This window comes from Lupinus angustifolius, chromosome LG05 (assembly GCF_001865875.1).
Source record: "Lupinus angustifolius cultivar Tanjil chromosome LG05, LupAngTanjil_v1.0, whole genome shotgun sequence".
In the NCBI taxonomy this organism is placed as follows: domain Eukaryota; kingdom Viridiplantae; phylum Streptophyta; class Magnoliopsida; order Fabales; family Fabaceae; genus Lupinus; species Lupinus angustifolius.
The window spans coordinates 10,605,723-10,657,636 of record NC_032013.1 but is presented as its reverse complement, the minus strand read 5'-3'; the positions used below and the strand labels follow the sequence as shown (position 1 = coordinate 10,657,636).

The 51,914-nt window shown below is 35.7% G+C and overlaps 4 protein-coding genes across 7 annotated transcripts; 3 read left to right on the top strand and 1 right to left on the bottom strand.

Moving 5' to 3' along the window:
* LOC109346985 (uncharacterized protein K02A2.6-like) lies at positions 1,636 to 4,492 on the top strand. Its single transcript, XM_019586725.1, has 3 exons — positions 1,636 to 2,212; positions 2,404 to 2,468; positions 4,256 to 4,492. Exons 1-3 carry the CDS (start codon positions 1,636 to 1,638, stop codon positions 4,490 to 4,492), a joined length of 879 nt encoding a protein of 292 aa, XP_019442270.1.
* Positions 11,074 to 33,433, top strand: LOC109347757 (pentatricopeptide repeat-containing protein At4g33990-like). 3 transcript variants are annotated; one of them, XM_019587802.1, is made up of 4 exons: positions 11,074 to 13,941; positions 13,991 to 14,352; positions 18,582 to 18,711; positions 33,351 to 33,433. In XM_019587802.1, the coding sequence occupies exon 1, from the start codon at positions 11,077 to 11,079 to the stop codon at positions 13,480 to 13,482; it is 2,406 nt and encodes an 801-aa protein (XP_019443347.1). In that variant the 5' UTR covers positions 11,074 to 11,076; the 3' UTR covers positions 13,483 to 13,941; positions 13,991 to 14,352; positions 18,582 to 18,711; positions 33,351 to 33,433. The 3 variants fall into 3 exon arrangements, with proteins under 3 accessions (XP_019443347.1, XP_019443346.1, XP_019443344.1); XM_019587801.1 differs by lacking the exon at positions 33,351 to 33,433 and having other exon boundaries at positions 18,582 to 19,020; XM_019587799.1 differs by lacking the exons at positions 18,582 to 18,711; positions 33,351 to 33,433 and having other exon boundaries at positions 13,991 to 14,462.
* LOC109347758 (acanthoscurrin-2-like) lies at positions 33,482 to 34,313 on the top strand. Its single transcript, XM_019587803.1, has 2 exons — positions 33,482 to 33,584; positions 33,630 to 34,313. Exon 2 carries the CDS (start codon positions 33,655 to 33,657, stop codon positions 34,288 to 34,290), a length of 636 nt encoding a protein of 211 aa, XP_019443348.1. The 5' UTR covers positions 33,482 to 33,584; positions 33,630 to 33,654; the 3' UTR covers positions 34,291 to 34,313.
* Positions 37,384 to 46,473, bottom strand: LOC109347756 (plasma membrane ATPase-like). 2 transcript variants are annotated; one of them, XM_019587797.1, is made up of 15 exons: positions 46,366 to 46,473; positions 45,521 to 45,640; positions 45,166 to 45,264; positions 44,719 to 44,856; positions 44,300 to 44,614; positions 43,608 to 43,934; positions 43,375 to 43,494; positions 42,792 to 42,914; positions 39,966 to 40,070; positions 39,409 to 39,718; positions 38,618 to 39,132; positions 38,312 to 38,485; positions 38,023 to 38,205; positions 37,685 to 37,866; positions 37,384 to 37,482 (listed from the first exon to the last, which is right to left on the bottom strand). In XM_019587797.1, the coding sequence occupies exons 1-15, from the start codon at positions 46,405 to 46,407 to the stop codon at positions 37,386 to 37,388; spliced, it is 2,850 nt and encodes a 949-aa protein (XP_019443342.1). In that variant the 5' UTR covers positions 46,408 to 46,473; the 3' UTR covers positions 37,384 to 37,385. The 2 variants fall into 2 exon arrangements, with proteins under 2 accessions (XP_019443342.1, XP_019443343.1); XM_019587798.1 differs by lacking the exons at positions 42,792 to 42,914; positions 43,375 to 43,494; positions 43,608 to 43,934; ... (3 more) ...; positions 45,521 to 45,640; positions 46,366 to 46,473 and adding exons at positions 40,342 to 40,464; positions 40,925 to 41,044; positions 41,158 to 41,484; positions 41,850 to 42,164; positions 42,269 to 42,401.

Below are 51,914 nucleotides of genomic sequence, written 5' to 3'. Positions count from 1 at the left end.
TTTGGAGCGTCTTCAGGGAATATGTTGGGATTTGTCGTCAGTAGGGAAGGCATAAGGGTGGACCCCAAAAAGGTGGAAGCAATACAAGAGATGCCGACTCCAAAGACTGAGAAAGAAGTGAGAGGTTTTCTGGGCAGGTTGAATTACATTGCAAGGTTTATTGCCAACCTGACTAGCACTTGTGAGCCCATGTTTAAGTTGTTAAAGAAGCATCAGCCAAGCGAGTGGGACACGGATTGCCAGGAGGCTTTCGATAAAATAAAGGCTTACTTGGTAAATTCGCCTGTCTTGGCACCACCAACACCAGGACGACCTTTAATCTTATACGTGATGGTGTTGCAAACTTCGATGGGCACAATGTTGGGACAGTATGGACAAACGGGTAAGAAGGAGCAAGCAATCTACTACTTGAGTAAGAAGTTTAATGAATGTGAATCTCGGTACTCGATGATAGAAAGGACTTGTTGTGCTTTAGTATGGGCATCCAAAAGGCTCCGACAATACATGTTGTATTACACTACTTGTATCGTATCCCGGATGGATCCTTTGAGATACATTTTCGAGAGTCCTCATGTTTCTTTAAGAATGGCGAAATGGCAGATGATGTTATCTGAGTTCGATGTTAAATATGTTACTCAGAAATATGTCAAAGGTGGAGTAATCGCAGATCAATTGCCAGAAATCCCCATAGATGGAGGGGACGAGGTACTCAATGAGTTCCCTGACGGTGGAATATATGGGATAGATGAACCAGAGGAGGATGTTTGGGAGATGTACTTTGATGGACCAGTTAATATGCATAGGAGCGGAATTGGGGCAGTAATCACCTCGCCAATCGGTAAGCAGTACCCGGTAGCAGTCAAGCTAGACTTCGAATGCACAAACAACATAGCCGAATATGAAGCGTGCATCAATTGACTTTTCTTTGCATACGAGCTGGACGTAAAAAAGTTGAGGGTATTCGGGGACTCCGCGCTTATCATCTACCAGGTCAATGGTGAATGGCAAACCAAGGATACGAAGCTTATTCCGTATCAGAAATACTTATCTTCATTAGCCGAGAAGTTTGAAGAAATTTGCTTCTCCCATGTGACTCGAGACAAGAACCAATTTGCGGATGCTCTAGCAACTTTAGCTGTGATGACTAAACTAGAAGTACAGGCTAGCGTCCGCCCGATTCAAGTAACCGCTCGAGATGAACCCTCTTATTGTTGCGCTAACCTAGAGGCTGATGGTGAACCTTGGTATCACCATATAAAAATGTATATCCAACACAGAGAGTATCCAGAGGGTGCAAGTGATGTGAACAAAAAGACAATTCGTCGTTTGGCGATGACGTTTTTCTTGAATGGTGAAGTGTTGTACAAAAGGAGTCATGATGGTACACTCCTCAGATGCGTCGATACAAGGGAAATTCAGTTGATCATGACTGAAATACATGAAGGGATCTGCAGAACTCATGGAAATGGTCACATGATGGTAAGGAAAATTATGAGGTGTGGCTACTACTGGACTACTATGGAAGCGGATTGTATGGGTTATGTTAGAAAGTGCCAGAAGTGTCAAGTGTACGCAGATAGAATCAATGCACCACCGTTCCCTTTGCAGAGCATGGTCGCTCCATAGCCCTTCTCCATGTGGGGAATTGATGTGATTGGACCTATAAATCCAAAGGCTTCCAACAGTCATCGTTTCATTCTAGTGGCAATTGACTACTTCATCAAATGGGTAGAAGCTGTATCATTTAGTAGTATCACTCGCAAGGTATTCGTCAGGTTCCTCCGAAAAGAGATCATTTGCAGATACGGGATCCCTGAAAGGATAATCACAGATAATGGTACCAATCTCAACGGTGGTGAAGTGAAAGGATTGTGCGAGAAATTCAAGATCAAACATCATAATTCGACTCCGTACAGACCAAAAATGAACGGCGCAGTTGAAGCGGCCAATAAGAATGTCAAAAAGATAGTTGCAAAAATGGTAGAAAACTACAAAGATTGGCATGAAAAGTTACCCTATGCTTTGCACGCATATCGCACCAACGTTCGGTCAAGTACTAGGGCAACCCCGTTCTCACTGGTGTATGGGATGGAAGCTGTCTCACCTATCGAAGTAAAAATTCCTTCACTGAGAGTCTTGATGGAAGCAGAGCTAGAAGAGTCTGAATGGGTCAAAGCAAGGTATGAGCAGTTGAATATGATCGAAGAGAAAGGTTAGCAGCCATCTGCCATGGCCAATTGTACTAGGGAAGGGTGGCAAGAGCTTTCGACAAGAAGGTGAGGCCTTGAGAGTTCGAGGTGGGAGACTTGGTACTTAAGAAGATCCTCCCAAATCAGGAAGATGCTCGCGGAAAGTGGGCTCCAAACTATGAAGGTCCTTATATTGTCAAGAATGCATTCTCAGGAGGGGCTTTGATTTTGCAAGACATGGATGGTAACGTCCTGCCCAGACCTGTGAACACAGATGCGGTAAAGAGATATTATGCCTAAAAAAATATATAAAAAAAGAGGCCCGTTAGGTTGAAAACCCGAAAGGGCGACCTAAGCAAAAATTAGGGTAAGAATAAAAGCCCGTTAGGTTGAAAACCTGAAAGGGCGGCCTAAGAAAAAATTAGGGTAAGAATAAAAGCATGTTAGGTTGAAAACCCGAAAGGGCGGCCTAAGCAAAAATTAAGGCAAGTAAATAAAAAAATAAAAAATAAAAAAAGGCATTTCTCTCACAAGTTTACCACATTAGGGTCAAATCAAAATCCTTCATGTGTTTGTGCACCTAGTAGAGGTTGAAAAGGTTGCAAGCAATATGGAGCGGAAATGGGAGTTCCATGTAGAGTCATGCCAGCTTTGTGTTACGGGCTAGTTACTCGGATGTAGCGGAAGATTGATGGATGGATTAGCAATTAGTTTATAATGGGGCAAATTTTTTTGCAAAAGTTTTGTAACTTGTATTGTCATGTATAACATATATACCCTCAAATCTTCCATGTATAACTCTTTGAACATCAATAGAAGAAAGTTCATTCATCTATCCACAATACCTATGTGCATGCATGTTTACTTAGATAAATCTCAAGTTATATAGATATAATGTTTAAACTTCGTGATCAAACAACTTTTATGACAATATACCTCACTAGTGATTCAGGCCAATGAAATTCATCAAATACTAAACCCGATGTGAATATCGACAAGGAAGCAAATGTTATGTCTTCTACTGATGAAGAAAGGGGATACCTCAAATGTATCTTGTGGTTCAAAAAAAAAGGGTGAAGGAATAAAAATGTGACCGATGAGAGTTGGATTGGTTGTTGTCTGCCAAGAAAGTACAATGGTTTCGTGATCAGCCAACTTCATAATGCTAATTAAGTCACGTAGTTAATTTTTCATGCATCATCACAAACATCTTCAAATTACGCATGCATCATTTGCATTCGCACCATCATATGCATTCAGTCGAAGTCTCATCTCGAGATATCCATCTAAGTTTTCATCCAAGGGCCCTTGTTGTCTGTGTTTTCCCGTGTTTTTCCTTTTGCACCCCGACCCCTCAGCGGTCGCGTGATTGTGCTGACCCCTTAGTGGTCTTTCGTTCCTTTTGCACCCCAACCCCTCAGCAGTCGCGTGATCGTGCTTTGACCCCCCAGTGGTCTCTTTTGGACAATCTTTGGATTCGTGAACTATTTACCCAATAACCTCGAGCTCATGCTGTGTGCTTGAGCTTGAGACTTTTTCCCACCGTATGTTATTCCCCAGTCAAAATTTGGTCTTTTTTTATCTTTACTTTCTTATCACCATGATAACTTTAGTAACATTCGTTACTCTTATTATCAAACGAAAAGCAAGTAAAGATGGGCAACTGTAAATACCTCATTTTGACCAAGGTATTTTTTAAAAAATGCAAAAATCAGATTTTGAGGGGTTGTGGTAAATGGGTTTTTTTTCCCTAGCCCAAACAAGTTAGGGTAACTTAACCTTGATCTTCACTACCCTTATAAGCAAAAAAAATAGTTAAAAAGAGGGGACACACAAAAAAAGAGAACCAGAAAAAAAAAAGAGAAGAGGCAAAAAGACATACACAAAAGAGGCCAAGTAGAAGAAGAAGGAAAAGCAAGGAGAAGTAACTTGAACCATCATCTTCTTCACCCACACATAAAGTTGATAAAAAAGATTTGTGCTCTACTTTTATTTGTTTGTTTTTGCTGCCATTTATATCATTAAAGTGTAAGAGCTTGTTCTTTGTGGTTTGAAAAGGGTGGTAGTGGTGTGCCGCCACCCACGGTGGCTGTTTGGCCATGGGAGCCACCCACACCTCCTCACTTTTGTGCCCATATCCTTATAGTATTGGTGGATGCCCCCTTATGGAGCCTCTATGTGCTCAGCCATGTCCAGAGGGGATAGTGGCTTCGCCACGGCGTTTTGTCGACGCCGCCACCGCCGGTGGCGGCGCAGTTCCAGCCATGAAAGGGGTTGCCATGGTGGTCACCCCTAAACCCTAAACCCCCAAATTGATTTTAATCTAAACCCCCAAATTGATTTAATCTAAACCCCCAAATTGATTTTTAATCTAAACCCCCAAATTGATTTTAACCTAAACCCCAAATTGATTTTAACCTAAACCCTCAAATTGATTTTAACCTAAACCCCCAAATTGATTTTAATCTAAACCCCCAAATTGATTTTAACCTAAACCCTAAATTGATTTTTACCCTAAACCCCTAATTTAATTCTTTTACCTTGTTCCTGTTTAGTGCTTAGTTTGTCTTTTTTTTAACTTTTTTTATTTATTCTCATTTCTTCTTCCGTCACTACTATACGTGATTCTTTATATGTATGTTTTGCTATTTTATTAATTATTTGATTTATAACTATTTGTTAATTCAATAGTAAATGCATATACATATAGATAAAATACAAAGGAAATTTATATAAATCAATAAGAGATAGTGCATTATGGGACTAGTTCCCTATCGCATTATCTTGAATTGACATTTTCTAAATTAAATCAATAAGAGATAGTGCACTATGGGACTAATTCCTTGTCTCATTATCTTGAATTGACATTTTCTAAATTAAATCAATAAGAGATAGTGCACTATGGGACTAATTCCTTGTCTCATTATCTTGAATTGACATTTTCTAAATTAAATCAATAAGAGATAGTGCACTATGGGACTAGTTCCCTGTCGCATTATCTTGAATTGACATTTTCTAAATTAAATCAATAAGAGATAGTGCACTATGGGACTAGTTCCCTGTCGCATTATCTTGAATTGACATTTTCTAAATTAAATCAATAAGAGATAGTGCACTATGGGACTAGTTCCCTGTCGCATTATCTTGAATTGACATTTTCTAAATTAAATCAATAAGGGATAGTGCACTATGGGACTAGTTCTTTGTCGCATTATCTTGAATTGACATTTTTAATAAAACCAAGGAGAGTTAGTGCACCATGGGACTAGTTCTCTGTCGCATTATCTTGAATTGACATTTTTAATAAACTCAAGGAGAGTTAGTGCACCATGGGACTAGTTCCATGTCGTATTATCTTGAATTGATGTTTTCTAAATTAAATCAATAAGGGATAGTGCACTATGGGACTAGTTCTTTGTCGCATTATCTTGAATTGACATTTTTAATAAAACCAAGGAGAGTTAGTGCACCATGGGACTAGTTCTCTGTCGCATTATCTTGAATTGACATTTTTAATAAACTCAAGGAGAGTTAGTGCACCATGGGACTAGTTCTCTGTCGCATTATCTTGAATTGACATTTTTAATAAAATCAATGAGAGTTAGTGCACTATGGGGCTAGTTCCCTGTCGCATTATCTTGAATTGACATTTTCTAAATTAAATCAATAAGAGATAGTGCACTATGGGACTAGTTCCCTGTCGCATTATCTTGAATTGACATTTTCTAGATTAAATCAATAAGGGGTGGTGCACTATGGGACTAGTTCTCTGTCGCATTATCTTGAATTGACATTTTTAATAAACTCAAGGAGAGTTAGTGCACCATGGGACTAGTTCCATGTCGTATTATCTTGAATTGATGTTTTCTAAATTAAATCAATAAGGGATAGTGCACTATGGGACTAGTTCTTTGTCGCATTATCTTGAATTGACATTTTTAATAAACTCAAGGAGAGTTAGTGCACCATGGGACTAGTTCCATGTCGTATTATCTTGAATTGATGTTTTCTAAATTAAATCAATAAGGGATAGTGCACTATGGGACTAGTTCTTTGTCGCATTATCTTGAATTGACATTTTTAATAAAATCAATGAGAGTTAGTGCACTATGGGGCTAGTTCCCTGTCGCATTATCTTGAATTGACATTTTTTTAATAAATTCAAGGAGAGGTAGGGCACTATGGGACTCGTGCCCTGTCGCGTTATCTCGAATTGGCGCTTTAAAAAAAATATAATTTAATCAAATCAAACTTATTTTAGAAAGAACTACATAGCCTTGATTTCTCTATTGCAGCTAGAGATACGTAGGAGCAATTATTTCTCTGTCAGACAAAAAAAAATATATTTCTCTCTCTTTATTTTGTTTAATAAGGTGAGGGTAAAATTAATGTTTTGAATAAATATCCACATGATTGACCTAGGTACCGTTTTTATAACGGGCGGTATGAGGTGCCTAACACCTTCCTCATCCGTAACCGACTCTCGAACTCAATTTCTATCTTTGAGTGAATCCACCATATTTTCGAAAATTGGTTTTTCATGTTTTCCCTCTAAAAACATCGATGGCGACTCCATTGAATTTATTTGCGCATTTTTTGTCGCGCCCGCAAAAGTGGCATAGCGACAACGCTTGTGCCATAATGCACCTGAATTGTTATTTTCATTTTTACGCTTAGTACCATGTGATTCCACATTCAGGGTTTCGCTATAATCAGTTATGATATTCAACATATAAAGGTTGTCATTTAACATAAGTGAACCAGTTCTAATAACATTTGAATTTAAAGACAATTGAACCGAATTGTTTCCAAATGAACAACAATAACCAAATTTGTCCAAATAAGAAACATAAATTAAATTCCGTCTAAAAGACGGTACAAAAAAAGTGTTTTTCAAATCCAAATAGAAACCAGTACACAACAACAACCTAAAATGCCCTATAGCTTCCACTTATACCGATTTCCCATCGCCAACATATATGTATCTTTCAACATGATTAGGCTTTCGGTAGCTCAGGCAATCCTGCATTGAAACACTGATGTTAGAAGTTGAACCGGAGTCTAACCACCAGGTGTTTCCAGGTACTGAAGTTAAATTGACCTCAGAACAAACCAAAGCAAGAAATGTACCTTTCTTAGCACGCCAGGCGTGATACTTTACACATTTCTTCTTTTGATGTCCAGTTGCTTTGCAAAAGAAACAGACATCATCCTGCTTCTGTTTCTTTTGCACTGAACCCTTAGCAGCTTCATTCTTGGGCTCTGAAGTGATTTTCCTTTTGCTTTAAGGGCCTTAAGTTTTGAAGCAATGTTGGACATTCCCCTAATGTATTCCCTTATGTTTCCCTTGCCTTGGTACCTCATGGAAATCAAGTTCTGTAACAGAGTACTTGTTTCCGCCTTATCGCTCTTTGCAAAGCGTTTTTCAATCTCAGCAAGGAAATCTTTGGCACTATTTATCTCATATGAGATAGTACCCCTAAAGACCTCTAGGATGTCGCGCTTAATGATCATTAGACTCATGCGATTAGAGCGATCCCACTTCTCATAATCCTTCCTCTCTTCAGAGCACTAGATTCCAAAGGAGAAAGGGGTTGCTCTACCCTTAATGCATAGTCCAGATCCATGCAGTCAAGAACAATTTCCATGTTCTCTTTCCAGTCCTTAAAATTTTCACCATTAAGGACCGGAATCGAATTCAAATTTGCAAATATTGAAGCAATCGATGTAGCTTGTTCAAACAAAAGACAAAATATTAAAATATGCTCACAACTTAAAATTATCAATGTGCTTAAACAATGGTATGTCCAATTCAAGATACCTAGTGCACCATTAACATCAAGTCTTTGGACAATGATATTAACTACAAGTGGTACTCTTGTTGTAATGATCAAATATTCATAATAAGGCAGGTCAACTGATGAATCCTTCTTTGGATTGATTCATCAGTCACATGTATAAAACTTTAGAATTATGACATGTTTATCATCACAGGTGTGTATGATCTTTGGCCAAACATTAACTTTCCTTTGGGTCAGCTAATGCCCGCATGAATAATCATACACACTTACATCTGATATTCCTCATGAGTTATATTCATGAGAGAGGTCACTTTGGCAACATCTCATTTCAATTGGCTCACTTAAAATAACAGACAACCTTAATGGAAAACCAAATAACAATTAAAACCAATGCACAAAGATACCAAAGCCCCATAAACTTTATCGTACTCTCGCTTGGGTGAGGTACTCTCTCGCTTGGGCGAGATACCCTCGCTTGAGCGAGGCACTCTCGTTTGAACGCAATTGAAACCAATGTTTCTGTTTGGTTCTTGCTTGAGCGAGACCTTCTCGCTTGAGCTAGACCTTCTCACTTGAGCGAGACCTTCTCGCTTGAGCGAGCCTTATGTCGCCCATACACTCGCTTGGGCGAGCTGTCGCTTAGGCGAGGATCTCCTCGCTTGAGCGCAATTGAAGCCAACACTTTTGTTTAGCTCTCACTTGCACTGCGACAGAAGATGAACAGTGCGATTTCTGCATCGCTGTTCTTCAAAATATCATCCCAAAAAATAAATAAAAAACAGCAGAAAACAACATTTATTCATTTCAAATCCTTTTATGTTCATATGAAAATCATGAATGTCTTTCTTAATCGATTCATGGAAAAAATGAACACATTAAAACCCTAAATCAAACCAGATTTGGGGAAGAACATGAAAACCTAATTTCACACATGAATCATATTGGGGTGGCTCTGATACCACTTGTTGGAGAAATTTCTCCATCCGTAATCCTTAGATTGAACGTGGAAGTCCTTATGACCATGGTTTTGTTCCCATAACCTAATGTTTATGCCCATACATAAACCCAAATGGAACAACCATGGTCCAGACCGAAAAAACCCCAAATGAGTTCATGGTGAAGATGAAGAACATACCTTGTTNGACCATGGCTTTGTTCCCACAACCTAATGTGTATGCCCATACATACACCCGAATGGAACATCCATGGTCCAGACCGAAGAAACCCCAAATGAGTTCATGGTGAAGATGAAGAACATACCTTGTTGAGCCATTTCGGAATCTCGAAGGTATGAGGTGCGATGATCTTCTAGATGATAGAGCACCGAATAGTTTTCCTTAGTTTCTCTCTAGAGGGGAATGAGAGAATATATCTTAACTTGAGAGAGTGTGTTGTGTTGTGTGAGGAGACTTATCTTATATGCCAAATAGATGAGTTGATAGTGTTAAATCCATATGGATAACACTATCCCCATCCTACCTTATTCTCCTCAACCTTACACCCTGAAAACCTGTTGCTCTACAAATGGGGACCATAACCCATAAAAGTAACCTCGTAGTGGTTACTACTTTAGTTGCAATAATTCTGATTCAGTCCCTTCATCAAATCAGAAATTGCCTGAAGGTATCTACACTTATATTATTTCATGACACATATGCCCTTAGCCACCAAATTAATTACTTAAGATCATTTTATATTTTGGCTAATTACATAATGGCCATAACACAATAATTATATTTTTGACCCATAAATTGTCAGAAGTTCTAACAGAGTTTAGATATGATCATCTAATGGGCGTTCTCACAATTAGAAGATATTTTTCAACATCTAACTTCTAGCTTGAATGGGATATAAATCACACACTTTAGATTATTGAAATAGATTAGTATATAAGTATATACATTTTGTACAATTAGTATATTCTCAACTTGTAAAAACATGAATATTTGAATGACAATTTCTCAAACTTTGAGCATGACAATGAATTCAATCATTTAAGTGGCTTGATCTTTTTTTTTTACTGATTATTACTTACAAATTACAATAATCATTTCTCTGAAATTTTCAATCTATCTATTATGAGAAAGGCTTCTTGTTGTAAGAGAAACCTGACTTGGTTCGTTTTGATAAATTTTCTAGCTTATTCTCTCATAGTCAATTAGTTTTAAGATAAAACTTTAATATAATATCAGCGTCAAAGATCAACTTTTCTCCGATTGTCATGATCAAAAAATATCATTTCGTATTGGATCAAAGGTACTTATCACCTAATCCAATAAACTTTTGTGGATGGGACGATTCGTGAAATAAGTTAAAATCAACCTTAACACTTACCTAAGTATATCTACAGTAACTGAAGACTTAGATTAAGTACTTCATGGAATCAAAACATCTTTGCATTACAAATTGCCTTGTATCAAAGTGCTTAGTACTATAACTGAAGGAAATCTCACAAATTTGACTTGGCTCTATGAACAAAGTGCTTAGTACTATAAACAAATTAACAAAGCTCCAAATTTAATTTTTATATAACTTTATAAGGCTAAGTTATAAGCATGTTTTTAAAAACAAAATTATGATTGAAATTACAAAACCTCCAAATGGATGTTTTCTCCTTCTTCCATTTTGAAGAGCTTGTATTTTTTGACAAGTATGTTACTTTGAATTCCTTTACTTTGCTTATTCCTTAGTAAGTGTTGTTTTTCAAATTCTTAATAATACTCTCAATTACACTAGTAGCCACGATATTTAAGTCAGTATGAATCAGGCACAGATGATCTCTATCCATATGGATCATGGCATGTCCCAAATTTGATATTTTTTGTACTATTAAAGATATTTTTTATATTTTTAGTAAGAAACTGATCTTTTTTGGGGTTTCGTGGCTGCCCCTCAATAAGTATCATTCTTAAGATCGAACCTTCAACTTAGGATTCAATAAGGCCTTTAGATTAGTAAATTAATGTCTTCTCAAATTTGATATTTGAATAGCTGTTGAAACACACATATATAAATAGAGTGATATTATAGAAGAAGAGAACATAAACAACCAAACAATTTCCACTGTTTTGTTTCTATTCTATTCTATGCTTTCTCTTAATAATTTTGTATCAACCTTCAAACCTTCTAAACTATGTTTTCACCAATCATGTTTTTCATCATTTTCTACTTCCATTTTGGATTCTCTGTTCCATTGTTGCAAAAGCATTCATCTCACTAAATCCCTTCATGCACTTCTCTTTGTTTTAGGCAAATCTCAAAATGTTGTTCTTTCTACTAAGCTTCTTAATCTCTATGCTTCTTTTGGTTATCTCTCTTTATCTCATTCCACTTTTCAACATCTTCATAACAAGAATATTTACTCTTGGAATTCAATCATTGCTGCTTATGTTCACTCTGCTAGATATACCCAAGCTTTGAATTTTGTTACTGATTTGTTCTCACTTTCTTCTCAAAGGCCTGATTTTTACACTTTTCCACCTACTTTGAAAGCTTGCCAATGTCTTATTGATGGAAGGAAGATGCATTGCTGTATTCTGAAGATGGGTTTTGAGAATGATGTCTTTGTGGGTGCTTCATTGATCAATTTGTATTCACGCTTCCGTGGTTTGGATTCTGCTTACAAGGTGTTTGTTGAAATGCCTGTGCGGGATGTGGGTTCTTGGAACGCAATGATTTCGGGGTTTTGTCAGAATGGGAATGCGGCTGAGGCGTTGGATGTGTTGAATAAGATGAAAGGTGAGGGGTTGAAGATGGATAAGGTTACTGTGTCGAGCATACTTCCGGTTTGTGCACAATCAAATGATGTCGTCAGTGGGTTGTTGATTCATTTGTATGTGATAAAGCATGGGCTGGAAGAAGATGTGTTTGTTTCCAATGCTTTGATCAATATGTATTCAAAGTTAGGTAGGCTTCAGGACTCACAAAGGGTTTTTTATTACATGAAAGTGAAGGATCTCGTATCTTGGAATTCCATAATTGCTGCATATGAGCAGAATGATGTTCCAACTACTGCACTTGGGCTGTTTAAAGAGATGCAATTCGTTGGAATTCGACCCGACTTGTTGACAGTTGTGAGCCTGGCCTCGATTTTGGGTCAATTAAGTGATGAAACGGTTAGCAGGTCAGTTCATGGATTTGTTATGAGACATGAATGGCTTGAAAAGGATGTTGTGATTGGAAATGCACTTGTGAATATGTATGCAAAATTGGGTGCTATGGATTGTGCAAGTACAGTTTTTGAACATCTTCCTTTGAGAGATATAATTTCGTGGAACACTTTGATCACCGGTTATGCTCAGAATGGTCTTGCAAGTGAAGCAATTGATGCTTTTAATAAGATGGAACAGTGTGAAAACATAATCCCAAACCAAGGGACTTGGGTGAGTATTCTCCCAGCATATTCCCACCTTGGAGCTTTGCAACAAGGAACGAAAATTCATGGGAGGCTAATCAAGAACAGCCTCTACTTGGATGTCTTTGTGGCTACCTGCCTGATTGACATGTATGGAAAATGTGGGTGGTTAGACGATGCGATGTCCTTATTCTATGAAATTCCCCGCGAAACTTCAGTTCCTTGGAATGCCATAATATCTTCGCTCGGGATTCATGGGCATGGAGAACAAGCTCTGCAACTTTTTAAGGATATGCTAGCTGAAGGTGTAAATGCAGATCATATTACCTTTATATCCTTGTTGTCGGCCTGTAGCCACTCAGGTTTAGTTGATGAGGGACAATGGTGCTTTGATATGATGCAGAAAGAGTTCGGGGTTAAGCCTAGTTTGAAGCATTATGGCTGCATGGTAGATTTGCTTGGTAGAGCTGGTTTTTTGGAAAAGGCGTATAATTTAGTGAGCAGCATGCCTTTACAGCCTGATGCATCCATTTGGGGTGCTCTTCTTGGTGCTTGTAGAATACATGGAAATGTCGAGATGGGTACGTTAGCTTCAAATCGGTTGTTAGAAGTCGATTCAGACAATGTTGGCTATTATGTGTTGTTGTCAAATATGTATGCTAATGTTGGAAAATGGGAAGGAGTTACTAAAGTAAGATCATTAGCCAGAGACCGAGGATTGTCCAAAACTCCGGGATGGAGCTCTGTAGTAGTTGGCAGTATAGTTGAAGTCTTTTATACCGGGAACCAAACCCATCCAAAATGTATAGAGATATACGATGAATTAAGAGTTTTGACTGCGAAAATGAAGAGCATTGGTTATGTTCCAGATTATAGTTTTGTCTTACAAGATGTGGAAGAGGATGAGAAAGAGCAAATTTTGACAAGTCACAGTGAGAGATTGGCAATTGCATTTGGAATTATCAGCACCCCACCCGGAAGTCCCATTAGGATATTTAAAAACCTTCGTGTTTGTGGTGATTGCCACAATGCAACTAAGTACATATCCAGAATTACTGAGAGGGACATCGTTGTGAGAGATTCAAATCGTTTCCATCATTTTAAAGATGGAATTTGCTCATGTGGTGATTACTGGTGACAAAGACTAAATTTTGGTAACTTGAGAAGATTGGCAATTACTTTATTAATTACTCAGATATACAAAACCAGACATTTGTTTGTCAGAGCCCTGCAAAACCTAATCCTGAGGCATGCATCTGTTACATTAACAACATGAAAATTTTATGTTTTAGTTACTCTCAATTCGTTGTTCTTATAAACCTACATTTGGAATATTTTCTTCTTTGCTAAATCTTAGAGCCTTTCCTTCCTTATTCCTCTATTAAATATATCCGATCTCTCTAACTAGGAACTAACCAACCAACTCCTCTAACTGTCAGCAACTATTTCCCCCTTCCAAGATTTGAAATTTGCAGCTAACTCAACCACCTAGTGATTCTATCTCAAGTCTTTTTGGCAGGTTCAATGTTGGGAGATAATGAAGAACAGGACTGTTTTGAGCAGTACACCAAAGGCTTCAATTTCTCATGACCAACCTGTAATGAATGCCTTACTTTTTAACTTAATGTTTTCTGTATTGTTTTTAGGTTTTGTGCTCTGCTTGGAAGGATGATGGAGCAACAATGTTTTCCGGAGGGGAGCACATCTTCTATCCCAAGATGTGTACCACTCCATGTACCCTTGCATTATTATCGGTCAGAAAATATAAAGTTAATATATTTTTAGTTCTTGTTTTACTTTTCTGGTCAATGAGAAACAAGTGGTACAAACTTTGGGACAGAAAGATGTGGCTCATTTCTGGAGGCTGTGACAAGCAAGCCAAGTTGTGGCCAGTTACATCTGGTGGACAACCAATGACTGTTGCTATGCATGATGCTCCCATCAAAGATCTCGCATGGATACCGGTGATGAATCTTTTAGCAACAGGAAGCTGGGATAAGACCCTCAAGTATGCATATACTATTATTTTCTTCATTTACATTATAAAGGAGACTTGGTATGTGTGGGTTACCTTTTATTTTTTATCATGATACTGATGTGAATTCAAATTGTGAAGCACATTTATTATGGTGTCTTTTCTAGCATATTTGAGTTAGGGCCCAATGTGAATGAACATTACTTTAGACAGTAGACAAGAAAAAGTAACCATGACCATGTGAAAGTATATGGTTGTGTTAGGGTCACAGACTACATACACACAAGTGGTCATATTTCTGATTTACCTGCTTAATCACACACACAACAAAAGAATCATAGCTTTTCCTTTTGAAAAGAGTAGAAATAAAAACAAAGGAACTATAACATCATCCTAAACATTTCTATGCTAAATGTAACATATGGGCCCTTGTGTTCAAGCTTTTCTCACAAAAAAGTGACTTTTTTTATTATAAATAATCACCTCTTACATGTATCATTCTTTGGTTGATCTTTCCCTAAAATTATAAGCTGAAAATCACTTTCTTGAAATATTACTTATGCTTAGGTTCGATTCAGGTGAATCAAATATCAAATCCCTAACCACTCTATCCTAACCATCTTGCGAGTTTATTAATGATTTATTTGATTGAGAGAAGAAAGTGAGAAGAGAGAAAGATATGAGAGAGATAGTAAAGAGAAGGAAAGAGATGGGAAATTGAGTAGATTTTTATATTGTTTGGTGAGTGAATTGAAAAAGAAAGAGAAAACAAATATCTACTTTATTCTCTATCTCTCTTTGGTTGAATAAAAAGTAGGATGAGAGAAAAAATGCTATATTTGAAAAGACAAATATATCCTTAAAACAAAAAGAATGGAGAAGTATTAATAAATGATAGTTTCTAAGTTCATACTTGTCATTTTAGGCCATTAATCTCTTTCCATTTACTTTCTCTCCATATTTGGTGAGAAAAGATTTTGTATGGGTCTTACATAATTTTATTCTCTCAACTCTTTCTTCTCCCCCAAAGGAGGGAAAAGTCCAATTTCTATACAATTTCTCTGCCTTCTTCTTTTTCCTCTCTTTCTCTAAACAACTAAATGAAGGTTAAATGAATTCAAAAGATATCTCACACTACCTTTTCTCTATTTCATTTTTATTAATCTTTTAATATTAAGGAACACAACAATCATACTTTACATATTAAGAATAGGTCCAATAAAAAGTTGGTTGTTTTCTCTGTTGATTTTATTGTAGAAAGACAAGACTTGTGACTCTCACTTTCCCTCTTTCTCCAACCCAAACTCTTCTCTGAAAAACAAGATAATGTCAGGAACAAATTTCCAATTACCAAATGAATGCTGGGAATTAGTGTTCACATTCCTCAAACACCAAAACCAAGACCATGACCTTAAACCTCTCTCACTTGTTTCAAAGCAATTCCTTTTCATCACTAACAACCTTAAATCCTCTCTCACTATCTCAGATCAAACACTCCCTCACCTCCCTCTTCTCTTTTCAAGGTTCCCCATGTTAAGATCTCTTACTCTCACACACTTCACAGGTGACTTACACATGCTTCTCCACCAAATCTCACAATTCTCTTTATCAATCAATTCTCTCCATATCCGAAGCAGCACGAGAATCTCTGCTGATGGGTTTCGAGTTTTAGGGAAAAAGATGAAAACTTTGAAGTCTCTTACTTGTAGCAGTGTTGCTTCTCCCACAGTTGCTGATCTTCTTCTCATATCTGAATGTCTCCCTTTTCTTGAAGAATTGGAGATTGGTTCCTTTAGACTTAGATATTCCAACAAAGGGAGATTGATTTAACTGTTACTTCTTATGATGGCAAACATCCATGGAGTAAAGTCTATTCTTTTTGTCTGACAATATAAGAATTATAATATGAAATTATCAAATTAGAGCTTCTTGACTTGAATTCTTGTTTTAGGGGTATGCCTAAAAGTGTTGTTCGATGTTTTAAAGAGTTGTGATGATAAACTTTCATTTTCCCAAATTGGAGGTGTTAAAGATTGTATGGATGATGAATCACTCTCTATAATATCAGAATTGTCGTGGTCTGCTACAATAGTACGCTTTAAATTTGACATGCTAAATTGTTCTGAGATCACGGCGAAGGGTGTGAAACATGTTAAAAGCTTCGAACAACTGAGATTTTCTCAGGTGCTATTTTTAAGGTCATTGTTGAGAGAAGGATATTGCTTCCCTCATTTTTGGTCTTATTAAGATTCAAAGTGAATTCTTGTTCAAGGTTTTAAATTTGGGTCCTCGATTGCTACAGACACCGATATCTCGAAGGTTTTGGAAGTCAGCAAAACCGTATTGTGACCACAATTATGTCCGCATTGACTGCAAGTGCCCCAATTTTCCAAACTGTCAAGGTTTTCAAAAAACGCGATCAAAACTGTTACTTGAAACCTTGCTCATGTTGTGTCATGAATGCCTTGTGAAAGTAAGTCATCTATAAGGTTCCAGAAAGGCTTTCCAGAGTCTTAAATGTTAGATGTTTTCATTTGCTTTTGCTTGCTTAACTGTTGCTTTTTGTACATTATAATTGCATTGGTAATTATGCAGTAAGACTTGTGACCTTTTCATTTATGAATATGGAAACAATATATACACTGTAAGTAGGTGATGTTATATAGTTCGGAATTGAAATGTTTTTCTTCACTGCACCTTGAGTTATGTTACTTTCATTTTACTATGATATTGGAATTTGGAAATGTTTCACTGTATATTTTATGAAGTGGTTTTACCTATCGAGAAGCATTGTAGCTGAGATGATGAATCAAAGAAACATCATAAGTAGTGATGAGAAATAGAGAGTAGAGTTCAGTTATGTGAAGAAGCTAAACTTTTCTATAGTCAAGAGGGAACTGAAACTGCATTCTATAATTGGACATGAATTACTGCTTAGTCACATTACATATATAGATCTCTATGATAGTTGGCAGTAACTGCCTATAACAAGCGTCTAACAAATTTGTAGAGAAAAGCCGGAGTGTCTTATTGTGTGATGCTTACTCTAATACACCCCTCCGAAACTAAGGCTGGCTGAGAAACAGTAAAAAAATCTTGGCTTATCTTTGATTTCTTCAAAACAAAGTTGAGATAAAGGCTTTGTCCTAAGATCAGCTACTTGGTCACTCCCGTGTATGTGGCACACTGTAGGAGACTTGTTTCTGACCCTTTCTCTAACAAAAACATGTCCAATTCTGTGTTTGAATCAAGAGTGAAGAACCCCTCTTTGTCAATGCCACTGTACTGAAGTTATCACAGAAGATAACTGGAGTAGCACTTAGAATGTGCAAGTCGTCAAGGAGTAACTGGATCCATAAATTAGCTTTCTCAGAGGTTTCATATTTTTCTTTTGTTTAAGGGAATAGGCTTTATATGACACTGTACTGTGAGTTCTATTTTGCTATTGGCAAAAGTTGCTCTAAGTTATAAATTGAATGCCATTTCAACTTTTTCTCTTTAAATGGACAAGTATGGTTGAAAGATCCAAAGAAAAGTTGGGTTTAAGTTAGATGTTAGCCATTGATTATGTTTGGAAGAATATCTGGTATTCTTGTTGTGATAGAATTTATAGAACATCATTGGCATTCTGGAATATTTTGCTGGTTAATGTCTATAAGATAAAGACTTGGTTATTTTTTCTACTCAAAGTAATATTATTAAGCTGATGTTATTTATAAAGCTTAATTGTTGAAATAAATATGCTGAATAATCTAAGCTTCTTGATATAATTTCATAGAATATTATCCTGGTTACTATGAGCATGATAAATTGGTCAAAGATGAACAAGGGAGTAGTGATGAAGGTGGTAGAAAATTGCAAACAACTCATAAATAAGTTTGAATGTGTTCTTTTGGGAGCACATCTTCTGGCCTACAAAGTGTGTTACTCAATGTGCCATCGGTTGTGATTGGTTAAAAAATACTTAATTATTTAACTTTTAACTTAAATACATTTTTCTACCAATCCGAGTAAATGACATATGGGACGATACATTTTTGGGACAACAAATGTGCTCTTGTTTTTTTGTGCTGATTTTATTTCCTAGTATGTCTTAATGTAAGATGGTATGTAAATGTCAGAAACATTACATATTTTAGTATACTTTTGTTATATCTCTTAGGAAACTAAAATTAGAGAACATATTCAGGAGGGTATGATTTGTTACATTAACATTATCTTGCTATCATAAGTTCCTTATGTTGTAGTGTTTTTTGATCTAGTGCAAGTTGCATTGAGCTTCCAAGTTCCAACAATTTTGAACCAGAACTTGGTGGAGAAGTAGTCACTCAATACCCAAATCAACCTGATTAGCTTGGAAAACAAATTCATTTTGATGTGTTGATTTCTCAGGTTGAATCCTTTCCAATGGAGCTAAAGTTTATTTACAATATTGTTTTTATCACTAGATTTTATTTTATATTATTAGATGTCTTAGTATAGGTTTTCAAATTATGCAATACATTTTTCTTAACCCAGACCATGAGGTATTGCTAGAAGTTTTTGACCTGCTTGTCACACTAACTCTTTCTTTCACAAGTAAAATTGAGTTCAATCTTTCAAACCAAACTTTCAATTCCGAGTGTCGACTACAACTTGTGTGTTGAACTATTAAGGGAAAATGCACTTGAGATGCTGCATTTTTTCAAATTGTGGATCACATATGCGGTTGCAATATTACGGTGGCAGTGATCGTTGCAATTGTATCACACTGCAATTGCGCTATGAAATTCGTTGCAATTGTATCACACTGCAATTGCGCTATGAAATTCGTTGCAATTGTATCACACTGCAATTGCGCTATGAAATTCGTTGCAATTGTATCACACTGCAATTGCGCTATGAAATTCGTTGCAATTGTATCACACTGCAATTGCGCTATGAAATTCGTTGCAATTGTATCACACTGCAATTGCGCTATGAAATTCGTTGCAATTGTATCACACTGCAATTGCGCTATGAAATTCGTTGCAATTGTATCACACTGCAATTGCGCTATGAAATTCGTTGCAATTGTATCACACTGCAATTGCGCTATGAAATTCGTTGCAATTGTATCACACTGCAATTGCGCTATGAAATTCGTTGCAATTGTATCACACTGCAATTGCGCTATGAAATTCGTTGCAATTGTATCACACTGCAATTGCGCTATGAAATTCGTTGCAATTGTATCACACTGCAATTGCGCTATGAAATTCGTTGCAATTGTATCACACTGCAATTGCGCTATGAAATTCGTTGCAATTGTATCACACTGCAATTGCGCTATGAAATTCGTTGCAATTGTATCACACTGCAATTGCGCTATGAAATTCGTTGCAATTGTATCACACTGCAATTGCGCTATGAAATTCGTTGCAATTGTATCACACTGCAATTGCGCTATGAAATTCGTTGCAATTGTATCACACTGCAATTGCGCTATGAAATTCGTTGCAATTGTATCACACTGCAATTGCGCTATGAAATTCGTTGCAATTGTATCACACTGCAATTGCGCTATGAAATTCGTTGCAATTGTATCACACTGCAATTGCGCTATGAAATTCGTTGCAATTGTATCACACTGCAATTGCGCTATGAAATTCGTTGCAATTGTATCACACTGCAATTGCGCTATGAAATTCGTTGCAATTGTATCACACTGCAATTGCGCTATGAAATTCGTTGCAATTGTATCACACTGCAATTGCGCTATGAAATTCGTTGCAATTGTATCACACTGCAATTGCGCTATGAAATTCGTTGCAATTGTATCACACTGCAATTGCGCTATGAAATTCGTTGCAATTGTATCACACTGCAATTGCGCTATGAAATTCGTTGCAATTGTATCACACTGCAATTGCGCTATGAAATTCGTTGCAATTGTATCACACTGCAATTGCGCTATGAAATTCGTTGCAATTGTATCACACTGCAATTGCGCTATGAAATTCGTTGCAATTGTATCACACTGCAATTGCGCTATGAAATTCGTTGCAATTGTATCACACTGCAATTGCGCTATGAAATTCGTTGCAATTGTATCACACTGCAATTGCGCTATGAAATTCGTTGCAATTGTATCACACTGCAATTGCGCTATGAAATTCGTTGCAATTGTATCACACTGCAATTGCGCTATGAAATTCGTTGCAATTGTATCACACTGCAATTGCGCTATGAAATTCGTTGCAATTGTATCACACTGCAATTGCGCTATGAAATTCGTTGCAATTGTATCACACTGCAATTGCGCTATGAAATTCGTTGCAATTGTATCACACTGCAATTGCGCTATGAAATTCGTTGCAATTGTATCACACTGCAATTGCGCTATGAAATTCGTTGCAATTGTATCACACTGCAATTGCGCTATGAAATTCGTTGCAATTGTATCACACTGCAATTGCGCTATGAAATTCGTTGCAATTGTATCACACTGCAATTGCGCTATGAAATTCGTTGCAATTGTATCACACTGCAATTGCGCTATGAAATTCGTTGCAATTGTATCACACTGCAATTGCGCTATGAAATTCGTTGCAATTGTATCACACTGCAATTGCGCTATGAAATTCGTTGCAATTGTATCACACTGCAATTGCGCTATGAAATTCGTTGCAATTGTATCACACTGCAATTGCGCTATGAAATTCGTTGCAATTGTATCACACTGCAATTGCGCTATGAAATTCGTTGCAATTGTATCACACTGCAATTGCGCTATGAAATTCGTTGCAATTGTATCACACTGCAATTGCGCTATGAAATTCGTTGCAATTGTATCACACTGCAATTGCGCTATGAAATTCGTTGCAATTGTATCACACTGCAATTGCGCTATGAAATTCGTTGCAATTGTATCACACTGCAATTGCGCTATGAAATTCGTTGCAATTGTATCACACTGCAATTGCGCTATGAAATTCGTTGCAATTGTATCACACTGCAATTGCGCTATGAAATTCGTTGCAATTGTATCACACTGCAATTGCGCTATGAAATTCGTTGCAATTGTATCACACTGCAATTGCGCTATGAAATTCGTTGCAATTGTATCACACTGCAATTGCGCTATGAAATTCGTTGCAATTGTATCACACTGCAATTGCGCTATGAAATTCGTTGCAATTGTATCACACTGCAATTGCGCTATGAAATTCGTTGCAATTGTATCACACTGCAATTGCGCTATGAAATTCGTTGCAATTGTATCACACTGCAATTGCGCTATGAAATTCGTTGCAATTGTATCACACTGCAATTGCGCTATGAAATTCGTTGCAATTGTATCACACTGCAATTGCGCTATGAAATTCGTTGCAATTGTATCACACTGCAATTGCGCTATGAAATTCGTTGCAATTGTATCACACTGCAATTGCGCTATGAAATTCGTTGCAATTGTATCACACTGCAATTGCGCTATGAAATTCGTTGCAATTGTATCACACTGCAATTGCGCTATGAAATTCGTTGCAATTGTATCACACTGCAATTGCGCTATGAAATTCGTTGCAATTGTATCACACTGCAATTGCGCTATGAAATTCGTTGCAATTGTATCACACTGCAATTGCGCTATGAAATTCGTTGCAATTGTATCACACTGCAATTGCGCTATGAAATTCGTTGCAATTGTATCACACTGCAATTGCGCTATGAAATTCGTTGCAATTGTATCACACTGCAATTGCGCTATGAAATTCGTTGCAATTGTATCACACTGCAATTGCGCTATGAAATTCGTTGCAATTGTATCACACTGCAATTGCGCTATGAAATTCGTTGCAATTGTATCACACTGCAATTGCGCTATGAAATTCGTTGCAATTGTATCACACTGCAATTGCGCTATGAAATTCGTTGCAATTGTATCACACTGCAATTGCGCTATGAAATTCGTTGCAATTGTATCACACTGCAATTGCGCTATGAAATTCGTTGCAATTGTATCACACTGCAATTGCGCTATGAAATTCGTTGCAATTGTATCACACTGCAATTGCGCTATGAAATTCGTTGCAATTGTATCACACTGCAATTGCGCTATGAAATTCGTTGCAATTGTATCACACTGCAATTGCGCTATGAAATTCGTTGCAATTGTATCACACTGCAATTGCGCTATGAAATTCGTTGCAATTGTATCACACTGCAATTGCGCTATGAAATTCGTTGCAATTGTATCACACTGCAATTGCGCTATGAAATTCGTTGCAATTGTATCACACTGCAATTGCGCTATGAAATTCGTTGCAATTGTATCACACTGCAATTGCGCTATGAAATTCGTTGCAATTGTATCACACTGCAATTGCGCTATGAAATTCGTTGCAATTGTATCACACTGCAATTGCGCTATGAAATTCGTTGCAATTGTATCACACTGCAATTGCGCTATGAAATTCGTTGCAATTGTATCACACTGCAATTGCGCTATGAAATTCGTTGCAATTGTATCACACTGCAATTGCGCTATGAAATTCGTTGCAATTGTATCACACTGCAATTGCGCTATGAAATTCGTTGCAATTGTATCACACTGCAATTGCGCTATGAAATTCGTTGCAATTGTATCACACTGCAATTGCGCTATGAAATTCGTTGCAATTGTATCACACTGCAATTGCGCTATGAAATTCGTTGCAATTGTATCACACTGCAATTGCGCTATGAAATTCGTTGCAATTGTATCACACTGCAATTGCGCTATGAAATTCGTTGCAATTGTATCACACTGCAATTGCGCTATGAAATTCGTTGCAATTGTATCACACTGCAATTGCGCTATGAAATTCGTTGCAATTGTATCACACTGCAATTGCGCTATGAAATTCGTTGCAATTGTATCACACTGCAATTGCGCTATGAAATTCGTTGCAATTGTATCACACTGCAATTGCGCTATGAAATTCGTTGCAATTGTATCACACTGCAATTGCGCTATGAAATTCGTTGCAATTGTATCACACTGCAATTGCGCTATGAAATTCGTTGCAATTGTATCACACTGCAATTGCGCTATGAAATTCGTTGCAATTGTATCACACTGCAATTGCGCTATGAAATTCGTTGCAATTGTATCACACTGCAATTGCGCTATGAAATTCGTTGCAATTGTATCACACTGCAATTGCGCTATGAAATTCGTTGCAATTGTATCACACTGCAATTGCGCTATGAAATTCGTTGCAATTGTATCACACTGCAATTGCGCTATGAAATTCGTTGCAATTGTATCACACTGCAATTGCGCTATGAAATTCGTTGCAATTGTATCACACTGCAATTGCGCTATGAAATTCGTTGCAATTGTATCACACTGCAATTGCGCTATGAAATTCGTTGCAATTGTATCACACTGCAATTGCGCTATGAAATTCGTTGCAATTGTATCACACTGCAATTGCGCTATGAAATTCGTTGCAATTGTATCACACTGCAATTGCGCTATGAAATTCGTTGCAATTGTATCACACTGCAATTGCGCTATGAAATTCGTTGCAATTGTATCACACTGCAATTGCGCTATGAAATTCGTTGCAATTGTATCACACTGCAATTGCGCTATGAAATTCGTTGCAATTGTATCACACTGCAATTGCGCTATGAAATTCGTTGCAATTGTATCACACTGCAATTGCGCTATGAAATTCGTTGCAATTGTATCACACTGCAATTGCGCTATGAAATTCGTTGCAATTGTATCACACTGCAATTGCGCTATGAAATTCGTTGCAATTGTATCACACTGCAATTGCGCTATGAAATTCGTTGCAATTGTATCACACTGCAATTGCGCTATGAAATTCGTTGCAATTGTATCACACTGCAATTGCGCTATGAAATTCGTTGCAATTGTATCACACTGCAATTGCGCTATGAAATTCGTTGCAATTGTATCACACTGCAATTGCGCTATGAAATTCGTTGCAATTGTATCACACTGCAATTGCGCTATGAAATTCGTTGCAATTGTATCACACTGCAATTGCGCTATGAAATTCGTTGCAATTGTATCACACTGCAATTGCGCTATGAAATTCGTTGCAATTGTATCACACTGCAATTGCGCTATGAAATTCGTTGCAATTGTATCACACTGCAATTGCGCTATGAAATTCGTTGCAATTGTATCACACTGCAATTGCGCTATGAAATTCGTTGCAATTGTATCACACTGCAATTGCGCTATGAAATTCGTTGCAATTGTATCACACTGCAATTGCGCTATGAAATTCGTTGCAATTGTATCACACTGCAATTGCGCTATGAAATTCGTTGCAATTGTATCACACTGCAATTGCGCTATGAAATTCGTTGCAATTGTATCACACTGCAATTGCGCTATGAAATTCGTTGCAATTGTATCACACTGCAATTGCGCTATGAAATTCGTTGCAATTGTATCACACTGCAATTGCGCTATGAAATTCGTTGCAATTGTATCACACTGCAATTGCGCTATGAAATTCGTTGCAATTGTATCACACTGCAATTGCGCTATGAAATTCGTTGCAATTGTATCACACTGCAATTGCGCTATGAAATTCGTTGCAATTGTATCACACTGCAATTGCGCTATGAAATTCGTTGCAATTGTATCACACTGCAATTGCGCTATGAAATTCGTTGCAATTGTATCACACTGCAATTGCGCTATGAAATTCGTTGCAATTGTATCACACTGCAATTGCGCTATGAAATTCGTTGCAATTGTATCACACTGCAATTGCGCTATGAAATTCGTTGCAATTGTATCACACTGCAATTGCGCTATGAAATTCGTTGCAATTGTATCACACTGCAATTGCGCTATGAAATTCGTTGCAATTGTATCACACTGCAATTGCGCTATGAAATTCGTTGCAATTGTATCACACTGCAATTGCGCTATGAAATTCGTTGCAATTGTATCACACTGCAATTGCGCTATGAAATTCGTTGCAATTGTATCACACTGCAATTGCGCTATGAAATTCGTTGCAATTGTATCACACTGCAATTGCGCTATGAAATTCGTTGCAATTGTATCACACTGCAATTGCGCTATGAAATTCGTTGCAATTGTATCACACTGCAATTGCGCTATGAAATTCGTTGCAATTGTATCACACTGCAATTGCGCTATGAAATTCGTTGCAATTGTATCACACTGCAATTGCGCTATGAAATTCGTTGCAATTGTATCACACTGCAATTGCGCTATGAAATTCGTTGCAATTGTATCACACTGCAATTGCGCTATGAAATTCGTTGCAATTGTATCACACTGCAATTGCGCTATGAAATTCGTTGCAATTGTATCACACTGCAATTGCGCTATGAAATTCGTTGCAATTGTATCACACTGCAATTGCGCTATGAAATTCGTTGCAATTGTATCACACTGCAATTGCGCTATGAAATTCGTTGCAATTGTATCACACTGCAATTGCGCTATGAAATTCGTTGCAATTGTATCACACTGCAATTGCGCTATGAAATTCGTTGCAATTGTATCACACTGCAATTGCGCTATGAAATTCGTTGCAATTGTATCACACTGCAATTGCGCTATGAAATTCGTTGCAATTGTATCACACTGCAATTGCGCTATGAAATTCGTTGCAATTGTATCACACTGCAATTGCGCTATGAAATTCGTTGCAATTGTATCACACTGCAATTGCGCTATGAAATTCGTTGCAATTGTATCACACTGCAATTGCGCTATGAAATTCGTTGCAATTGTATCACACTGCAATTGCGCTATGAAATTCGTTGCAATTGTATCACACTGCAATTGCGCTATGAAATTCGTTGCAATTGTATCACACTGCAATTGCGCTATGAAATTCGTTGCAATTGTATCACACTGCAATTGCGCTATGAAATTCGTTGCAATTGTATCACACTGCAATTGCGCTATGAAATTCGTTGCAATTGTATCACACTGCAATTGCGCTATGAAATTCGTTGCAATTGTATCACACTGCAATTGCGCTATGAAATTCGTTGCAATTGTATCACACTGCAATTGCGCTATGAAATTCGTTGCAATTGTATCACACTGCAATTGCGCTATGAAATTCGTTGCAATTGTATCACACTGCAATTGCGCTATGAAATTCGTTGCAATTGTATCACACTGCAATTGCGCTATGAAATTCGTTGCAATTGTATCACACTGCAATTGCGCTATGAAATTCGTTGCAATTGTATCACACTGCAATTGCGCTATGAAATTCGTTGCAATTGTATCACACTGCAATTGCGCTATGAAATTCGTTGCAATTGTATCACACTGCAATTGCGCTATGAAATTCGTTGCAATTGTATCACACTGCAATTGCGCTATGAAATTCGTTGCAATTGTATCACACTGCAATTGCGCTATGAAATTCGTTGCAATTGTATCACACTGCAATTGCGCTATGAAATTCGTTGCAATTGTATCACACTGCAATTGCGCTATGAAATTCGTTGCAATTGTATCACACTGCAATTGCGCTATGAAATTCGTTGCAATTGTATCACACTGCAATTGCGCTATGAAATTCGTTGCAATTGTATCACACTGCAATTGCGCTATGAAATTCGTTGCAATTGTATCACACTGCAATTGCGCTATGAAATTCGTTGCAATTGTATCACACTGCAATTGCGCTATGAAATTCGTTGCAATTGTATCACACTGCAATTGCGCTATGAAATTCGTTGCAATTGTATCACACTGCAATTGCGCTATGAAATTCGTTGCAATTGTATCACACTGCAATTGCGCTATGAAATTCGTTGCAATTGTATCACACTGCAATTGCGCTATGAAATTCGTTGCAATTGTATCACACTGCAATTGCGCTATGAAATTCGTTGCAATTGTATCACACTGCAATTGCGCTATGAAATTCGTTGCAATTGTATCACACTGCAATTGCGCTATGAAATTCGTTGCAATTGTATCACACTGCAATTGCGCTATGAAATTCGTTGCAATTGTATCACACTGCAATTGCGCTATGAAATTCGTTGCAATTGTATCACACTGCAATTGCGCTATGAAATTCGTTGCAATTGTATCACACTGCAATTGCGCTATGAAATTCGTTGCAATTGTATCACACTGCAATTGCGCTATGAAATTCGTTGCAATTGTATCACACTGCAATTGCGCTATGAAATTCGTTGCAATTGTATCACACTGCAATTGCGCTATGAAATTCGTTGCAATTGTATCACACTGCAATTGCGCTATGAAATTCGTTGCAATTGTATCACACTGCAATTGCGCTATGAAATTCGTTGCAATTGTATCACACTGCAATTGCGCTATGAAATTCGTTGCAATTGTATCACACTGCAATTGCGCTATGAAATTCGTTGCAATTGTATCACACTGCAATTGCGCTATGAAATTCGTTGCAATTGTATCACACTGCAATTGCGCTATGAAATTCGTTGCAATTGTATCACACTGCAATTGCGCTATGAAATTCGTTGCAATTGTATCACACTGCAATTGCGCTATGAAATTCGTTGCAATTGTATCACACTGCAATTGCGCTATGAAATTCGTTGCAATTGTATCACACTGCAATTGCGCTATGAAATTCGTTGCAATTGTATCACACTGCAATTGCGCTATGAAATTCGTTGCAATTGTATCACACTGCAATTGCGCTATGAAATTCGTTGCAATTGTATCACACTGCAATTGCGCTATGAAATTCGTTGCAATTGTATCACACTGCAATTGCGCTATGAAATTCGTTGCAATTGTATCACACTGCAATTGCGCTATGAAATTCGTTGCAATTGTATCACACTGCAATTGCGCTATGAAATTCGTTGCAATTGTATCACACTGCAATTGCGCTATGAAATTCGTTGCAATTGTATCACACTGCAATTGCGCTATGAAATTCGTTGCAATTGTATCACACTGCAATTGCGCTATGAAATTCGTTGCAATTGTATCACACTGCAATTGCGCTATGAAATTCGTTGCAATTGTATCACACTGCAATTGCGCTATGAAATTCGTTGCAATTGTATCACACTGCAATTGCGCTATGAAATTCGTTGCAATTGTATCACACTGCAATTGCGCTATGAAATTCGTTGCAATTGTATCACACTGCAATTGCGCTATGAAATTCGTTGCAATTGTATCACACTGCAATTGCGCTATGAAATTCGTTGCAATTGTATCACACTGCAATTGCGCTATGAAATTCGTTGCAATTGTATCACACTGCAATTGCGCTATGAAATTCGTTGCAATTGTATCACACTGCAATTGCGCTATGAAATTCGTTGCAATTGTATCACACTGCAATTGCGCTATGAAATTCGTTGCAATTGTATCACACTGCAATTGCGCTATGAAATTCGTTGCAATTGTATCACACTGCAATTGCGCTATGAAATTCGTTGCAATTGTATCACACTGCAATTGCGCTATGAAATTCGTTGCAATTGTATCACACTGCAATTGCGCTATGAAATTCGTTGCAATTGTATCACACTGCAATTGCGCTATGAAATTCGTTGCAATTGTATCACACTGCAATTGCGCTATGAAATTCGTTGCAATTGTATCACACTGCAATTGCGCTATGAAATTCGTTGCAATTGTATCACACTGCAATTGCGCTATGAAATTCGTTGCAATTGTATCACACTGCAATTGCGCTATGAAATTCGTTGCAATTGTATCACACTGCAATTGCGCTATGAAATTCGTTGCAATTGTATCACACTGCAATTGCGCTATGAAATTCGTTGCAATTGTATCACACTGCAATTGCGCTATGAAATTCGTTGCAATTGTATCACACTGCAATTGCGCTATGAAATTCGTTGCAATTGTATCACACTGCAATTGCGCTATGAAATTCGTTGCAATTGTATCACACTGCAATTGCGCTATGAAATTCGTTGCAATTGTATCACACTGCAATTGCGCTATGAAATTCGTTGCAATTGTATCACACTGCAATTGCGCTATGAAATTCGTTGCAATTGTATCACACTGCAATTGCGCTATGAAATTCGTTGCAATTGTATCACACTGCAATTGCGCTATGAAATTCGTTGCAATTGTATCACACTGCAATTGCGCTATGAAATTCGTTGCAATTGTATCACACTGCAATTGCGCTATGAAATTCGTTGCAATTGTATCACACTGCAATTGCGCTATGAAATTCGTTGCAATTGTATCACACTGCAATTGCGCTATGAAATTCGTTGCAATTGTATCACACTGCAATTGCGCTATGAAATTCGTTGCAATTGTATCACACTGCAATTGCGCTATGAAATTCGTTGCAATTGTATCACACTGCAATTGCGCTATGAAATTCGTTGCAATTGTATCACACTGCAATTGCGCTATGAAATTCGTTGCAATTGTATCACACTGCAATTGCGCTATGAAATTCGTTGCAATTGTATCACACTGCAATTGCGCTATGAAATTCGTTGCAATTGTATCACACTGCAATTGCGCTATGAAATTCGTTGCAATTGTATCACACTGCAATTGCGCTATGAAATTCGTTGCAATTGTATCACACTGCAATTGCGCTATGAAATTCGTTGCAATTGTATCACACTGCAATTGCGCTATGAAATTCGTTGCAATTGTATCACACTGCAATTGCGCTATGAAATTCGTTGCAATTGTATCACACTGCAATTGCGCTATGAAATTCGTTGCAATTGTATCACACTGCAATTGCGCTATGAAATTCGTTGCAATTGTATCACACTGCAATTGCGCTATGAAATTCGTTGCAATTGTATCACACTGCAATTGCGCTATGAAATTCGTTGCAATTGTATCACACTGCAATTGCGCTATGAAATTCGTTGCAATTGTATCACACTGCAATTGCGCTATGAAATTCGTTGCAATTGTATCACACTGCAATTGCGCTATGAAATTCGTTGCAATTGTATCACACTGCAATTGCGCTATGAAATTCGTTGCAATTGTATCACACTGCAATTGCGCTATGAAATTCGTTGCAATTGTATCACACTGCAATTGCGCTATGAAATTCGTTGCAATTGTATCACACTGCAATTGCGCTATGAAATTCGTTGCAATTGTATCACACTGCAATTGCGCTATGAAATTCGTTGCAATTGTATCACACTGCAATTGCGCTATGAAATTCGTTGCAATTGTATCACACTGCAATTGCGCTATGAAATTCGTTGCAATTGTATCACACTGCAATTGCGCTATGAAATTCGTTGCAATTGTATCACACTGCAATTGCGCTATGAAATTCGTTGCAATTGTATCACACTGCAATTGCGCTATGAAATTCGTTGCAATTGTATCACACTGCAATTGCGCTATGAAATTCGTTGCAATTGTATCACACTGCAATTGCGCTATGAAATTCGTTGCAATTGTATCACACTGCAATTGCGCTATGAAATTCGTTGCAATTGTATCACACTGCAATTGCGCTATGAAATTCGTTGCAATTGTATCACACTGCAATTGCGCTATGAAATTCGTTGCAATTGTATCACACTGCAATTGCGCTATGAAATTCGTTGCAATTGTATCACACTGCAATTGCGCTATGAAATTCGTTGCAATTGTATCACACTGCAATTGCGCTATGAAATTCGTTGCAATTGTATCACACTGCAATTGCGCTATGAAATTCGTTGCAATTGTATCACACTGCAATTGCGCTATGAAATTCGTTGCAATTGTATCACACTGCAATTGCGCTATGAAATTCGTTGCAATTGTATCACACTGCAATTGCGCTATGAAATTCGTTGCAATTGTATCACACTGCAATTGCGCTATGAAATTCGTTGCAATTGTATCACACTGCAATTGCGCTATGAAATTCGTTGCAATTGTATCACACTGCAATTGCGCTATGAAATTCGTTGCAATTGTATCACACTGCAATTGCGCTATGAAATTCGTTGCAATTGTATCACACTGCAATTGCGCTATGAAATTCGTTGCAATTGTATCACACTGCAATTGCGCTATGAAATTCGTTGCAATTGTATCACACTGCAATTGCGCTATGAAATTCGTTGCAATTGTATCACACTGCAATTGCGCTATGAAATTCGTTGCAATTGTATCACACTGCAATTGCGCTATGAAATTCGTTGCAATTGTATCACACTGCAATTGCGCTATGAAATTCGTTGCAATTGTATCACACTGCAATTGCGCTATGAAATTCGTTGCAATTGTATCACACTGCAATTGCGCTATGAAATTCGTTGCAATTGTATCACACTGCAATTGCGCTATGAAATTCGTTGCAATTGTATCACACTGCAATTGCGCTATGAAATTCGTTGCAATTGTATCACACTGCAATTGCGCTATGAAATTCGTTGCAATTGTATCACACTGCAATTGCGCTATGAAATTCGTTGCAATTGTATCACACTGCAATTGCGCTATGAAATTCGTTGCAATTGTATCACACTGCAATTGCGCTATGAAATTCGTTGCAATTGTATCACACTGCAATTGCGCTATGAAATTCGTTGCAATTGTATCACACTGCAATTGCGCTATGAAATTCGTTGCAATTGTATCACACTGCAATTGCGCTATGAAATTCGTTGCAATTGTATCACACTGCAATTGCGCTATGAAATTCGTTGCAATTGTATCACACTGCAATTGCGCTATGAAATTCGTTGCAATTGTATCACACTGCAATTGCGCTATGAAATTCGTTGCAATTGTATCACACTGCAATTGCGCTATGAAATTCGTTGCAATTGTATCACACTGCAATTGCGCTATGAAATTCGTTGCAATTGTATCACACTGCAATTGCGCTATGAAATTCGTTGCAATTGTATCACACTGCAATTGCGCTATGAAATTCGTTGCAATTGTATCACACTGCAATTGCGCTATGAAATTCGTTGCAATTGTATCACACTGCAATTGCGCTATGAAATTCGTTGCAATTGTATCACACTGCAATTGCGCTATGAAATTCGTTGCAATTGTATCACACTGCAATTGCGCTATGAAATTCGTTGCAATTGTATCACACTGCAATTGCGCTATGAAATTCGTTGCAATTGTATCACACTGCAATTGCGCTATGAAATTCGTTGCAATTGTATCACACTGCAATTGCGCTATGAAATTCGTTGCAATTGTATCACACTGCAATTGCGCTATGAAATTCGTTGCAATTGTATCACACTGCAATTGCGCTATGAAATTCGTTGCAATTGTATCACACTGCAATTGCGCTATGAAATTCGTTGCAATTGTATCACACTGCAATTGCGCTATGAAATTCGTTGCAATTGTATCACACTGCAATTGCGCTATGAAATTCGTTGCAATTGTATCACACTGCAATTGCGCTATGAAATTCGTTGCAATTGTATCACACTGCAATTGCGCTATGAAATTCGTTGCAATTGTATCACACTGCAATTGCGCTATGAAATTCGTTGCAATTGTATCACACTGCAATTGCGCTATGAAATTCGTTGCAATTGTATCACACTGCAATTGCGCTATGAAATTCGTTGCAATTGTATCACACTGCAATTGCGTTATGAAATCGGATTACAATAATGCAGCTACATCTGGCCACAATATAATCACATTGGACCATATCGAATTGAAAAGCATTTTTTAATCACAAAAAGTTCACACACAAAGACTGCAATCTGCATTGCAATGACCACAATCGCATTAACTATAACTATGGTCGTAATTGCGATCATAACCGCAATTTAAAATACTGGTACTAATGTTAGTATAAGTAAGAATGAAAATAGATTAGGTTGTGTATGAGAGACCTACACCTGTTACATGAACTATGATATATTATACTAGAACTTTGAAATAGGTTCCTATCACAATGTGAGTGTGGAGATTACTAAACCTCAAAGTTGTGTTTGTGCCAATTTGAAACCATTTTTTAACTAATGACAGAATGATAAGTATAAATTTTTTCAATATTATTTGATAGCAGGAGTGCGCATACAAACATATATATATATGTGAAAGCATATAAACGAAAGTGAAGAAGGAGTGATCAGTTTCTAAATGGAGGAGAATCATAATCATCAGATAATGGTGGTGGCAACAATACTAGTGGTGATGGTGGGTCTTCCCATGGCTGATCAGGAACAAAGCTCTCTGGTGCTGGTGGTGTGGAGAAAAAGGGAAACTCAGGATCCACTGGTGGAGCCAAGAATACATCAGGTGTGTCTGGCATTGTAAAAGATGGTGGTGTAGATAGAAATGGTGTTGGGTCTTGTGGAAAATCCGGAATTATGGGTGTTTCTGGCATTGTAAAAGATGGTGGTGTAGAAAGAAATGGTGTTGGGTCTTGTGGAATGTCTGGGAGTAATGGTGGTGGAAGGAGAATGTTTGGTTCGGGATCTGGTATAGTTGGTGTTGATAAGAATGGTGGTGTTGAGAATGGGAATGGATCATCTAGTGGTGGTAGTAATGGAAGTTGTGGTGGTGTTGAAAATGTGGGGACAAGTGGTGGTGGAAGAAGGATATCTGGTAATGGAGGAGATAGTGATGAAAATGTTGGTGGTATGTCGAAGGTGGGGACAAGTGGTGGTGGAATTATTAATGGTGGTATGGTTGGTAGTAGTGATGGTGGTGGTGGTGGTGGTGATAGAACTAATGGTGAAGGTGGTGGAGAAGCAGCTGGTGTTGGTAATGGGCAGCATGGTTGGATTGGTGGTAATGGGCAGCACGGTGCAACAGGTGGCGGTGGACAGGATGGTGGGGGCGATGGTGGTGGAGGCGATGGTGGTGGTGGTGAGGGTGGTGGTGGCGGTGGTGGAGGTGGAGGTGGTGGTGGTGGTGGTGGTGGTGATGGGCATGGTAGAGCAGGTGGAGGTGGTGGTGGACATGGTAATGTTGGTGGTGGAGGTGGGTTTCTTGGTGTGTAAGTTATTGGTGGTGGAGGTGGGTTTCTTGGTGTGTAAGTTATTGGTGGTGGAATTTGGCAAGGAGTTGATAGTGATGGTGTTTGATCAAAAGGGTTGTTATTTGGGGAAGGAGCATAAGTAATAGGGAAAGGCCATTGGCCACAAGTTCCAAATAGATATAGGTAAAATTGGTCACACTTTGATCCTCTTGTACCAATTCTACTTCTACTTCTTTTGGTGTTAGGCCCTTTATTTCTAGGTCTTCTAGTACCACTCAATTCTTGTCCATCTATGTGATGGTGAAAATGGGTCTTAATTTCAGCATAAGAGTGTGTGAGCAAAACAAGTGCTAGTAGAAATGCAATCACTATGTTTGATTTCATTTCTGGCCTATGTTTCTTATGTCTATGTCATTATCAGAAAACTTTTGGGGTATGCTTAGTTAGTGTTTGTTGAATGTATATATAGACATGTTCCTTTGTGACACTTTTGAGGTACTTGTTACAAGAGCCAACTGTTTTTTTAATGATATTGCAATGTATAATTGGACAATACTCTAATTTTCTTTGTAAGAAAACATCAATTTTTTCATGTGGATCATCTTAATCCTTCAAAATTTGTTTACAAAATATGGGTCAAATTAGTTATTTTAGCATATGTTGCAACATATGATAGGGACTAATTTGACCATAAAAAAGACTAATTTGACTCATTTAATATTTTGGAGAATATTTTGGGTTTTTCAATTTTGAGAGGTGGAATTGATACACGTGAAAATTTTGAATGACTAAAGTATGTATTTACTATTTCTTTTTTACATAAACAAGCATCAAGTGATGCACTTATAATATTTTGGTTGAGGTGACTTTAACAATCACATCAAGACCCAATTATGATGGACATCGAATCACAAAGATTAGGTTGCACTTGGACGCAAACTCATTATAAACATAAGAGATAACATTTGAGTTGCATCGAATCGCATCAAATCAAATTTAATTCAATTCTTTAATCACAAAAAATTTCGTAATATCACATCCACAATTCACACTACAATGACTAAAATGATCATAATCGCTACCAAGCAGATACCCCAATTTAAAATAATCATAACACTATGAATTTATTTTTTCATAGGTTTTTGTTAGTGATTAATTTAGTTTACTATGTGTATGAATCTGAGAAGAAAGCTCAAATGCAGCATCTACATTCAGACAATAAGTAAATAACAATAAAGAGCATTTTTATTAGATCTGCTATGCCATTACAATGGGTTCTATTTCATTGACACATATATAATAAAATCAACCGTGTGCATTACTTCATTTCATTTTCATTCTGTATAAAGTATAGAAAACTTGTTGGATATTTTTATGGAATGAAATGAATTAATGAAAGGAAGGGTTACCTAGTTGTATGTGCCAAAGTTAACAAAATTCATTATTTTCAATGTCATTGTATTTGTAATTTGTAACTCATGCCTTAAATAATGTAAGTGTAACTTGTAAGAATTCTAGCCCATGATATAAATTTAGTACCCTATGCGTGTCACATTTTTATGCAAAGTATTTGCATGCATATAACCTTATGAGTCAAAACATGAGTGGCTTGATCTCAAACTAAGTTTATTTAAAATTCGAACATGCAACCTCAAAATTGATTCTCATTTTTCAAATTTAATTTATAAGAAAATAAAAAAGTAATACGTTAAGATTGCAATAATTTGAAATTATGGTAGAAAAAATAAATTGTTAAACCTTGCAATTATGAAAAAAATCCCATTGTCATAGTATCGAGATAATAATGATTATGGTAAAAATAATTGAATGTAATTATCAAAACTTAAATGTCAAGGATATGATACTAAATGAATTATCATAGTTTAAATTAAAATGGTACCTTAAAATTGTTATTTTTATTTGAAAAAAATGTGACTTGATGAAGTCATCAATCATTTATTAAATATTACAAAATTTTATTTCAACCCCAACTATTATTACCGACTAATAGTTCGAAAGCGTTAAGAACTTTTAACAAATTAATTTAAATAAAATAAAGCATGCAATAATTTATATTCCATGTTTTTTTATTCATCTTTTTTAAATTTTAAGCTAATAATGAAAAAATATAAAAGATAATTCACGATTATAAAAAAATGAAATTAATGATTGAATTTGGACACAAGACTTCTAAAAATCTTTTTAAAATCTTATAAATATGAAATGCTTTCTTTTTTTGGTTAAAAAAATCAATTATGTCATAATAATAAAATAGATATAAAAATTGGTGTTGACAAGATTAGTTGGAGAATATTACCACTCAGATATAAAAACTATTACATTCTCATGTTTTTAATTTATGTTATCACATTTTTTACACATTTTATAAGGAAAGATGGACATTGTGCATATTTTTTATACTATCAATAAATCATTCATCATTCATATATTAACTACTATTTTTAAATTTTCACTTTAGTCCTCAAAATGGTAATGAGACATTACTCAAATCATAAATGAAAATAAGATTAATTGTTATTTAAAAATCGGTGAGAAACAAAATTGATTTTACATAAATACTATATAATTTCCAAAAAAATTATTGGGGAATAAGTTTCATATGTCATATCACTATCGAATTGTCTGAAAAATGCTTAAAATACTTATTAGTGAATTATTTTCATTGTAAATTAGTTTTAAGATAAAACCTTAATAAAGATGAACTTATTTTCCTAACATAAACGATATCTTATATCTTATCAATTATTATATTGATTAAAAAATAGAAAAGTAAATCCCATTCAAGGTAAAAGTACCTTTCTAAAGAAGAACATATAGACCATGATAAATATCATTATTGATTTTACATATAAATGTTCATTGATTTCACTTTACTTTATTATAAAGTACAATAATATTTCATAAGCATAATAATTTGGTATGTTCAATCAAACTTGGATTGTCTATGCACAATCACAATGTACAAGATCATTTTCAAGCCAAATGCATTTCCTAATATAAATTTAAGTTTAATTTAAGATACTAAAAAATAACACAACCCTCATATTTTCATGTTCTTATTATTACACTACATTGAAATAGAACTTGATTTTTTACTCAAACTGTGTAATGTTGCTGAATTGTGTCAATGTCAAGTCCCTTGAGTTTCACTACAGATTCAACATGACCCTTTAGTGTGTGAAGCTCCCTCAACCTTTGAAACAAATAAGACAATTTCGATTTTAGTTCATGCTGTTTTCCGATAGAGATAAGATATCGTCAATAAAAATATAACATGTATGTAACAGATGTTATGTTTTTATTAGAAAAGAACGTCAGAACCACGTAAAGAACGATAATATATATGTTTTGTCGATAAGAAAAATTGCATATAAGCATTCACTTGGTATTATTACCTTGCAATTTCAGCGTGCTTTTTGGCTTGTTCTGCGATTTCTGACAATTCACTATAGCTAGTGTGTTCATCCAATATTTGTTGCATTGTGGGAGGATTTAGTCCATGTAAAGTTCGTTGCGCTGTAGCCCATTGCGCTTCCCGCTCTTCCTTTCCGTAATCCTTCTTCGATGTAAAAGCAGTCTGAATCATACAACACAAGACAACATATAGTCAGATAAATACACATTGGTCGATCGAAAACGTTTCGTGAACAATCATTCTCACCGAACCAGACAACTATACTTATCTTTTTTGTAACTTATGATACAAGTAACTTACACAACATTGAAATGTTACCTTATTCTCAGTAATACTATTCCATGCTTTGCCACTCAACACATATCTTATGATGAATTTAAGAATATCTAAGGGAAAGTAGAAAATGATGCTATAGAGCCAAATAACACCAGACCAACCCCAACCAATTCCTTTCATCTTTGCAAAGCCCCAATCTGCATAGACAGCTATTAATGTTGCAACCTAAGATAGAACAATTTTTGACAAAAACAAATGCAAGAGTTTAGTATTTTGTTGTATAGAAAAGAGAAACAATATCATTGAATGAAGCATGTTTGTTTCAACTCACTAGTTGTGCTATGATAAAGGCTATAACAAGTAGGAGACCGGGGCGTTCGAGGAAAGACCAGCTTCTTGATCGAGTAACAAAGATGAGAGCCTGGCTTACAATACTCACTTGAAGGTAGATAGCTGCTGTGAGCTCGTATTCGTTTTCTCTAATAGAATGAACGCCAAATTTTTCCTGCCAAAGTTTTGTCATTTTGGTTAATCCTGAAGTAATTTTATGACATTTTTTTCGAGTAATATTGGGTGTTGAAGTAAAAGTTTGCGTTATAAAGGGTCGAAGTTGTCAAAAAAAGAGATTTGTTCTTACTGTGAAGAAATCCGTTGCATGAGCAGCCCAGAAGAAGACAACGGTCATGATAGCAAGGTAGGTGCCTAGCACTATGCCAGTGGCGAAAATCTCGTTCAGTTTCCATGAATCTGGCAATGGAGATGGCTTTACCCTATCCTTGGAAATGGTCATAATTGTTCCATCATTTAGTATGGCAATGATCAAAATCATAAATGGTGAGAAGTCGAATTTCCAGATAAGAGCTAGCAGCAAAAAGCCTAGCACAATACGGATTGTTATGGAGACAGCGTAAATGGTGTAGTTTTTCATTCTTTGGAAAATTGTTCTGCTAGTCAAGACTGCACTTATAATCACACTCAAACCAGGTTCAGTCAGGACTATGTCAGATGCACCACGAGCTGCATCAGTTGCATCGGCGACTGCAATTCCGATATCTGCCCTTTTCAGGGCTGGAGCATCATTGACACCATCACCTGTCATACCGCATATGTGTTTTCTATCTTGGAGCCTCTTCACAATCTCATATTTGTGTTCTGCATCAGAATTTGAAAACCATTAGTTGAAGTTATTCATAACAAAATTATGCATCAATTCATGAAATAAAACCCTTCTCTAAAGTTAAAGGAATATGTTTTAGCTTGCCACTAGAAAGAATTGCAAACAAGTTATTGTGGAGTATTGAGTTGTTAACATGACTAGGGTACATCCGATAAAGGGTAGCGTAACACGATGACCAAGAAAAATATGATAAACGATTATAAAGTATCGAATTGTTAGTATTTGATCGACAAACTATTATACTTATTTACCGGGGAAGACTCCAGCAAATCCATCAGCCTTCTCAATAAGCTCATCAATTGGAAGACCAGAAATAGTCGAATCCTTGTCCTCACCAAGGAGAGAGGAAGACGGGTACATGTTACTTCCCATGCCAAGCCTACGACCGGTCTCTTTACCAATAGCTAGCTGATCACCTGTGATCATCTTAACATTCACTCCGAGCTGAAGAGCTCGGCGAATAGTCTCTGCACTGTCATGCCTTGGTGGATCGAAGAGAGGCAAGAGACCTACAAACTGCCATGTTGATCCTGGACTCTCCTTCGTCTTCTCTGGAACTTCCTATTAGAACGTAATTAATCGCAAAATCAAATTTAGTTTTTCTCTCATCATTGTTGGAATCTTGAAATATGTGAGCATTTGCAGCTACGAAGCACGGTTACATATACAGGACACAAATGTGATACAATTTAAAAGAATGTAGAAAGAATTCATAAAATAGTCGAAAGATATATCGAACGTTGGTATGACAACCATTTTGTAGTATCGATGCTACATATGCTTGCAGCTACAAAGAAACACAACTTACTTGTTTTGCAACAGCAAGGGATCGGAGACCTCTTTCTGCAAATTTGTCGATAATGGAATGAGCTTTCTTCTTCACATCTGGCCTAACATTGCATAGTTCTATAATCTGTGGCAAAGAACTCAATATGAGATACACAAGTAGTGATGAAAATTTACAAGCACTAAGGGGGGTTTGGAAGAGTTTAAAGCTTATTTGGGCTTATGAAAACAACTTACCAAAATAGTTTGACATTTTTATAAGTTCTTTTTAGCTTACTACTTCAGCTTTTCTGAGAAGCTTATGAAAATAAGCTATTCTTGCCGTATTTTAAAAGAGCTTATCGAATAATAAGGCCTTTAAGTTGTTTACCCAAAGTCACACAAAACAATATTTTTACCTGCTCTGGTGCTCCTTTGCTAACTCGGTGCCAATTGCCGCGTTCGTCTATGTATGTTATGGCTGTACGCTTGTCCACTGGATTAAAGGGAAGGAAATGCACCTCTCTAATGCCTTCTCTGGCCTGTAACATTCATGACAAAGTTATCAATGAAGTATTAATCTATCAAACACCAAAGATCATAATAGACTATGAGATTTTATAAAGTTTGATATGCTCATTAATAGAGCCACCCTAGTAGATTTTACACAAGGGAAAAATCAAAGCCATTCATCAAGATAATAAGAGATATTTGTTCATGTAAAATCTAACTTTTTTCTTGTATTATTATGCAGGTGTTGATCAACATGTTCATACACCAAAACTTAGAAGTTAGAGATTTATCCTACTGCATGTTATGATCAATTTTAACTCTCAAGGATAAAGGAGATACCAAAATGAATCTAAGGGTGAAAACTTTGAACTGAACCTACTTAAGAAAATTATATTCCAAAAATTTTACAATTTTTTGCTTCTGATCATGTTGATCTGAAGGTATATATATGCAAGAAAACATATACAACAGCAGAAAGAAATTACAAACCTCCTTTGGGTCACCCAACATTCCAACAATGCAAGCATCAATAGCATCTTGGTTCTCTACCCTAGAAGCCCTAGCTCCAAGCAAAATTACGGTGTCCTTATCAGTATCCTTTGTAAAAACCTGCAGTTTGCACAAATCACTTCCATCGTTAGTACATAAAAATCGATCGATGTCCGAGTTTTGATGACCATGAAACATTATGGTTAAAAATCATTTGCTTGTCATAAACTTACCTCAACCAAACTCTTATCCACAGTGAGCTTGTTAAGTGTTAGCGTACCGGTCTTGTCACTACATAAAACATCCATCCCAGCCATTTCCTCAATGGCTGTCATCCTCTTAGTGATAGCACCTTGCTGTGACAACCTATGAGAACCAATAGCCATTGTTACTGACAACACTGTTGGCATAGCAATTGGAATCCCACCGATGAGAAGGACTAAGAGATTGTCGATTCCACGCCTATACGGTCTGTGCTGAACGGCATACATTACAATGATCTCTACGACTATTCCGACAGCAATTGAGACAATGCAGAAGTTACCAATTGCTGTTAGCACCTGAGCAAGAAACAAACCATAATTTGCACATCAAACAGGATTATTATACTTGCTTGGAGTCTTCGACAGTTAGTGATATTAATTCGGAGATATATAAACAAAAATGTATAGGAAAAGTATTGAAGTATCGGATAAAACACATCACATACCAATATGACAACTATTTTGAAGTACCTGTGCAAATACTTTCACATCATGACAATATACAAGACTAGAACATGGTGCATAAATACTAATACGAGACACGGATATGCGGCATGGAAAGATTTCATAAAATAATCTAGGTATCGAATAAGACACGCATCAGAAATCGATAAGGCAACCATTTTGAAATATTTGGAGATACATAGAACAAGTGATAGTACCTTTTGAAAGTGTCCTACTTGGTTAGTGCTATCAACCAAATGAGCAGCCTTACCGAAGAAGGTATGTACACCGGTAGCAATCACAACAGCCTCAATCTCTCCTTGCTTTACAGTGGAACCAGAGAAGACTTCATCACCCGGATTCTTGGAAACAGGCAATGATTCACCAGTAAGTGCAGACTGATCAATCTTGAGCGGATCTCCTTCTAAAAGACGAGCATCGGCTGGGACGATGTCTCCTAACTTGATGCTGATGATATCTCCTGGTACCAATATAGCAGCATCTTCCTCAGTCCACCTTGCATCTCTTAGAACCTGTCATCATGCATTTAGAGAGAACCAATGTAAAATAAGTCAAGTCTGCTTATATTCCGATTCCGGAAGGAGCAAGGCATTGGATTTTGTAGCAATTATTATACCTTGGTTTTGGGAGCAAGACCTGCCATAAGTGCTGCAGCAGCATTTCCTGCATTGTTCTCTTCTATGAAACTAATGGTGGAGTTAATAACAAGCAATGCTATTATTCCAACAAAGTCTTGCCAATCTGGTGGTTGGCCCTGTAGGTTTCAAAATGGAAGCAAATGAGCATAAAAATTGAATCCAAAAGCTCATAAAATCATGCAAGTAGTGTTATATTGCATGAGGCTTTTTCAGTATAAACCCTCAAAAGATATAAGTGTCACCAAATAGGTCTTTGAATATTTCCTCCATCTCAAAAGTGGATTTAATGACTCTCAAACCTTTACTTTTCCTTTTTTTTCCCCGAATATTTAACTCGCAAAAGTTCTCTTTTCTTCCCATATAAGTTCTTTTTAGCTTACTACTTCAGCTTTTCTGAGAAGCTTATGAAAATAAGCTATTCTTGCCGTATTTTAAAAGAGCTTATCGAATAATAAGGCCTTTAAGTTGTTTACCCAAAGTCACACAAAACAATATTTTTACCTGCTCTGGTGCTCCTTTGCTAACTCGGTGCCAATTGCCGCGTTCGTCTATGTATGTTATGGCTGTACGCTTGTCCACTGGATTAAAGGGAAGGAAATGCACCTCTCTAATGCCTTCTCTGGCCTGTAACATTCATGACAAAGTTATCAATGAAGTATTAATCTATCAAACACCAAAGATCATAATAGACTATGAGATTTTATAAAGTTTGATATGCTCATTAATAGAGCCACCCTAGTAGATTTTACACAAGGGAAAAATCAAAGCCATTCATCAAGATAATAAGAGATATTTGTTCATGTAAAATCTAACTTTTTTCTTGTATTATTATGCAGGTGTTGATCAACATGTTCATACACCAAAACTTAGAAGTTAGAGATTTATCCTACTGCATGTTATGATCAATTTTAACTCTCAAGGATAAAGGAGATACCAAAATGAATCTAAGGGTGAAAACTTTGAACTGAACCTACTTAAGAAAATTATATTCCAAAAATTTTACAATTTTTTGCTTCTGATCATGTTGATCTGAAGGTATATATATGCAAGAAAACATATACAACAGCAGAAAGAAATTACAAACCTCCTTTGGGTCACCCAACATTCCAACAATGCAAGCATCAATAGCATCTTGGTTCTCTACCCTAGAAGCCCTAGCTCCAAGCAAAATTACGGTGTCCTTATCAGTATCCTTTGTAAAAACCTGCAGTTTGCACAAATCACTTCCATCGTTAGTACATAAAAATCGATCGATGTCCGAGTTTTGATGACCATGAAACATTATGGTTAAAAATCATTTGCTTGTCATAAACTTACCTCAACCAAACTCTTATCCACAGTGAGCTTGTTAAGTGTTAGCGTACCGGTCTTGTCACTACATAAAACATCCATCCCAGCCATTTCCTCAATGGCTGTCATCCTCTTAGTGATAGCACCTTGCTGTGACAACCTATGAGAACCAATAGCCATTGTTACTGACAACACTGTTGGCATAGCAATTGGAATCCCACCGATGAGAAGGACTAAGAGATTGTCGATTCCACGCCTATACGGTCTGTGCTGAACGGCATACATTACAATGATCTCTACGACTATTCCGACAGCAATTGAGACAATGCAGAAGTTACCAATTGCTGTTAGCACCTGAGCAAGAAACAAACCATAATTTGCACATCAAACAGGATTATTATACTTGCTTGGAGTCTTCGACAGTTAGTGATATTAATTCGGAGATATATAAACAAAAATGTATAGGAAAAGTATTGAAGTATCGGATAAAACACATCACATACCAATATGACAACTATTTTGAAGTACCTGTGCAAATACTTTCACATCATGACAATATACAAGACTAGAACATGGTGCATAAATACTAATACGAGACACGGATATGCGGCATGGAAAGATTTCATAAAATAATCTAGGTATCGAATAAGACACGCATCAGAAATCGATAAGGCAACCATTTTGAAATATTTGGAGATACATAGAACAAGTGATAGTACCTTTTGAAAGTGTCCTACTTGGTTAGTGCTATCAACCAAATGAGCAGCCTTACCGAAGAAGGTATGTACACCGGTAGCAATCACAACAGCCTCAATCTCTCCTTGCTTTACAGTGGAACCAGAGAAGACTTCATCACCCGGATTCTTGGAAACAGGCAATGATTCACCAGTAAGTGCAGACTGATCAATCTTGAGCGGATCTCCTTCTAAAAGACGAGCATCGGCTGGGACGATGTCTCCTAACTTGATGCTGATGATATCTCCTGGTACCAATATAGCAGCATCTTCCTCAGTCCACCTTGCATCTCTTAGAACCTGTCATCATGCATTTAGAGAGAACCAATGTAAAATAAGTCAAGTCTGCTTATATTCCGATTCCGGAAGGAGCAAGGCATTGGATTTTGTAGCAATTATTATACCTTGGTTTTGGGAGCAAGACCTGCCATAAGTGCTGCAGCAGCATTTCCTGCATTGTTCTCTTCTATGAAACTAATGGTGGAGTTAATAACAAGCAATGCTATTATTCCAACAAAGTCTTGCCAATCTGGTGGTTGGCCCTGTAGGTTTCAAAATGGAAGCAAATGAGCATAAAAATTGAATCCAAAAGCTCATAAAATCATGCAAGTAGTGTTATATTGCATGAGGCTTTTTCAGTATAAACCCTCAAAAGATATAAGTGTCACCAAATAGGTCTTTGAATATTTCCTCCATCTCAAAAGTGGATTTAATGACTCTCAAACCTTTACTTTTCCTTTTTTTTCCTCGAAAATTCAACTCGCAAAAGTTCTCTTTTTTCCCCATCTTTTTCAAATTTTCTTTCTTGTGATAAAATGCATGAATGCATGCATAGAGTTAAGAGTTGTTACCCCTCCATTTGCCAATGCAATGGCCATGATAGCAGCTGCTTCCATAACCCATGATAGAGGATTCCACATAAAGCCCAAGAATTTCAGAAACTTACTTTCCTGGTTGCAAAATTATGTATCTATGGTTAGTAATCATTTATTAACTTCTTAGTATCATACTCTTTAAACTATAACAAACTGAAGGTATAACTATATATACAGTCAGAGGGCAGCTCAATACACGAGGCTTCCACCCAGCATGATCTTGTGAACCGGGTTTGAACCCATGACCACAAGTCATACGGCAGATAACCTTACCGTTGTCCCGAGGCTCACCCTCTGACTATATATAGCTAGACAGGGATAGAGTGATTGCCTTCTTTTCTTCCAACTTGTTGGGCCCAAAAATTTCAATCCTCTTTCCGCCTTCCTCATTTGTAAGACCCTCCTTTGTGCATTTCAGTTGTGCAAAAACTTGGTCCAGAGGTATTTTCTCCTGCAACATATATATCATACATTAGTATCAAAATTATAATATAAGGGATGTAACAAATAGGATCCATACTGAGACATAAAATGAAAATTAATAAGACCTATAATGTTATTGGTTTGGTAGATAAATATATACATAAATAAAGACATAATAATCAAATGTCGAGAAAGTTGATGTAACTCCTATTGAACAGAAAATGTTATACATTGTGCATGCCTACAGTGCAATTTATTGATGACATGCATGTCAAAATAGAATAAAGATTTCATATCTCTTGTCAAAATTTATGTCCACAGGCAATCAAAATATATCATTTAATTGAAGAAAAAAGTTATAAAAATATAAATTAACATTTCTACTGATGTAATTCTGCTTTGTAGCACCATATAAGACTCAATTCCATCTTTAAAAAAAATAAACCAATGATACAACTAAAAGATTGAGAAAATAATCACAAATTATAACTAATAATATGAATTATAGTATATAGTGACAGTGAAATTAAAAGTTGTACAACATGTTTTGATTCGAACAGCTGCTACTACTGATTATTATTACGAAGATTCCTAAAACCACAATATTATATATGTTATAAGTGATTGATATTGCGAATAGAATGAGAAATCAAACAAAAATATAATCAATGAGTTAAAAAAATCAATCATATGATTCCATAGTATGAATAATAATGATGAATGAAAAAAGGGTAAAAAGAAAAGAAAACTAACAAGATCAATGTTCTCTTTCTTTAACTCTAACATGGTATCCATTGTTGATGAAGAAAAAAGTGATTGTGAGAAGTGTGTTTAACAAGTTAAACACTTCAACAAAATCTCTTATTGCTTATTCACTCATGTGCCATTTCTCATATAAGCATATATATATATTTGTATATATATATATATATAACTTTTTTCCTAATCTAGTTCAATCTTTAACGTTAATTTTTTACGTATAGAGATAAATATGAAAACAAGAAAAAATATCTAGGATTGATTTTTCACCTTCCCTTGATTTCATGCGAAGAATTATCGAAACCGTTTATTTACCAACGATATAAGAGTTCGATATGTTTTTGAAATATTTAAATTCATTTATGGGAAATTTATTTAACCCAATTGTTGGGATTTGACTTTAGACGCTCCTATTTAATGTTCAACGTTTTTACCAAGTAAATTACAAAATACTTGTGCATTTGAAATTGATAATTTTCATATAAATAATATAATGTTTTTTTTCTTCTCAAAACATGTTTTGTTAGGTTTTAGACTTTTAGTATTGTTTTTTTAATTATCTAGGATATCTCCTCCTTATGGGTAAAGAAGTAATTTTTTGTGTATGTGGTTGTCTCTCTCAATAAGTGTGGTTACTTATTGAAATTAAACTTTTGATTATTTGGTCATATGTAAAGTATAAACATTGTAGATTAGTCATATTATATGTATACATATTACCAACAAGACATTGCTATTGTAGTTTAAGACTTGCTAGATTCCCATAAATAGCAAAATGTGAATGACTCAATTTATAGGAGTAACATTTGTTGAAAATGGAAATTATGCACCTGAAAAATAATTAGTTCTTTATTTATAGGGTGGGGTTACTCTTTGTATTACCAAAAATATGAAAAGGAATCTATATAAATAAATAATTCTTATATAAGTAAGTAGTATTTTTATTGTACATTTCTTTATTTTATACTATATGATTTAAAAAGTTATATATATATATATATATATTCTTCTTTTCCTTTTTTATGAATTATACTGTATAAGATTTATTTTCTTGTGAGTTACATATCATGTAAGATTAATACTTTTTTAAAATAAGATGAATTATAAATTAGTTTATCTAATTTGTAGTGTGAGAGTAAAAAATAATGACATTTTTATATATTTTAAGTAATTCAAAAATAATAATTTCACAATTAAAAACTATCCTAAAATCACTCCACCGAAGAGGAAGCACTCTCTGCATCCGAGTCGTGAGAATACATACTAGTGAAATTAAAAAAGAAAAGAAATTTGACATAAATTTTTGTTGACTTTTCATAATCAACTTTTAATTAAATTGTATATTTTATACCTTTCCATTCATGAATATAAGTAATGTTTTATATTTTTATTAAAAACTGTATCTCAATTTTCTTAAAAGCTATACTAAATAGAAGATTTATTTCTAACTTTCTATAGATATCATTTATTAGTTAATATAACATAGTGACATGGAGGCTTTTATTCAAATCTAATTAGATGAAGCTGATTGAGTTTGATTTGATTCTATTTCTAGTTGAATGAAATCTTAGCCTTATTAATAATAATGAAATCATTTATAATATTATAGTAAAAATAAAAAAGTTGACTAGCTAATTTGCTCAAATATAATTTAATACACTAACTTGTTATTATCTTCAATTTTTAAGTTAAATTTCCTATAGCATGGATTTATACCTTAAAAAATTGGTTATATATAATTAGTAACATAACTAGAGATGGGATATGATATATGTAATTTTCTATCATTTGGTTTGTTGCTTGATTGTTTCTAAGATTGAAGAAAATGTATATATAGTTATTTCCACATCTAAATTCCAACATCTTTCGTTCTTCTAATTTTCTATCTTGTAACGACAAACATTATCAAAAACCATTTGAAAACTATCTTAGAATAGTGATTTAATTCTTGAATGTCTAGATTTAGCAAGTTTCTATGGATATGACAAACTCTTTTATCATTGACTTGTTTGTGACACTGTTGATAGTTTTTATATTCCAAATTACCGGTTAGCAATAAGCCACACTGGTTACTACAAGGATAGAGATCACCAATCTCCCGATGATGTGTCATTCTCTGTCGGACCATCAGATATTAACAAATAATATAAAAATATTATTTTTAAAAGTTTTTATTTATTTATGTAATAATATCTGATTAATTCAGGATAAGGAGTAGAACACTATTGGAAATATATGATATATGTATTTTCTAAAGATGATAATATGACTGGCAACATCAACAATAATATTGGTCCATTAAAATATTTGGATATCATTCAAAAAGCACATATGCACTCTCATTCTTTCGTTTCTTGTCCAAATCTTTTATGTCGATATACATGTACTATGTCGTTTTCATTTTTTACTAATTTTGTTTTAATTATTTCGTTGTTTTATTTAATCCATTTTAATAATTATTTATACAATAATAATTAACATTAGTACTAATTATTTTTAATTAAATAATTAATCAAATAATAGTAATTAAATATGAAAATTAATAATGCTTTAGATAAAGGTCATGGTTTGTGTCATATTTTTTTTCCGGACTTAGGTTGAATAACTCTTATGATCATTAGTACTGTTTCTATCATCTCTTTAGACAAGTGTTGTTGTTTTTTTACCTTAACCCCGTTATTATAAATGTTTTTAATTGTGTAATTAATAAATTTAATTTTTGTATTTTAATAGTAAGATTAGTGCTTGTTTTATATCTTACTTTTTACTTAGAGTTAAGAAATGGTGGCATTACTATCTGTGTCATTTCTTGTTGAAGCTTCACGACCAAATAAGTCACTTTATTGTTAGTTTTCTTTCAATTAAATTAAAATGATTTGTTTAACAAAATAAATATTAATATAAATGATTCTAATTGTATAATTAATAAAATTAATCGGAATTTAATAGTAAGGTGGTGACTAATATTATATTTTACTTTCTTCTTTAAGTGAAGAAGTGAATATCGTTATTAGTATTGTCTTTATCATCTCTCAATAAAAATACGTAATATGCATCTTTGCTAGTAGTTCCTTTTCAATTAATAAAATATTTATTTTAATAGAAATTTTATATTATTAAATGTTTTTTTAATTAAATTGGGAATTTGAAGAAGAATTGTAATTATTATCACCTATTTTCTATCTGTTATGGTTAAGTGACATTGTTCATTAGTATCTCTACAATCTTGTAAATTTGATAGGGTCCATGCTTTTCAAGTTTTTATCTTTCAACCTCAATTAATAAAAATCAAATCAATTAATTTTTAATTCAAAAATACACAATCTTGATTTCCTAATTGCATTTAAGAATACACATAAAGCATAGTGAACTTTTGCTAGACACCCTTTTAAAAGTATATTATTTTATAAAAAAGTTGAGGGAACTCAAATATTGTTTAAATCTTAAATTTTATTCAATTTTTCTTTGTTGATATCATAACTCAAATATTGTTTAAATCTTAAATTTTATTCAAGTATTTTTCAAGATATCAATATATCACAACAGAATTATTTTTCAAATCTTAAATCTCAAATATCATAATTCATTTTTTTTTTTCAAATTTCAAATATTATTTAAATCATTTATGCATAACATAAGAGATACCATAACTCCAACGTTAAATTTGATTTACATTTTTTTGGATCCGATTAACCAAATCTTAAATCTTATTCAAAGTTTACGGATATTATAACTGAAATGTTTTTTGAAATCTTAATTATTATTCAAATACTTCTTTTTTATACTATTAAGAGTATCTTCACATTTTTGTGGTAAGGAACTAATTTATTTCAGGATTCATAATTGTTCATTCCAACAAGTGTTGCTTCTATGAATTGAAATCTCGAACTTTACACTATTAGACCAATTAGACTAACGTCTTTTTAGTATTCCAACACCTTTTAGACGATAATAAGAAATATTATAACAAAAATCTTAAATCCTATAAATAAATTCCTGTACCATACCTCAAATTTTTTGAAAAGTGAAAACTTATTCAAATATTAAATCTTAAACAAATTATTTTCATGATAAGGTAACAAAACTCAAATCTTTTCCAAATATTAAACATTATTCTATTTTTTCTCGATAGCAATAAGAAATATTGTAACTTAATTCTTTATTTTTTCGGATATAAAAAAAACAAAGTTTTAATCAAATATATTTCTACATATCAATAAGAGATTATCCAACTCCCTTTATTTTCCAAATCTTAAACATTATCCATATTTTCTAAATGAGAGTAAAGTATATTCATATAGCAGGAAATAAATTATTTTATTCAGCTACTAAAATTATGAAATTTCTATTACTTTTTTAGTTTTTAGAAATATTTTTGAAGAAAATAATTAAATATAACACATATTATTAAATATTGGCTTAAAAGAAAAAGAGAATAATGTGGCAAAAGAAGTGGCTATGGTGAAACCTTCTTGTGGCCAAGTAAAATGAGTGGCTATAGTGGAACCTTTTTTGTAGCCAATGAGAAGAAGAGGTTGTGGTGAAACATCTTTGTTTTTGGCCATACAATCCTCAAGGCTTTGGCTATAAATAGGAATGCTCCAAGCCATTGTAAGACACACCAATATTCTAGCCTTAGTGCATATTCTCTCTTCTTCTCTTGTTCTAATATTGTGAGGAATATTTTAGTGTTTAAGATATACTTGAGTGAGAGTGATATTGGGTGTACTTGGGTTTTGGGAAGTGAGTGAAACACTTGAGTGAACTTGTAATTCTCTTTTATCATAGTAAATTGTTGCTCTTCAACCATGGACGTAGGCAAATTGCAGAACCACGTTAAATTCTCGGTGTCATTTTCTCTATTATATTTTCTCCACGGGTCTTTCGCTGCAAAAAACTGGTATCAGAGCCGATGGTTCGGCTGGGACATGGTAGACTTAAGGGGGAGCAGACTGGAAAATATGTGGTACTCACACTTGAGGGGGAGATTGTTGGGTTTATTCAATGTTGGACCAGACTGCGACCAGGGAGCCTCCAACCACCAGGGAGTTCCATTGTTACATGAGTATGGGAAGAGTGAAGAGTCACAAGTGAGACACCACGTCTTAAACCAAAACCTTAAGGCATTAGTTCCATGGGTCTTTCCTTCTTATAAACTCTTTCACTCCTTCCTGCATATCCAATGTGGGACTTCATACTTGAATAAACCCAACAATCTCCCCCTCAAGTGTGGGTACCACACGTTTTCGAGTCCACCATGTCCCAGCCGAACCATCGGCTCTGATACCACTGTTGGACCAGACTGCGACCGGGGAGCCTCCAACCACCGGGGAGTTCCATTGTTGCATGGGTATGGGAAGAGTGAAGAGTCACAAGTGAGACACCACGTCTTGAACCAAAACCTTAAGGCTTTGGTTCCATGAGTCTTTCCCACTTATAAACTCTTTCACTCTTCCTTGCATATCCAATGTAGGACTTCACACTTGAATAAACCCAACAATCTCCCCCTCAAGTGTGAGTACTGTAAGTATCAGAGTGCAACT

What these genes read in the sequence shown, in the direction of transcription:
- LOC109346985 (XM_019586725.1), top strand. Translation starts at nt 1,636, where the DNA reads ATGTGGGGAATTGATGTGATTGGACCTATAAATCCAAAGGCTTCCAAC. An exon ending in GAATATGATCGAAGAGAAAG is followed by an intron (nt 2,213 to 2,403) that starts GTTAGCAGCCAT and finishes ATGCATTCTCAG; the next exon opens with GAGGGGCTTTGATTTTGCAA. An exon ending in GACCTGTGAACACAGATGCG is followed by an intron (nt 2,469 to 4,255) that starts GTAAAGAGATAT and finishes AAAGGGTGGTAG; the next exon opens with TGGTGTGCCGCCACCCACGG.
- LOC109347757 (XM_019587802.1), top strand. Translation starts at nt 11,077, where the DNA reads ATGCTTTCTCTTAATAATTTTGTATCAACCTTCAAACCTTCTAAACTA.
- LOC109347758 (XM_019587803.1), top strand. Translation starts at nt 33,655, where the DNA reads ATGGGTGTTTCTGGCATTGTAAAAGATGGTGGTGTAGAAAGAAATGGT.
- LOC109347756 (XM_019587797.1), bottom strand. Translation starts at nt 46,407, where the DNA reads ATGGATACCATGTTAGAGTTAAAGAAAGAGAACATTGATCTT. An exon ending in TGTTGGGTGACCCAAAGGAG is followed by an intron (nt 42,915 to 43,374) that starts GTTTGTAATTTC and finishes TGAATGTTACAG; the next exon opens with GCCAGAGAAGGCATTAGAGA. An exon ending in GCAAAGGAGCACCAGAGCAG is followed by an intron (nt 40,071 to 42,791) that starts GTAAAAATATTG and finishes TCTTTGCCACAG; the next exon opens with ATTATAGAACTATGCAATGT.